We start from the raw sequence: 71,786 nt of genomic DNA on the forward strand, positions 1-71,786 counted from the left end.
CCCCAAACCATTCTCCCGTGGCGACACCGAAAAATGTCATTTTTGGTGTCTAATTTTTTCAGAACTAGATCATGTTCGAAGGCAATCTCAAGAAAGAGGTAGAGGGAGCAAACCGAGCTTTGAAGGGAAGAGGAAGGGAGGGAGTCGTTTTCCAAATCGCAGCAATCGTGTGGTTATCACAACGTCATCTCTCTCTCCTCCCCCCCCCCCCCCTCCCCTCCTCTCTTGAACTATAGCACTGAGATAGCATGCCTTCCAACCGTAGCAGCGCTGATGAGGGTGCGGGGATTTGTAGGGTGGCTTTGAAGCCCACGGTTGCGGAAGTGATAACGACGCAGTGAACTTCGTTATGGACGCGTCCGTGGCGAAGCCCAATCACACTCCGAGGTCTCTGGGATGCCAGTTCTGCCACCAAGTACGCGGGTCCGGTCCCGGTAGCGGGAGCCGTTTTTCTGGCGAAGGCGAAAACGAAAACGCCCGTGTGTGGAAATTTTTGCGCGCTTTAGCTAGGTGGTCAAAATGATTCCGGAACCCTTAACTACGGTGCAGCTTGCGGCAAAGGTGTAACTTCGGCGGTGCGCAATTTTAAGTTGACTGAGGGGTGCCATGAAGGCAGAATAGAAGTTTTGTTCACTAAAAATATTGCTTTGTCCCGATAACGACGATAGCAATGTTAGTGCAAAGTTCGAATAAATTTTGCCGATATTAAGCGAGCCATATGAACCAGTGGCGACTCCCAAGTCACTTTCCGACGATTTCTTATGACGTCACAGAATATTGATTGTGCGATTGGCGGCCCCCGACTTGAGCCTCCACAGAGAAACATGAGCGATTGTAGTGGGTGCCTCTAGGTCTGTTTGTTCATATCTCTTGAATGAAAACGTGCAGTTTACACACTGATAATTGTGTTTTTATTGTTTGCCACTATTACGCCACTCCGGCCCATATTGCGTCGCTGTAGCGCGAAATTTAAAACTTTGTAAGTATTTCTCATGTCCCTTCCCCCCAGTTTAAAAAAAAAAACGCATTTCGTGGCTGTAGTGGAGCTGAGTGAGTTACCAGGGGCTAGCTGTTTCAAATTGAACAAAGTTGTGCTTTGTCGGCGGCGCCCCTTTTGCTGTTTTAACGCTTCTTGCCTCTCATACGTTATTTCTTTTTTCGTTTTTGCACGTATTGTTCAAGTGGTTTACTTGTTCCTCACAAGTGTTGTTTGTCTTTCTTGCGCGCGTAAACCAATCCCCCCTCCCCCTATTTAATACCCCCGAGCCCTTAAGGTATGTAGATTTAAATAAATAAATAAATAAATAAATAAATAAATAAATAAATAAATAAATAAATATGTAAATAAACACCGTGCATCGAGTGGAATCCCCTTCCCGCATCAAAAGCAGCCATCCGGGACCATGAATTGTTTAAAAACTGTATTAGCTAAGACTGCATGAGCAGGAGCCGCGTCACTAATAACTGCATAGCAACTGCTACACTCGTCTATCTTGTACAAGTATAGCCATTCCCCCTGCACCTGCAATACCTCCCGGTCGTAAGCGTAACGAAAATTTAATGAAATGAACACTATGGCCATGAAATATTCGTCAGGGACCTAAATAGGTTTAAAGACCGGGGCCTGCCGTTGCGACACGACGTCCGATATACGTCTCCCCTGTCCGCAGCTACTTCAACTGCAGCCAGCACAACCCGAGCCACGAGCGCTGCGGGGTCCCGCACTCGTGCTGCCGGGCCAACGGGACCGGGGGGCACGAGTCGCTGGGCCTGTTCTGCGGCCAAGGGGTGCTGAACATGTCCGACCACGAGGCCTGGTATCGCGTCTACATGGAGAGCTGCCCCGACGCGGCCACCCGCCACATCAAAGAGAACACCACCATCGTGGGCGGCAGCTGCCTTGTCGCGGCCATGCTGCTCCTCTTCATCGACATGGTCACCGGTCTTGTGATCGCCCAGATCGACACCATCCGCAACATTTACGGACGCGTGCGGAGGGCTTCCGACATGTACGACGCCTAGGAATTGATTTTTGAAAGGTTGTGGCACGTAGGCGAAACGTATGTCTTTCTTATATCTTGTTTGTATTTTATGGCTCATTTTTTTTTTATTTTCCCATTAACGCACTGAACTATGTCAGGTTCTTACTTCGAGATATTTCTAATGTCATTTCTATTACATGCACAATACCTGTCCTGTTTCACCTGTTTTATTCAGAAGCGAATACTCGCGTTTTTGTCTAGCTTGAAATGTGATGGGGTCTGTGGCTGTTGGCTCCGATGACTTAACTGCGCATGCCGTCTTGATTCTAGGAGAACTTTGTGGGAATGTAGGCTCACAATTTTAGTTGACAAAGCTCGTTCTCACTATTTACGATGGTCATCAGCACATAATAAAGTTGTTGTTCTCTCTCGCGCGCGCGCTCTGCGTTGCGCGGGAATATGGTTTTAGTAGTCCTAGAAGCAGCGTTTCAACAACCATTATGGCGGCTCCTACTTGTCTGACTTCTAGATTACGTAGGGGATATCCGAATCGCCTGAATCTCTGCTGGGAATACCAAAGCGACACACTGTTTCACTGTTTTATGCTAGACTGATGAGTGGGTTCTGACAATAGAATTTTGGTCAACAGAGAAATAAATGCGTGTTTTTCTTAAATCGAACAGACTGATAACACCTGTGGACTCGACTTTAATGCAGCTGCCTTTGCAAACGAAGCTGTTCAGTGTCTTCACTTTGAAGCTGCGAGACAACAGGGACATATGTTATTGCTCTGTGGAGTGCTGCAGCATGTTTACGCAGCGTGCGGGCCACTCGGCACTCCACGGAGAGATTTAGATGCGTCTCTGACTCCCTCTTTTCTCTTTCTCACGCCGGCCCCCCGACACCCGATGCCAGGCCGGCGGCCGATCATGATGCTCGCCCCACGCGTACTCTTTGGAACCGGGAATGGACAGTTCTCTGTATAAGCGCTGAGTGGTGTCTGCGGCCCCGGCCGATCTCCTTCCCCCAACAGCTACTCAGCGTCGCCACATGGTTTGAATCACATGAGTGGAATGTCTTCCGAACACTCCTACGCCATGAAGTGACGAGCATTGCTCTCACGTATATAAGTCGCCGAGTTCATGACATCTCAGCTAACGTCGCTGTTGGGAATGCTCGCACAACCAAGCCTGAAAATATTAGGCCGCTGAACGGTCACGGTTGATCGTCCCTCTTGCGAAATTTTCTAGCAAGAGCCCCAGGATTGTGCTAATTCTAAGTCATATTATGCTGGATTCTGCGTGTAAGTGCTCTTCTGCCGGTCTCAACGATTATTTCGACATGGTAAAAAGCGCACTAGACGCGGACAGAATAAAAGACAGTGACTGGACGAGCGCTTATGTCACTGTCTTTTCTTCTGTCCCCGCCTAGTGCGCTTTTTATCATGTCGAAGTCGTATCACCAACTAGCCCAAATTTCTGCGTTAAATCAACGATTACGGTGGTATTGTCGCGAAGCCCCCGTGCAGTTTGCTTTTTCTATTCTGTAGCATCATTCTGCGGTCGCCAAGCCGTGTTTTTTATAAGAAAGGCATGCGGCATGCGCGCTGACCGACCGGAAGACGCGGCTGTTGAGGGTTTCGGCGCGGCCGCGGCGTTCCATACCCCCGTGGCGTGTGCGCTGGTCGCTTTCGGGCTCCAGGCCCTCGGTGTAGTTCAGACGACCTTTCTGTCTTTTACACTGTTTACTTTAGTGTTTTGTCTGAAGTACCTTCTCCACGTCAGTAATTCTCCAAGCGCGCGTTTTAGTGCTCAAACCTTGTGTCTGTGTGTGAATGGTCCTTTTCACTTTGGCGGGAACATGGTTGATTGGTGTTTACAGGCGTCTCCCCGATCGGCTGCAGAAAGTGGGGCCAGAATGCGCTTTTTTCCCATGAGTCCGCATGAAGCGAATATAAGCCCTCTCTGCCGGGTTCACGGCGGAGAGCGGAGGGCAGCGGGCGGCCTGCACCGGGACTCACTTCAGAAACTCTGCCGCCCGTCGTCGTGCCCTTTCGCCGGAAGACCGCGAACCAGTCAGCCATGTCCCGTTAAGTACTCCTGTTCTCTTGAATGTTTTTCTCGTTTGATGTAATAAGTGTTCTCCCTCAAATTTGTAAGTGTTAAAGATCAGCAAATGCCATCAGTAAAGCAAACAAGTAAGCCTTAAACCTTTCTTTGACGTCTCGACTTCTTCACTGCGATCATCATGCTACCGTAGCGGCAGTTATATTTAAGCAAATTTCGTCGTTGCAGTATTAAAAACCCTATCGGCTGGGATGTCAAGAAATCCACCCACACGTCTCAACCCATTGGCCGCGAACGCGGGAATTCACCTGCATGACGTCCCCGCTGGGTATGCGACGATCCGGCGTTTTAATGTTACCCTTTGAAGTCGAATGTCGTCGACCGGTACTTCGAGCTTGATGTAGAACTTCACATTTCGTTAGGCGCTACTTTAGAGCTATCACCCGTAGAGGCGTAACTTAGGCCCAACAAGCCAACCTCAGGCGGATTGGCTAAGGACGGTGACAGCTGGCGTCAGAAGTTCACGGCGGATAACCAATTCCCGTTTGCTGCACTCGCTCAAGAGGGATTGACCAATGAGATTGAGAGCTGCCGTCAGTATCTCACGGCCGGTTGGCGTATTTCCAAACACTTCGCTGCGCACAGAACCCACGTGACATGTCTGTTCGCGTGATAGTGAACAGTAGATTAACGTGGCCATTGGCTGCGCATTAACCATACCAAATCGCCATGATTAAGAAAAACAACGCATATATGTTAATTCATAAAAAACTTAAATTTAGAGAAAAAATCAAGCAATGTAAAAACAACTCAGAAGCAGACCTGCTGGGGCTTGAACCCAAGCCGTCAGCGCCAGCACTCAGTACTCTACATCGAAGCCACAGAGCCCGAACGGTGGGCTTGTGTTAGCATGCGCTCAAAAGGATAGCGCACGGAGGGATATCACGCATGTCACGTGGGTGCTCTGTGCAGCGAAGCGTTTGGAAACACACGGCCGGTTCTCCAATTCCCGTTGGCTGCTGCGTCAACACACCCACCTCCACTTCTCGCATACCTACAGATAGGCATTGGCCAGTCAACAGCTGCTGTCACAAGCGCATGGCCGAGTCATACGGACGGACGCATAGTGCAGATTAAACGTAATATGCTGTCGCCTATACCATACCTAAGGAGACTTGGGCATCGCTCTGAATTTCTCCAATTTTCTTTTGCAATGCACAAATGCGCCGTTATCAAGAATTGCGTGTGTATTGTGGACCAGAAAAAATGTAATTGGACCATCCAGCTGGCCGGAACGCTGCTAAAGCCCAAAAGCTCTAGGCCGACGCGGAGGATCAGCAGCTTCTCCCTCTCTGTATCAATGAAAGAAAACTTTCAGTTCCTGTCACAGCTGGGCAGGAACGACAGGGGTTTTGCCCCAACTCTCACTGCGCGAACGCGCACGCAGGAGATAAGCCACACGGGGTGCCGCCGTCATCGACTCACACCTCGGCGAAGGTCGCTGCAATGCAGTGTTTTAGCATGGCGGGTAGAGTACGCTACTCTAGCCAACGTTTTTAGAACAGAATTGTTCTAAAAACGTTGACTCTAGCGGCGGCGGGTGCCGGCACTCGACTGCGTATGCGCGCACGGGCACAACGCGGCGGCCCGCCCGCATCCGCAACAAACGCGCGTAAGCGTAGTCGGGTCCTGGCACCCACCGCCACTAGAGTAGCGTACTCTACCCGCCATGCTAAAGCATAGCGCTGTCCTCACCTCATCCTGCTAAGCTGGAGGCCACTGTGGCGTTAGCGTCACCACTCCCGGTGACACCACGTCAGCAGTTATCACACCTCCTTCCAGCTTGCGTTGTCCGCATAAAATTTCCATCGCCAACCATCATATTCTACATTCAACGCAGAAAACTAGGAAATGAGAAAAATGTGTTAAACTATCATAATTATGAGCCCTCGTGATAGATTATCTTGGTGTTGGTGCGGCATAACATGTTCCAGAATGACGGCCGGCGCGGTTGATATGTGTTGTGTCCCCTCGCTTCACAACTACGCGACATGGACGGGAAGTTGATATAGATGACCGAATGATGTGGCTTACTGAATTATGTTGATGTCGATGACCAGAAATCCATCTCGCTTTATGATCGAAGCCCGGATGGCTGTCTTATAGAACCCGGAAGATTCTGGCTGCCTACATCGTGCCACGCATAAGAACCGAGAATCTGGACTTAGGGACTTGGCCACGTACCGACCATTCTGTTTCATAATCATCGTCATCATCAACAACAAACTTCTTAGGTCCACTGAAGGACGATGGCATCTCCCATCGACCTGCAACCGCTCCTGCCTACGCTGCTCGGGTACATTCTTTGCCCCGAATTCATTATCACGTCCCTCCATCGAGTTCTTGGCCTTCTCATTCTTCTATATCAGTGTCTGGGTGTCCACTCTGTTACCCTAATTGTACACTGGTTGTCGGTTCATCTCACTACACGGCCAGCTCAAGTCCATTTCTTTATCTTTATTTGAACTATAATATTATCTACTCAAGTTTTGTTTATTGATACAGGAAGCTTGTTTCCGGTCCCTAATTGTTACTCGTATCATTATTTCTTCCATGGCCCGTCGAGCCGACCTAAGTTTGCTTTCCAGTTGTTTGAGTAAGGCGACACGTTTCCGTTTCATAGTCATCACCGGCAAGATGCATAGTTGTGTATACTTCTTTTTAGTGATAATAATAGTTTGCTTTTCATTATTCGGGAGTTGCTTGCCGAGTGCAATCAAATAACTAGCTTAACGGTCATTCTGTTTCAATAAACTTTTACACATTTTTATTTCTCAACGCGAGGGTCAGCCCCAACATAACACTTCTATGACAGTAGGGCACACGAAAACAAACTGACAGTAAGTGCGTCTATCTGAGTGTGGGATACATATCCTCGATCATCCACGTCTAACGTCGCCAGCCTGGCCAACAGAAGTTCTGATATGAGTAGGATGATCATGCTTCCTTCTAAAGCTGAGTTAAGAAATGTCCTCTGCCAGGAACTGTTTCAGCTACCGCTGGGAAGGACTACAGCGCGTACATTAATGCAGATGCGTTGAAATTCATGCCTCCTTGCGCAACCCCGACGGGCAGGCAAGTAGGTTAACCTCCTCGGGGGCAGGCGGCACGAGCGCAGACTGCCGACCATGCGGAGCACAGAGGTCAGGGAACGTTGTATCAAAGCTACACAAATGGCCCCGATTCGGCGGGACCCTCCGCGGTGGCTCAGTGGCTAAGCCGTTGCGCTGCTGAACACGGGGACGCGGGTTCGATTCCCGGCCGTGGCGGCCGCTTTTCTGATGGGAGCGAAAAGCGAAAACGCCCGTGCGTACGAGATTTCGGCGCACGTTAGAGATCCCAAGGTGGTCAAAATTAATCCGTAGCCCTCCACTATGGCGCGCTTAATCGCCTGCGTGCGCTACTAAAAGAATTTTTTCAAATCGGATACGTAAAAGCAGGCGAAAGAAAGCCAAAACACCGCACGAACAACAAATAAACTACGTAGCTGTGTCCACCTAGAAGCTATGCCCCGACAAGTGGAGCAACAGTTGCGGGGCTCCTTTTGGGCCGTCACCCGCCACTGCGCCAAACAACATGATGCATGAAGCAAGAGCGACAGCGAGAGTGCGCAATCCTTCGATAGCAACTTATCGCCCACCTTAGCCCTTAGTCAGGAGCAAGCGTCCCGATAAGCTGCATCCCGCCGTCGGCAGTTTAAGGTCTTTTTTAGGAACGATAGTCTCTCTTGAGCTATTAAACTGCGTAAATTTTGGTCTGTACATCTGCCCGTATATCTGTCTGTTCCTCGATTCAGCCTTGCCCCAAAAAGTTGAAGCGATTTGCTAAAATGGTATACATAGGCAAAACCGTTCCAAAATAATGAAACTGCTGGCGCAAGTCATACACGTCCCCATTAATTAGCGCAAAGGAAACCCTAGACACATTTGAGGCAAACTGTAGGTACATAACGAGGCGTACTTGGGTTTTTATTGAAGAATACGTGCTTGGGTTGGTTTTTATGTTAGCGTGTGAAAAAAACAACGCGTAATAAATGGCGCAGAAAGGCTCAATCTATCTCGAGCAAGCTTAGAAAGGACACACAGAACTTCCTCTTGTGCTGTTCCAGGCAGAACATGACACCGAACATAAAGAAAAAGACGCATGCTGTCCCAACAGATGGCACGCGAACAGTGCGAATGAAGGAAAATTGAATTGAATTCAACAAACATTCATTCAATTCATCAAGAGAGGAGCAAGAGGGGAGGTGAAGAACGTGATGGGTGGGAGCGGAGGGCGGAGGAGTTACAAGGCAAGGCGGTAGACAACTAGCGTCTTTCGATGACATTTGCAGTGAAGCAAGGAGATACACGGCCATCTTTATTTATCTTCCCCGGTCTAGTGACATCTTGCGCTATCAAACAAGGTGACAAGCTGCGCTGTGCCTTTTTTAAAAATCCTACGGCGATGCCACCCCTCTCTTCTCCAAAAAAGGAAGGAACTCCTCCGCGCTTCTTCTGTCGATTGGCACAGGCGTTTCGATGCCAAGGCTGGCTGAGGCCAACGTGAAAAGGGCAGATTTATAGCCCCCTAACTGCCAGTCTTGGCTAACGCTGATAATGTGGAGGCGATATAGTAATCATGCCAACCGAAAAGCTCTCTAATCTAAAATACTAGATATGTGAGAAAAAGTCTAGCCGCTAGAAATAACTGGCTAGAAAAAATATTAAGAAAAAAACTGGATTTTAAGGCGACTCTATTCTTACGCCGAAGTGCGTTTACTTGTCAAAATTAGTTCACCGTGGAGGTGTAAACAATTCCGACTTCCCGTCTGCTGCCAATACATATGTTTCTACAGGAGAGATATGCTTACAAAAAACGGCTGCAACTAGTATTTTGTAAAAAATATCCCGAAAAAATTAAATGGCATGACTTTCGGGGCGCCTACATAACCATGGAAAGCTTGATCGCAATAAGTATCATCTATATCTGCTGATATCAGTTACAGTTGAATCATCCATCCCTAATCCATACGAGCAGCACCACAAAGCCGCCGTGAGACGGACAGCCCATTTTTGCCTGCTACGATTTCAAGTATCCTTATAAGCTAATAAATTTAGAAGATTACGCTAAACCGCAAATCACGAACTACCCTGTTTTGTTTCTTGCACTCGTTTGGGCTGCGTCCTGGCCACGGAGTAAAGACAAGACAGTAGGGGAACGAGGCTACCAGGCGCGGCCAGATAATGTCACAAGAGCTCTGCATAGGTTAAGCTAGCGGCATCTGTCGCGGGAGGAAGAAACTGCGCGGCCGCCGCGATCGGCATTTCACTATCATTTCATCCATCAGATGCCGCTACCATCTACTTCGCCGTCGCAGATGCGATACTTTTCAGTCTGCCTTAGAGCTGTGCACGGGCCGAAATTTGGGCCCGAGCCCAGCCCGGGCCCGGTGCTTATCGCAGTAGGCCTGGCCCGACCCGACGAAGAAGGCCGACGGGCCGGCCCGGCCCGGCCCAGCCCAGCCCGGCTGCGTGTTTCCAACCCAAATACCGTAGGGGCTCACGCCTGATTGGGGAACGTTTGGAAGCGAAAACTACCTCAAGGCGCTAAAATGCATCGTAAGGGAAATGAAAGCAGGCAAAACCAACATTAAACGGGCAAAATAACCCCATTTAAACATAACAAATCCAGACCCGTGCTTTTACCGCTGCAGCAACATGTTTTAAGTGCGAATGCACTTTATAAGCGACCCCAAACCATCCACCGCCGGCAGCGTTGGCGTCCGCAGTGCTCCTCTATATTTGAAAAAGAAACAGCATCCGGCGCCAGGTTTCGATCCGAGGACTTAGCGGCCGCAGCGCGACGCGCTACCGACCAAGCCACGGACGCGACGGTGATATCAGTGTTAGACGCGCCTTATATCTTTAACGCATTCAAACTACGTCGTCAGCGGCGTGCGTTGGCGACTCAGCGGCGTTATAGCGGCTTGATAACTGCGTGGTGTTCACGTGATACTACAAACCCGATGGAAGAGATGGAAGAGAAGGCGGTGAGGCGGTGGGCTGCGGGGGCCGAGCGCAAGCGCCGCAAGCGGGCCGACAACCGTGCATTCGCACTTTCACATTCTCCCCCTCGGGGAAATGCGGGGGAATTTTTTTTTCGGTGATATCATAGAAAACCTTAGTATTGTTTCACTGTGCCGGGCCAGCCCGGGCCGTCAGGACGGCCCGGCCCGTGCGAAGAATTTACATTTAGGCCCAAGTCCGGCCCGGGCCGGGGTGAAAAGTAAGTCGGGTGGCCCGAACCAGGCCCGCGGGCCGGGCCGGGGTTCTTTAGTCTGCCTTGGTTTTCATTGTGAGATTATGTAGTCGCCATCCCCCCCCTTCTCCCCCCCCCCCCCCTGCCTTAATGAACTGCTTGCCCTCCCTTATACATAACTGTCTTACTCCGTGGTCCCGGCCAATCATGTTTTGTGTCTTGCCCTCACTTGCTTGGCTTCGGCTGTCCAACCCCGTTAACAGCATGAACTGCGGCCAGTTCTCTTTAAAATTCCGTACTATTTTCATTTACGACTAATACTTTGCGGAAGTTTGTACGATCGTAACCCTGCCTGGAATCGGGTAGTAGGACTGCGGACAATAGAATGGGGTTAAGTGGTTCTTTGACGCTCAGTTTGGGGCACTTTTCCTTAGTGAATTAGTCCCGTAAACAGCTCGAAGTCCCACTGCGCTGTTGGTAAGCGGGTTGAAGTTACCTACTGTTGGCACTGCTCAAGGCCACCCAAGTGCGCGAAACATCCTGTACCTAACCCCAGCTGGGCTGCAGCATTTGAATTCGCATTGACGCGTTCTCTGTTGTTAATAAAACGTACGAAACTACAGCTGGCATGAGTGACTCACGGTGCAATGAAATCTGCTCGTTGGGGCAGAAAACGACGTTAACGTCAAGTCCCAGCCGCGACTGTAGGGTGAAGTTCTATAATGGCCACTGTTGCAGTTACTCCCTCTTTACGGGTCACTCGAGAGGATGAAACGAGACCGAATGGAATAAAGCAGCGATAACTTTTCGCGGGAGGACGGCTCAGTCGCGCACTTGCGGACAATACATTACAAATACCGCAAACCCACGCTACAAAAAACTCGTTTTATTCAGAGTGTTTTGCAGTCCCCACTCCAGCGCATAAAGAAAACATAATCCCGCTTTCAGCGAAGTATCGCTCATAACAAAGCCAGTTTGCTGGGCAGATCATAGCGAAAGTTTTTATAGCTCACAGGGGTTTCTCGCGTCAGTGCTAAATCTCGACTGTAAAGCGTGCCGCGGCGTGAACGGCTAGCAGATAACTTAGAGCAGTTGCAGGTTGCTTCATACCTGCGCTAATAGCTCTTACATCAAGTTAGTTGCTTTTCGCCTATTTCACCTCAAAGCCACCGCGTTCTGTAACCGAACTTGCGGGCTCGCTGTATGAATCAGAACGGCCTAGACGCGGAGCCATCGTTGAGAGTACAATTCTTTACACGATAATTTATGAGCGTTATATATGTACAGCCATAACGATAGGTGACTGGCGTATCTGCCTCGCAGCAAGCCGCCGAACCCGTAATTGCTTCCGCGTCGACTTGTAGTGAATTCTTTGTGCCTTCAAATCGGATGCGCATACGTAACGATCGCCTGGAAGAAATTCTCACCTCCTCATCACCAATGTACAAATTGCTTCAAAACGCACCTTTGAAGCCTTTAAAGTGTCGCGTTACTTTCAATTGGAAGGATGTTTACCTTGGGGCGGCTGTTGTCACTCGGTTGTCTTGACGGGTCTTTTTCTAAACGTTCAGACTTTCTTGACCTCAGCTGAAGACAACTTCCGCAGCTATATCTTGGCGCACATTCACCATTAAAAGCGCGGTGGTTCTTTTACAACGGCTGGCACAAGAAGGTCCTCCAATTAAATTTAAAAACAAGGTGCATTTAATTAGGGAAAATGAAGCCTCAAAGCAAGAACACTTCGCGGTAGAGTAGAGGCATTTCCGGACTTATCCTCTAGCCCCCCAATAACCCGCGCGCTGATTTCAGTGACGTCGCGTGCCCAAAGCCTCACTTATCTCCGAAGCTGCGATGGCGGCGGCGGCGGCCGTCTTGTATCAGGTCCGTGAGAATCGCCGCCTTGCAGCGCGATGACTGTGTCGACTTCGCTCCAAGGTTTGTTATCACAGCTCGTCAATGCGTTGTAGCATGTATAGCCGACACCGTGTATCCGGTGCCGTTTGAAGTTCACCACGTACGACTGTTTGTGCGTGAGTCGGCTTTTTTTGTTTTTTTTCTTTCGTTCGTTCCTCGGCGCCGTCGCCGACATGAGGGGCCGCCTGCGCCGCGCATGTTTGACGCCACCATAGCTGGCGCTCCGGTCTCGACTAAAAGTGCGCGTCTCTTCTTTGCTGCCAGTGCGCTGGCTCCGTGAAAAGCGTCGCCCTGGGGCATGTTCTGCAACGGAAAGATGACACGTGAGTAGCCGACCTTACGATCATCTGTAAATGTCTTTGTACCGGAAACAGCTTTCTTTTCAACTTTGTCGAGATTCCAATAGTTAACACGGATCTCCCCATTCCTATGCGACACAGTTTGATGTCAAATATACGCGCTGGCTGTTTCGTGGTAGCTGTCAAGCCGAATAGCAATTTCGAACATATAACAAACAGAAAAAAAAAACACAAAAAAAACGTTAATTACTACACCATACTGGACTTTTGTTATCGTGCAACTGTAACGTTTTTATTTCTTCCTCATTATTGTAAGCACTAAAGTTGGATATTAATTCTGGACGCGTGGTTATGAAAAAAAAACACGTATTGGGTGAGAAGGACATCAGCCGTGATGCACTCACGAGCAAATACAGCGGGGGCGACAGATATCGACAGGCACCGTCCGGCTGTTTCACATTCGTGCGAACCGTACAAAGGGAAGGCAAATACAGCAAAAAATTATGTTGTGATCGGGGCCCGACGATCAACGATTAAGTCTTAAAAAAATACCGCGCGCCTTAAATCAGCCGCCTGCTAATCATCACGTTCTCAGCGGGTACTCAATTCCACCTCTGGCTGTTTTGGGATTCGGTATCCTCGCTCTAACACAAGATTTGTTTTGTGAAGGGGGCTAATCATTATAGCCCATAACCTTTCTGAAAAAGGCCAAAACAAATAAAATCTGCAGAAAACCATAGAATTGTCTGCTAGTGCGTAGTATTCTCATGCTACTTGTTTAGAATGTGAGTTCTTCCTAGCCAGATTTGGTATGAGTAGCCAAAGACTTTGGGTTATGTTATTGCTTTTACGTTTCTTTTGTTTATTTTCGCCAGCCAATGCTGTAAATTTACTCCACTATAGCGATAAAGTGCCTTTACTTCGCAATTTATGCATTTCTTCCGCCGGTACAAGTTGTAGTGGAGGGTTTTTCCGTTTTCGGTATTTTTATTCCTATTTGGAACGATTCTATGCGGGCTTTTTTCATTTAGTCTTTGTTTTTTTAGAGGAGATGTAGAAGATACATATTTTTGATTTCGCCAGATCACTTTTGTGAAAATGTTTATTTTTTATTTTTCTCAGTTTCTTTGTTTTTCGAAATTAAGTTCGACCAAGTATCTCCATTTTCTCTATTGTAACGATTACATGTTTAGCTTCTTTTGGTTATGTGTTTTTGTGGAAATGCAAGGTATTTCAAGGTTTGCTCATTTTAGGTGTTTTTTTATTCCCAATTCAAACGTTTTTTCGCGTTTTTTCCTTGAGTCTTCATTTTTTGGGCAGATGGATCAGATGCGCATGTTTTATTTTATCAGATAATTTTAGTGAAAATATTTTTCTATTTTTCTTAATTTTTGATTTTTCGAAATTGTGTTGGACCACTTGTCTCCATTTACGCTATCATAAGAATGAAATGTGTAACTTCCGCCAGCTACGCTTTTTTTGTGTTTAAATGGAAGCGTTAAGCGGTTTGTTTATTGTGGATATTTCTTTATTCGTATTTCGAACGTTCTTTTGTGGGCATTTCTTGTTTGGCCTTCATTTTTTGAAGGAGATGCATATTCCCGATTTCGCCAGATCTTTTTAAAAAAATCTTATTTTTTATATTTTTTTATTTCTTGTTTTTTTTTTATTCTGTTCGACCAATTATTTCCGATTACACGATTATAACGATTAAATGTGTTACTTCAGCGAATTCCGCATTTTTGTGCGAACGCAAGGCGTTACACGGTCCTGGATGTGTGGGTCTCCGGCAAAGAATGCTACCCATTAAAATAATAGCTCCAGCTGCATCAAAAGTGGTGATATGACGATGAAAGAGATATCCAGCTCTGCCGGCAGAGTCCCAGAGGGGTGGAAGAACTAGCGAAATGTTTACCACTGCACTTCACAAAGCGCCGACAAAATCCTAATTTAGGCGGACCGATGCCCGACCGGGCTACAAAAATCCAGTCGGTAAAATCTCCAAGCGCGCGTTTTAGTGCTCAAACCTTGTGTCTGTGTGTGAATGGTCCTTTTCACTTTGGCGGGAACATGGTTGATTGGTGTTTACAGGCGTCTCCCCGATCGGCTGCAGAAAGTGGGGCCAGAATGCGCTTTTTTCCCATGAGTCCGCATGAAGCGAATATAAGCCCTCTCTGCCGGGTTCACGGCGGAGAGCGGAGGGCAGCGGGCGGCCTGCACCGGGACTCACTTCAGAAACTCTGCCGCCCGTCGTCGTGCCCTTTCGCCGGAAGACCGCGAACCAGTCAGCCATGTCCCGTTAAGTACTCCTGTTCTCTTGAATGTTTTTCTCGTTTGATGTAATAAGTGTTCTCCCTCAAATTTGTAAGTGTTAAAGATCAGCAAATGCCATCAGTAAAGCAAACAAGTAAGCCTTAAACCTTTCTTTGACGTCTCGACTTCTTCACTGCGATCATCATGCTACCGTAGCGGCAGTTATATTTAAGCAAATTTCGTCGTTGCAGTATTAAAAACCCTATCGGCTGGGATGTCAAGAAATCCACCCACACGTCTCAACCCATTGGCCGCGAACGCGGGAATTCACCTGCATGACGTCCCCGCTGGGTATGCGACGATCCGGCGTTTTAATGTTACCCTTTGAAGTCGAATGTCGTCGACCGGTACTTCGAGCTTGATGTAGAACTTCACATTTCGTTAGGCGCTACTTTAGAGCTATCACCCGTAGAGGCGTAACTTAGGCCCAACAAGCCAACCTCAGGCGGATTGGCTAAGGACGGTGACAGCTGGCGTCAGAAGTTCACGGCGGATAACCAATTCCCGTTTGCTGCACTCGCTCAAGAGGGATTGACCAATGAGATTGAGAGCTGCCGTCAGTATCTCACGGCCGGTTGGCGTATTTCCAAACACTTCGCTGCGCACAGAACCCACGTGACATGTCTGTTCGCGTGATAGTGAACAGTAGATTAACGTGGCCATTGGCTGCGCATTAACCATACCAAATCGCCATGATTAAGAAAAACAACGCATATATGTTAATTCATAAAAAACTTAAATTTAGAGAAAAAATCAAGCAATGTAAAAACAACTCAGAAGCAGACCTGCTGGGGCTTGAACCCAAGCCGTCAGCGCCAGCACTCAGTACTCTACATCGAAGCCACAGAGCCCGAACGGTGGGCTTGTGTTAGCATGCGCTCAAAAGGATAGCGCACGGAGGGATATCACGCATGTCACGTGGGTGCTCTGTGCAGCGAAGCGTTTGGAAACACACGGCCGGTTCTCCAATTCCCGTTGGCTGCTGCGTCAACACACCCACCTCCACTTCTCGCATACCTACAGATAGGCATTGGCCAGTCAACAGCTGCTGTCACAAGCGCATGGCCGAGTCATACGGACGGACGCATAGTGCAGATTAAACGTAATATGCTGTCGCCTATACCATACCTAAGGAGACTTGGGCATCGCTCTGAATTTCTCCAATTTTCTTTTGCAATGCACAAATGCGCCGTTATCAAGAATTGCGTGTGTATTGTGGACCAGAAAAAATGTAATTGGACCATCCAGCTGGCCGGAACGCTGCTAAAGCCCAAAAGCTCTAGGCCGACGCGGAGGATCAGCAGCTTCTCCCTCTCTGTATCAATGAAAGAAAACTTTCAGTTCCTGTCACAGCTGGGCAGGAACGACAGGGGTTTTGCCCCAACTCTCACTGCGCGAACGCGCACGCAGGAGATAAGCCACACGGGGTGCCGCCGTCATCGACTCACACCTCGGCGAAGGTCGCTGCAATGCAGTGTTTTAGCATGGCGGGTAGAGTACGCTACTCTAGCCAACGTTTTTAGAACAGAATTGTTCTAAAAACGTTGACTCTAGCGGCGGCGGGTGCCGGCACTCGACTGCGTATGCGCGCACGGGCACAACGCGGCGGCCCGCCCGCATCCGCAACAAACGCGCGTAAGCGTAGTCGGGTCCTGGCACCCACCGCCACTAGAGTAGCGTACTCTACCCGCCATGCTAAAGCATAGCGCTGTCCTCACCTCATCCTGCTAAGCTGGAGGCCACTGTGGCGTTAGCGTCACCACTCCCGGTGACACCACGTCAGCAGTTATCACACCTCCTTCCAGCTTGCGTTGTCCGCATAAAATTTCCATCGCCAACCATCATATTCTACATTCAACGCAGAAAACTAGGAAATGAGAAAAATGTGTTAAACTATCATAATTATGAGCCCTCGTGATAGATTATCTTGGTGTTGGTGCGGCATAACATGTTCCAGAATGACGGCCGGCGCGGTTGATATGTGTTGTGTCCCCTCGCTTCACAACTACGCGACATGGACGGGAAGTTGATATAGATGACCGAATGATGTGGCTTACTGAATTATGTTGATGTCGATGACCAGAAATCCATCTCGCTTTATGATCGAAGCCCGGATGGCTGTCTTATAGAACCCGGAAGATTCTGGCTGCCTACATCGTGCCACGCATAAGAACCGAGAATCTGGACTTAGGGACTTGGCCACGTACCGACCATTCTGTTTCATAATCATCGTCATCATCAACAACAAACTTCTTAGGTCCACTGAAGGACGATGGCATCTCCCATCGACCTGCAACCGCTCCTGCCTACGCTGCTCGGGTACATTCTTTGCCCCGAATTCATTATCACGTCCCTCCATCGAGTTCTTGGCCTTCTCATTCTTCTATATCAGTGTCTGGGTGTCCACTCTGTTACCCTAATTGTACACTGGTTGTCGGTTCATCTCACTACACGGCCAGCTCAAGTCCATTTCTTTATCTTTATTTGAACTATAATATTATCTACTCAAGTTTTGTTTATTGATACAGGAAGCTTGTTTCCGGTCCCTAATTGTTACTCGTATCATTATTTCTTCCATGGCCCGTCGAGCCGACCTAAGTTTGCTTTCCAGTTGTTTGAGTAAGGCGACACGTTTCCGTTTCATAGTCATCACCGGCAAGATGCATAGTTGTGTATACTTCTTTTTAGTGATAATAATAGTTTGCTTTTCATTATTCGGGAGTTGCTTGCCGAGTGCAATCAAATAACTAGCTTAACGGTCATTCTGTTTCAATAAACTTTTACACATTTTTATTTCTCAACGCGAGGGTCAGCCCCAACATAACACTTCTATGACAGTAGGGCACACGAAAACAAACTGACAGTAAGTGCGTCTATCTGAGTGTGGGATACATATCCTCGATCATCCACGTCTAACGTCGCCAGCCTGGCCAACAGAAGTTCTGATATGAGTAGGATGATCATGCTTCCTTCTAAAGCTGAGTTAAGAAATGTCCTCTGCCAGGAACTGTTTCAGCTACCGCTGGGAAGGACTACAGCGCGTACATTAATGCAGATGCGTTGAAATTCATGCCTCCTTGCGCAACCCCGACGGGCAGGCAAGTAGGTTAACCTCCTCGGGGGCAGGCGGCACGAGCGCAGACTGCCGACCATGCGGAGCACAGAGGTCAGGGAACGTTGTATCAAAGCTACACAAATGGCCCCGATTCGGCGGGACCCTCCGCGGTGGCTCAGTGGCTAAGCCGTTGCGCTGCTGAACACGGGGACGCGGGTTCGATTCCCGGCCGTGGCGGCCGCTTTTCTGATGGGAGCGAAAAGCGAAAACGCCCGTGCGTACGAGATTTCGGCGCACGTTAGAGATCCCAAGGTGGTCAAAATTAATCCGTAGCCCTCCACTATGGCGCGCTTAATCGCCTGCGTGCGCTACTAAAAGAATTTTTTCAAATCGGATACGTAAAAGCAGGCGAAAGAAAGCCAAAACACCGCACGAACAACAAATAAACTACGTAGCTGTGTCCACCTAGAAGCTATGCCCCGACAAGTGGAGCAACAGTTGCGGGGCTCCTTTTGGGCCGTCACCCGCCACTGCGCCAAACAACATGATGCATGAAGCAAGAGCGACAGCGAGAGTGCGCAATCCTTCGATAGCAACTTATCGCCCACCTTAGCCCTTAGTCAGGAGCAAGCGTCCCGATAAGCTGCATCCCGCCGTCGGCAGTTTAAGGTCTTTTTTAGGAACGATAGTCTCTCTTGAGCTATTAAACTGCGTAAATTTTGGTCTGTACATCTGCCCGTATATCTGTCTGTTCCTCGATTCAGCCTTGCCCCAAAAAGTTGAAGCGATTTGCTAAAATGGTATACATAGGCAAAACCGTTCCAAAATAATGAAACTGCTGGCGCAAGTCATACACGTCCCCATTAATTAGCGCAAAGGAAACCCTAGACACATTTGAGGCAAACTGTAGGTACATAACGAGGCGTACTTGGGTTTTTATTGAAGAATACGTGCTTGGGTTGGTTTTTATGTTAGCGTGTGAAAAAAACAACGCGTAATAAATGGCGCAGAAAGGCTCAATCTATCTCGAGCAAGCTTAGAAAGGACACACAGAACTTCCTCTTGTGCTGTTCCAGGCAGAACATGACACCGAACATAAAGAAAAAGACGCATGCTGTCCCAACAGATGGCACGCGAACAGTGCGAATGAAGGAAAATTGAATTGAATTCAACAAACATTCATTCAATTCATCAAGAGAGGAGCAAGAGGGGAGGTGAAGAACGTGATGGGTGGGAGCGGAGGGCGGAGGAGTTACAAGGCAAGGCGGTAGACAACTAGCGTCTTTCGATGACATTTGCAGTGAAGCAAGGAGATACACGGCCATCTTTATTTATCTTCCCCGGTCTAGTGACATCTTGCGCTATCAAACAAGGTGACAAGCTGCGCTGTGCCTTTTTTAAAAATCCTACGGCGATGCCACCCCTCTCTTCTCCAAAAAAGGAAGGAACTCCTCCGCGCTTCTTCTGTCGATTGGCACAGGCGTTTCGATGCCAAGGCTGGCTGAGGCCAACGTGAAAAGGGCAGATTTATAGCCCCCTAACTGCCAGTCTTGGCTAACGCTGATAATGTGGAGGCGATATAGTAATCATGCCAACCGAAAAGCTCTCTAATCTAAAATACTAGATATGTGAGAAAAAGTCTAGCCGCTAGAAATAACTGGCTAGAAAAAATATTAAGAAAAAAACTGGATTTTAAGGCGACTCTATTCTTACGCCGAAGTGCGTTTACTTGTCAAAATTAGTTCACCGTGGAGGTGTAAACAATTCCGACTTCCCGTCTGCTGCCAATACATATGTTTCTACAGGAGAGATATGCTTACAAAAAACGGCTGCAACTAGTATTTTGTAAAAAATATCCCGAAAAAATTAAATGGCATGACTTTCGGGGCGCCTACATAACCATGGAAAGCTTGATCGCAATAAGTATCATCTATATCTGCTGATATCAGTTACAGTTGAATCATCCATCCCTAATCCATACGAGCAGCACCACAAAGCCGCCGTGAGACGGACAGCCCATTTTTGCCTGCTACGATTTCAAGTATCCTTATAAGCTAATAAATTTAGAAGATTACGCTAAACCGCAAATCACGAACTACCCTGTTTTGTTTCTTGCACTCGTTTGGGCTGCGTCCTGGCCACGGAGTAAAGACAAGACAGTAGGGGAACGAGGCTACCAGGCGCGGCCAGATAATGTCACAAGAGCTCTGCATAGGTTAAGCTAGCGGCATCTGTCGCGGGAGGAAGAAACTGCGCGGCCGCCGCGATCGGCATTTCACTATCATTTCATCCATCAGATGCCGCTACCATCTACTTCGCCGTCGCAGATGCGATACTTTTCAGTCTGCCTTAGAGCTGTGCACGGGCCGAAATTTGGGCCCGAGCCCAGCCCGGGCCCGGTGCTTATCGCAGTAGGCCTGGCCCGACCCGACGAAGAAGGCCGACGGGCCGGCCCGGCCCGGCCCAGCCCAGCCCGGCTGCGTGTTTCCAACCCAAATACCGTAGGGGCTCACGCCTGATTGGGGAACGTTTGGAAGCGAAAACTACCTCAAGGCGCTAAAATGCATCGTAAGGGAAATGAAAGCAGGCAAAACCAACATTAAACGGGCAAAATAACCCCATTTAAACATAACAAATCCAGACCCGTGCTTTTACCGCTGCAGCAACATGTTTTAAGTGCGAATGCACTTTATAAGCGACCCCAAACCATCCACCGCCGGCAGCGTTGGCGTCCGCAGTGCTCCTCTATATTTGAAAAAGAAACAGCATCCGGCGCCAGGTTTCGATCCGAGGACTTAGCGGCCGCAGCGCGACGCGCTACCGACCAAGCCACGGACGCGACGGTGATATCAGTGTTAGACGCGCCTTATATCTTTAACGCATTCAAACTACGTCGTCAGCGGCGTGCGTTGGCGACTCAGCGGCGTTATAGCGGCTTGATAACTGCGTGGTGTTCACGTGATACTACAAACCCGATGGAAGAGATGGAAGAGAAGGCGGTGAGGCGGTGGGCTGCGGGGGCCGAGCGCAAGCGCCGCAAGCGGGCCGACAACCGTGCATTCGCACTTTCACATTCTCCCCCTCGGGGAAATGCGGGGGAATTTTTTTTTCGGTGATATCATAGAAAACCTTAGTATTGTTTCACTGTGCCGGGCCAGCCCGGGCCGTCAGGACGGCCCGGCCCGTGCGAAGAATTTACATTTAGGCCCAAGTCCGGCCCGGGCCGGGGTGAAAAGTAAGTCGGGTGGCCCGAACCAGGCCCGCGGGCCGGGCCGGGGTTCTTTAGTCTGCCTTGGTTTTCATTGTGAGATTATGTAGTCGCCATCCCCCCCCTTCTCCCCCCCCCCCTGCCTTAATGAACTGCTTGCCCTCCCTTATACATAACTGTCTTACTCCGTGGTCCCGGCCAATCATGTTTTGTGTCTTGCCCTCACTTGCTTGGCTTCGGCTGTCCAACCCCGTTAACAGCATGAACTGCGGCCAGTTCTCTTTAAAATTCCGTACTATTTTCATTTACGACTAATACTTTGCGGAAGTTTGTACGATCGTAACCCTGCCTGGAATCGGGTAGTAGGACTGCGGACAATAGAATGGGGTTAAGTGGTTCTTTGACGCTCAGTTTGGGGCACTTTTCCTTAGTGAATTAGTCCCGTAAACAGCTCGAAGTCCCACTGCGCTGTTGGTAAGCGGGTTGAAGTTACCTACTGTTGGCACTGCTCAAGGCCACCCAAGTGCGCGAAACATCCTGTACCTAACCCCAGCTGGGCTGCAGCATTTGAATTCGCATTGACGCGTTCTCTGTTGTTAATAAAACGTACGAAACTACAGCTGGCATGAGTGACTCACGGTGCAATGAAATCTGCTCGTTGGGGCAGAAAACGACGTTAACGTCAAGTCCCAGCCGCGACTGTAGGGTGAAGTTCTATAATGGCCACTGTTGCAGTTACTCCCTCTTTACGGGTCACTCGAGAGGATGAAACGAGACCGAATGGAATAAAGCAGCGATAACTTTTCGCGGGAGGACGGCTCAGTCGCGCACTTGCGGACAATACATTACAAATACCGCAAACCCACGCTACAAAAAACTCGTTTTATTCAGAGTGTTTTGCAGTCCCCACTCCAGCGCATAAAGAAAACATAATCCCGCTTTCAGCGAAGTATCGCTCATAACAAAGCCAGTTTGCTGGGCAGATCATAGCGAAAGTTTTTATAGCTCACAGGGGTTTCTCGCGTCAGTGCTAAATCTCGACTGTAAAGCGTGCCGCGGCGTGAACGGCTAGCAGATAACTTAGAGCAGTTGCAGGTTGCTTCATACCTGCGCTAATAGCTCTTACATCAAGTTAGTTGCTTTTCGCCTATTTCACCTCAAAGCCACCGCGTTCTGTAACCGAACTTGCGGGCTCGCTGTATGAATCAGAACGGCCTAGACGCGGAGCCATCGTTGAGAGTACAATTCTTTACACGATAATTTATGAGCGTTATATATGTACAGCCATAACGATAGGTGACTGGCGTATCTGCCTCGCAGCAAGCCGCCGAACCCGTAATTGCTTCCGCGTCGACTTGTAGTGAATTCTTTGTGCCTTCAAATCGGATGCGCATACGTAACGATCGCCTGGAAGAAATTCTCACCTCCTCATCACCAATGTACAAATTGCTTCAAAACGCACCTTTGAAGCCTTTAAAGTGTCGCGTTACTTTCAATTGGAAGGATGTTTACCTTGGGGCGGCTGTTGTCACTCGGTTGTCTTGACGGGTCTTTTTCTAAACGTTCAGACTTTCTTGACCTCAGCTGAAGACAACTTCCGCAGCTATATCTTGGCGCACATTCACCATTAAAAGCGCGGTGGTTCTTTTACAACGGCTGGCACAAGAAGGTCCTCCAATTAAATTTAAAAACAAGGTGCATTTAATTAGGGAAAATGAAGCCTCAAAGCAAGAACACTTCGCGGTAGAGTAGAGGCATTTCCGGACTTATCCTCTAGCCCCCCAATAACCCGCGCGCTGATTTCAGTGACGTCGCGTGCCCAAAGCCTCACTTATCTCCGAAGCTGCGATGGCGGCGGCGGCGGCCGTCTTGTATCAGGTCCGTGAGAATCGCCGCCTTGCAGCGCGATGACTGTGTCGACTTCGCTCCAAGGTTTGTTATCACAGCTCGTCAATGCGTTGTAGCATGTATAGCCGACACCGTGTATCCGGTGCCGTTTGAAGTTCACCACGTACGACTGTTTGTGCGTGAGTCGGCTTTTTTTGTTTTTTTTCTTTCGTTCGTTCCTCGGCGCCGTCGCCGACATGAGGGGCCGCCTGCGCCGCGCATGTTTGACGCCACCATAGCTGGCGCTCCGGTCTCGACTAAAAGTGCGCGTCTCTTCTTTGCTGCCAGTGCGCTGGCTCCGTGAAAAGCGTCGCCCTGGGGCATGTTCTGCAACGGAAAGATGACACGTGAGTAGCCGACCTTACGATCATCTGTAAATGTCTTTGTACCGGAAACAGCTTTCTTTTCAACTTTGTCGAGATTCCAATAGTTAACACGGATCTCCCCATTCCTATGCGACACAGTTTGATGTCAAATATACGCGCTGGCTGTTTCGTGGTAGCTGTCAAGCCGAATAGCAATTTCGAACATATAACAAACAGAAAAAAAAAACACAAAAAAAACGTTAATTACTACACCATACTGGACTTTTGTTATCGTGCAACTGTAACGTTTTTATTTCTTCCTCATTATTGTAAGCACTAAAGTTGGATATTAATTCTGGACGCGTGGTTATGAAAAAAAAACACGTATTGGGTGAGAAGGACATCAGCCGTGATGCACTCACGAGCAAATACAGCGGGGGCGACAGATATCGACAGGCACCGTCCGGCTGTTTCACATTCGTGCGAACCGTACAAAGGGAAGGCAAATACAGCAAAAAATTATGTTGTGATCGGGGCCCGACGATCAACGATTAAGTCTTAAAAAAATACCGCGCGCCTTAAATCAGCCGCCTGCTAATCATCACGTTCTCAGCGGGTACTCAATTCCACCACTGGCTGTTTTGGGATTCGGTATCCTCGCTCTAACACAAGATTTGTTTTGTGAAGGGGGCTAATCATTATAGCCCATAACCTTTCTGAAAAAGGCCAAAACAAATAAAATCTGCAGAAAACCATAGAATTGTCTGCTAGTGCGTAGTATTCTCATGCTACTTGTTTAGAATGTGAGTTCTTCCTAGCCAGATTTGGTATGAGTAGCCAAAGACTTTGGGTTATGTTATTGCTTTTACGTTTCTTTTGTTTATTTTCGCCAGCCAATGCTGTAAATTTACTCCACTATAGCGATAAAGTGCCTTTACTTCGCAATTTATGCATTTCTTCCGCCGGTACAAGTTGTAGTGGAGGGTTTTTCCGTTTTCGGTATTTTTATTCCTATTTGGAACGATTCTATGCGGGCTTTTTTCATTTAGTCTTTGTTTTTTTAGAGGAGATGTAGAAGATACATATTTTTGATTTCGCCAGATCACTTTTGTGAAAATGTTTATTTTTTATTTTTCTCAGTTTCTTTGTTTTTCGAAATTAAGTTCGACCAAGTATCTCCATTTTCTCTATTGTAACGATTACATGTTTAGCTTCTTTTGGTTATGTGTTTTTGTGGAAATGCAAGGTATTTCAAGGTTTGCTCATTTTAGGTGTTTTTTTATTCCCAATTCAAACGTTTTTTCGCGTTTTTTCCTTGAGTCTTCATTTTTTGGGCAGATGGATCAGATGCGCATGTTTTATTTTATCAGATAATTTTAGTGAAAATATTTTTCTATTTTTCTTAATTTTTGATTTTTCGAAATTGTGTTGGACCACTTGTCTCCATTTACGCTATCATAAGAATGAAATGTGTAACTTCCGCCAGCTACGCTTTTTTTGTGTTTAAATGGAAGCGTTAAGCGGTTTGTTTATTGTGGATATTTCTTTATTCGTATTTCGAACGTTCTTTTGTGGGCATTTCTTGTTTGGCCTTCATTTTTTGAAGGAGATGCATATTCCCGATTTCGCCAGATCTTTTTAAAAAAATCTTATTTTTTATATTTTTTTATTTCTTGTTTTTTTTTATTCTGTTCGACCAATTATTTCCGATTACACGATTATAACGATTAAATGTGTTACTTCAGCGAATTCCGCATTTTTGTGCGAACGCAAGGCGTTACACGGTCCTGGATGTGTGGGTCTCCGGCAAAGAATGCTACCCATTAAAATAATAGCTCCAGCTGCATCAAAAGTGGTGATATGACGATGAAAGAGATATCCAGCTCTGCCGGCAGAGTCCCAGAGGGGTGGAAGAACTAGCGAAATGTTTACCACTGCACTTCACAAAGCGCCGACAAAATCCTAATTTAGGCGGACCGATGCCCGACCGGGCTACAAAAATCCAGTCGGTAAAATCTTGGGAGTCCAACCACAATTGCAAGCAAGTGGACGAGAAAGCGTGCCGCACCCTCCTTTCGGACTGAGGTAACTTATGTAACGCCATTCGGGACATCGCATGACATTCGCGACTAATCGCTGCAGGTTTTGAGTGTTTTGATGAGCGTTTTTTGGGCAGTTGGCATAGAAGTAAAACCTTGTTTTGAAATCAATATCGCGCTCAAAGCAGGTTCCAAGGATCAGAATCACGCGTAACTCAACACTTGGCCGAGGGCACTAAAGTGTCCTAAGTAATACCAGAGGCCTTCAGTAAAGCATTGAAGGACTCTGGTAATACGAAGTTTTCTGGCTTAGTGTTCGACCCAAATCCTTGAATCCCCTGCGAGGAGCAGCCAACATACGAAAATGCTGAGTCTGCGGCACAAATATGAGTTATTCGAATGCGTGAAACCAATGCACAAACTTACTTCTATTCTAGCTTTGAATGCGGAATGAATAGTGTTGTTCCAGCTTATTTATCCGCTTAGAAAAGTCTTCAAGGACGCTTATCGTATTCCTGCAGATATTTTCAATCAAAGACTTTTCAGAAAAAGAAAGAGTGCTGCGTAGAACTTTTTGTTTCATATTCTACGAACGAACCTTAACTTCAACGAAGACGCCAGCCCACATAGACGAACGGAAACGACGACGCAGCAACCAGCAATCTCGGCGTTAATTGCATGCAAACCCACCTTTTTCCTGCCTTGAGCTTTTTATTGGCATGATCGACTACAGGCCGGGCGCCCGCTTTATGACCGTAGCGATAAGTGGAGATAGCGTCAGTTGTATAGGGAGATAGCGTTAGTTGTATAGAAGATAGGAAGATACTCCGAGTGCTCAAATTAGCGAAAGCCGCAAACGTGACGTAGACTTTCCCCCGAAGTTCATGCGAGCTCGAGGCGGTAGATTGGCTGTTGGCGGATATGATTTCTCAATCTGAAGGGCGCCTACCCAAGGGACTGCCACGTATATTATCTTAAAATTTGATAAAGCGTCTGTGAACGCGAGTATCAGAAGTAAATGGATCGTTTCATCCGGAAGAAAATTGGGGTTTATTTCTCATGTCGTGTTATAAGGAGCAATGTAGCTTTTATTTTCAAATTAAATTTCTACAACTGTCTTATCGGTTAGCATTAAATTGTTATAACACCGCATTTGTACTCTTTGTAACAAGTTTTATCAGTTTCTTTGGTATGGTTTGTATGCCCGCCTGTTTTTTTATTAACATCCTTCCCCACTGCACGCAGAGCATTTGTCTCTGACGGCATCGTAAATGTATAAATCAAAACGTCATTCCGTTCACATCGAAAACCGCGAAGCTATAATCGCAGCAAGTTTCGCCTAAGATGTCATCATTCCATTGGCGGGTTCTATGGAGGGGGCATTTCTGAGGAGTCTGGACTGGACTGGACTGGAAAGGACTTTATTCACATCGATCCTGAAGTCGACGGGTGTTTGTTAGGACAATCGTCCCGACGCGGCCCGTCGTCTCATCATCTTCGCTACCCTACTAGGCGCAGGCCCCTTTACATAGTCCGTGCTTTCCGAGTGCAGTGAAGACCTGCTGGATGGCCCCGAACGTGAAAAGGGTGCGGGTTGGAGGTCAACCTAACACTTTGATGTTTTTTTACGAAACTTGAAGTGGCGCTGATAGGGACGCTGTTCAATTAAACAGTTCTTTAAAGGAGTCGCTTATTTCCAGCAGTTGAATATTATCGCCAGCAAAGCCGTCATCAGATGCCTTTAGGTTGGTAATAAATGACATTGTTTTAGAGTGCAAACGGGACTTGACGCAGGTGTTTCCTTTTGCTACCTTCCAGATGAGGATGACGAGCGGACAGCCCTTGTGCATTCGCATGCAGACGTAGGGCAACATGACTACGGTGCGAGAGACCCTTGCGAGCCCAATGACAGCAGCGGCGATGGCGATGTTGAATTTGCGGTTGAAAGGCACCAGAGGAACTACCTGCTGAGTTGTGTTTTTGCCGCTGTTGACTGCATCAAAAAGGAATTATGGGCTGCGCCGTATTTTATCGGCATGTTCTGTTTCTCCGCCCTGTTCGCCGTTCCGTTCACGTTCTTCCCTGCAGTGGTAAGTGCTTCGCCCTGTACATACTTGGTTTCGGACAAAAAAGCAGTTGGGTGTATTCAAATAAGGAAAACCAAACTGGTGCCATGCCCATTTTCGTTTGAGTTGAAACTTTAATGTTGTGTAGAACACTGTATCCTCACCATGGTATTGGCATTTTTTTTTGTGAGAAGCACCATTGTGGGGTTATAAAAAATATCTGGAACGCGATCTGGCAGGGCTACTTTCCCCACCGCTTGGTGTGGCAACTTTGGGGACCTGCAAAACGAAGCGAAAAATTTTCCCGATATTGCTAATTTTTAGCTAAATATTTGCAAACTTCTTTGTTGGATTCGAAAAATTTGAAATTGCCATACCTATATTTTTTAAGAAAATATTTCTGAAACTTAGTAGGGATAGCAATGTCGTTCAAAAGCGGCACTTCTTCTGAAAAAAAAAAATTACACATCGGGCTAAAGGTTAAACTGTCTAGTTTTTTAGACTTGTTTACCAGGAGCTGCTGAACACTTCATACCCTGCGCATTGCTCTAGAAAGAAAAATTTTCAAAATCTGGTTCCTAAAGTTCGACAAAAAATGATGATTTGGAAAAAGAGCCGCCTTCCGACGTGACTTGAAGAATCTTTTTACATTTTCGCGATATTTACACAAAGTGGCTCTCAATAACTGAGTATTCTAGAGATGCAAAAACTGTATTCATCATTTTTGTTGCAACTTGGAAAAATGAGGCCACGATTCAACACATTTTTTAACGTATGAACAAGAGCTCGTAGTTCGCAGTGAAACAGGACAAATAATTATGGCAGATTTAACAAATTTTAGAAAAGCCAAGCGGCTGATAAAAGAAAACTGACCATTGGCTGACCATAGAGACTAGTCATATTTACCCATTGTTCAACTTGCTAGTTGCGGAAGGCATTAAAATAATTGTGCGGTTTTTCAACTTGTGTCTTCTACCAGAGCAAGGTTGCCGTTTTAACAATATTTTGTTATTGCCTTGCCTTAGCTGTGTCAGATGCCATATTTTTTGGTTATGACACTGCATAATCACACATTATTGGTAATTTACCCAATGTACAAGCAAGTAACCACGCTGCTGGTACTGAGAATGTTTGACATGTGATCGTCGTGGTCAAGGGTGTATTGCCGTTTTACCTGGTACATGCCAAGTTCTAACTGCAAGAAAACTTCGTATTTCTAGATGTCCGCTATTGATGCTCCCGGGGATGCTAAATAGATTTGCTTTTTGAAAAAAAAAAATCTATTTATATTTTAGAAAGAGTGAGTGAGTGAAACACTTTATTAAAGACGAGAGGCCATAAGGCCCTGCGGGGAAGTGAGGATGGGAAGGGGGAGGATAACTTTGATCCCACTATTAAATCGGTCTACCTGTAATTTATCGAGAATAAACTTTATTACGAGCATCATTATGTGGTGTGGGGCCCTGAGTCCGGGACTCCATTGGAGACCCCCCTTGCCGCCACGGCCCTTTCCACTAGCCTGAGCTGGGAATTGAGACCGGAGCTGGACAGCTCCTTCTCCCACGGCTCATGGGAAGGGTGCGGGATTCTTTGAATCTTAGGGTTTGCCGAGCACTCCCATACCATGTGGTACAAGTTGCCCGGGGCAGCGAAACATTTGCACAGCGGGAAGTAGTGCGTTGGATGAAGCAAGTGGAGTTTGGTCGGATGAGGAAAGGTATTTGTTTGGAGGAGCCGGAGCCAATGCTGCTGCCCCTTGGTTAGAGATTCGTGGGCGGAAGGATAGATCATTCTTTGGTACTTATAGTACTCCGGTATCTTGTGACTCGTGGCCAAAGGATGCGCAGTCTCTAAACAAGAACCTCGTGTCACCTGGCGGGATAGATCTCGGGCGTGATGTCGTGCGCGGTCGTGTTGCCCTGGAGGGTTGAGTGGGCTGGTGTCCAGACAATTTTCATTTTTCTTCCGGGTGGCTTTTGCAGCAGGATGTCCAGAGCCGTTTTTGGAAATTCTATCACAAAGGCAGGTTAGGCAAGCCTGTTGCGAGTCCGTAACAACGGTATCCGCATTTGTCTGCGAGATGGCCAGAGCAAAGGCCGCTTCCTCGGCCTGTGTAGTGGTTGTGAAGGGTAAAGTGACGCTGGTAATGTGTTTCACGGTTGAAGTAACCCCGGCGGTCTTGGCTCCTCTTCTGGAATAGTCGGCGGCGTCGGTGTAAACCGTGTGGTCTTGCTCCCTGTGTAGTTTGTCGAGAGTGCGCTCTCTTGATTCTCTTCTCCCTTGCGTGGTGAGTAGGGTCCATCTTACGAGGTGTAGGGGCAACCTCAGTGTCTTTTCTTATTTTTTGAGGTACGTCGCGTATTTGCTGGATTCTTTCTCCGGCGAATTCAATTCCCAGTATGGTGAGGTCCTTTCGCAGGGTGTCGTGCTTAGTCGCAGACGCTGGCTGGCGAGGTGGGCCTCGACTTGCTTAGCGGCCGTGTTATGTAGGCCCAATTTTAGAAGCCTGTCGGTCTAAATACTAATAGGTAGCTTTAGAGCATGCTTATAGGTTTTTCGGATGACGGTGTCAATCCTGACTAAGTCGCCCTAGGGAATGGCGTAGGTAAGGCGTGAGCAAACGCCTTTACAAAACGAAGGGTGTCGGCTTCCTTCATTCCCCGTGCTTTGGTGTTATTCTTCGGAGCATGTGGGTAATTTTGCGCGGGAGAAACCTTGTGATACAGCCAACTATCTCAAAAGACGCAGCACGTGCATAGTGCGAGGGCGGGGTAATCATGTTGTTTCTTTGTGTTTTTGATTTCGTATACCGTGTGTTTGGCACAGTTGCTATCGTTTACTTTTCGGGCTGACTGTTTTAATCGTAAATGGGTGTATGTGAATTTATAATATGTCCTGTTTCTCTATTAAAAGTTCAGTTGCAAGTCAGCGCTCGTCCTGTGTGCCTCAGCTTAAGTCCTTGTATCTGTTGCGCTGTATTGTTAAGATCTTTAACATGAATTGTGTGTCACCCCTGTGTCGTATGATAAAAAGCTTCGCTGAACATCCAACTTCACAGAGGGGAATGACTTATGATTTTTTGCATCGTTTTGTTGCAACAACTGTGCGGCCGGATATTCTGCTTCCCTTGAATACTTTCGCATTGAAAATAACGTGTGACCTCATCCCCTCGATAAAAATACAAATCCAAGATATGGAGGCTCTAGGGCCTTTATTTCTTGGAGTTAGTTGCTCATATTTCCCCTGAATAGGATGTCTTTGTAGCGATTCATTTCTGTGTAGCCGGTTCCGTCTTGTAGAAGTAAAACGTGTTCTTTGCAATACGTATGTGTGTAAGCTGAAGCCAACTTAAAAGAGACTCGGTGCAACGCATTTTGTATGAAAACATGATAGCTTATGGAGGTGAAAGGTCTTTCCAACAATGCATTCTGGGTATTTGTGAAGCCGGCCGTAAAATGGCTCAGTGCAGAGCACATTTGTGGAAGTAGTTAACAGAAGGCCCTAGGACGTTGATACTTCGATATACAACTGCTGATATTGACTTTGAAAAAATGTTTTTCTGCAATGCGTGTAGGTAGGGTTTTGGGGCCGACTTTAAAGGGGCCCGGTGTATACACTTTTGAAGACAACTCCCGGAATCTATGTGGCAGTTTTTTATAGAGAATGGTCCTGAAAGTAATATGGTTGTTCTTTAATATCCTATTTTTATCATCATGCGTTAACCGGAAACAGTATTTTATTGTCCATGTTCAGTGACGCCAAAAAAAAAACAACACTGGTTTTATTTGGTTGACTGAAAGAATTCGCTTTTGTCAGGTTTAAATCTGTTCTTAGTTTTTTTTGAAACCTCGTCCTTTGAATATTACTTCAGAAGACTAAGATCTGAGAAATCCACTTTACAGGGTTGAATTTGTTGCTTTATTTCCCCATAAGGCGAGCCGTAAAAACATTGGGCTGCAAATTGATGGCTGCCTAAATGTAGCTTCATAAGCGGTCCAGCAGGAGCTACACCACCGTAACGACTGTTAACTTCAAGCCGTTAACAGTAAAAAAAAAAGCCGCCCGCATCTTCCCACGGGGGGAACTCGAGTAAATGCGTCGCATCTACTCGAGTCAAGCAAAGCGTCACGTCAAGCGTAAGCCATGCAAAGACGCCCTTGACTGAATTCCGAACGCGCGCTCCGCCGCTTATATACGTTGAGGGGACTGCGTAAGCCGGTCCCAGTCGACGACGTTGGCGTACTTGTAAAGCGGCGTGGACTCTAGGTGTTTGAGCCAACCGCGGATGTTGCTTGGCCGGAGAACGGCACACCGGTTATATGCGCAGCGCGCCCGAAGGAGAGGAAACCGCGGAAGAGAGAGTACTGCTCATGCGCCGGCCCAAGCGCGTCTGCCGCGGCTATGACGCAACACAATCCAACACAATCCACTTTAATCCAATCCAATCCAAATCCAATCCAAGCCAAGCCAATCCAATCCAATCCAATCCAAGCCAATCCAATCGAATCCAATCCAATGCCCCTCGCGAGAGAGTGTTCGAATCCAATCCAATTCCCCTCGCGAGAGATGTGTTCGCTTTCGCCTCGACTCGACGCGCATGCGCAGTGAGCGTGCGGACTACGGACGCCAACGCGGGTGACATCGTGAGTTACTGAAATGCTCTGCATTTAAAAAAAACGTGTGCATAGGCTGAAAACGACACTTAAGTCTTGTACGCGTAATCTCCAGGGTCGGCGTTCCGCAACGCAGGTGACAGACACGCATATGATGTGGCAGTGGGTACTAAGGATTTGTTGTAGGGTTTGACGCGCCGACGCAACGCAGGTGATGAGGCGCGCCGTAGTGGAGGGTTACGGATTAATTTTGACCTCCTGGAGATCTTTCACGTGCGCCGAAATCAGTGGGCACTAAGGAATGAGTACCTACGTCTCAGTGAGTTAGAGCCGGACACAGTCAGACCGATTTGAAGAGTCGCAGCGATTTGAAGAGCTGCGACTACTTAAAGTGCCACCTAAGCTGTTACTGAGATACCAGATGCTCTTGTTTGGGCACCTGCTTTGCGTAATTTCCATAACTGCACGATTTCATTCATAATTTTATAATTTCGCTCCATTTTTTATACCTAAATTTATGATCGCATAATTCTATACCAGAATCAAGGGTGTGCCAAGTTTCCGTCCGTAAAGTAACAAGCGGCTTCTCGCTAACTCTGCGAGTACTAGCTCGATGAAGAGAGTACAAGGCAGTGGCCACTATTAGGCAATAAAGCACAATACTGGGCGAAGAAAAAACTAACGAGGCGCATCTGTTCCCTGGATTGTAACGGCGAAGACGCCACATCAAACTTTAAACACGTAATATTGGAATTCGCTGCACTCAGTACGAACAGTTTTAAGCTACGCACGTAAGACTAAGTATTCCTACAAACACGCACCAAGCAGAACAAACAGTAGTTAGACTTTTCAGACCAGCATAATCTACTGTTTCTGAAGAGCAGAGCCTAGAGAAGACCAAAGTTTGAGGCCACCTCTTTTCACCGCTTTCAGTGAATCCTGGGAGCCACTCTCCCACAAACAAATGTTTTTTCACTGCTGTCATGATTTTGCATAATTGCATACCGGAATTTTAACCATGTACACAAAATTTTGTAAAAACTCGGTACCTTCAAACTGCGAGAAGAAAAGAAAACATTGCGGTTTTCTATTCGTTGGCTTTAAAACTTCACTTGTTCGGGCTCGTTATCGATGTGGGCCTTTGAGCTAATTTCTGAAGTAAATAACCAGTAGCTACGCTCCTCATGTAGGAAAAGTTTAATTAAAATTCTAATTCGGCTGAAGATTAAGACCCGTTCAGGAGCTTTGCGCATCATCAAGAATCCTGCAAATTGTAGCCTTGATATTTCACACGCTTATGTTTGTCTCCTCCTTTTCGTTAAAAGTGGCTGATGACACTCCACGCTTGCAGGCATCTTCGAAAGGGCTTCAAGCATGGGAATTCGGCATCGCCTATTCAACGCGAAAAGCGGCAGGCATGCTGGCGCCGTTCACATCACAGATTTTGGTACGTGTCAGCGACCAAGGCAATCAATCAATCAATCAATCAATCAATCAATCAATCAATCAATCAATCAATCAATCAATCAATCAATCAATCAATCAATCAATCAATCAATCAATCAATAAAATATATGAATATTTTTATTCTTATTTCTTTAGAAATGCAGAAATAAAACATGCAAGTAATTTAGTCATTCACCTGACTTGGTTCCTTGACCAGTTTAAATGTATGCAATGTTTTCGTGATATGCAGGTGGCATACTCATCTCCAAAATGGGGCGTCGTTGTAAGCCAAGCAGCCTTTGGAGTTCAAGGAGTTGTGTTCGGGTAAGTCTTCTTAGACAAATGTTACGGCGAGAACTTTTTGTAGCTGAACGTTTATGTTCACTGCTATTTTGGGTGATCAGTAAATAAAAGTGGGTACGGCTAAACACCTCTTTTATGTGTGTCTATCCCTGCAGAGCGTCATGTTTGCTGCAAAGCAAAGACATCTTTCTTGGGGTCTCCATTCTTGGATTTATCATCTTAGAGATATCACTGGGCATCATAAACATCTGCACCGAAACGATCCTGGCTTCTACTCTCAAGGAGAGGGGAAATCTGCTTCTCGTGAGTTTTCTTTCTTTCTAATGCAAGCCAATTACTACAGCCTACTTCAGCCGATTTTGCGAATCTAGAAAATCATTCACTAGGTGAAGCCGTCGCTTGTGCAAAAGTTGATGGATAGCAGTCGAAGGGGGCTATACGGGTGTATAATGGCCAGATGTTAGGCCTAGCACCACGCTTTGATGTCTAACACCATCTTGGTACTTCGTAACTCTGAATTTGAAGATTGCCTAACGTTAAGCCTGTACATTTTGGACACTAAACCTAACATTATACTCGAAGGTCTAACATTATCAACCATTGCCTGTTACGCAGAAGCGCCTGAAAATGCCCGTGTGTTGAGGTGTCGGCGCAAGTTAAGATCCGCAGGTGGTCAAAATGAATCCGGAGCCCGCCACTCCACATAGCCCATGTGTAGCCTCGGTGAGCTAAACCCCCAAAATGAGTAATTAGCAGCCCTTGTCCGTCGCAAAAGATGCTCATTGTATGCCAAGCAATAGGTTTCGGTTGATGTAAGCCTCGAAGGAAAACATAAGGCCTAAATTGTACAGCATACCCGAAAGTTGCTGGTGTTATGCACTCACAGAGCACCCTTGTCCAGTACATCCCAGCAGTGGTGTTTTTAACAACGCTTTATAAGCATAAATATACGCCGCTGAATGAAGAAAATGTTGCCACAGATGCTGCCACCCGTGGTGCATGCTGGGGTATGCACGAAAGAATGAATGAATGAATCAACCAATTATTTTGAGCGCGGGTGTTAGGAGGGTCGACCTTAAGAAATGTGTTCCCGTAGTCTGAATCTCGCGTGTGTACTATGAAGCGTACCAGTGTTGCATACCCTTAAGGTAGCAAGCATATACATACCTAGAGTGCGGTATTGAACAGCTCTTTGTAAGCAGAGCGAATGAGGGAACGAAAAAGTTTTATTGCTATCCCTGAAATGTGTGCTGTTTTTGCATGATAATCGATGGCTGGCACAGCCAAGCCGCCCTTCAATGAAAAAAAAAATCATAAACAATTTGCCTAATTTACCATTGCGGGAACAGCGTTAAACCTGAGCTTAGCAACATGGGTCCCTTAAGTCAAAACGGGAAGGATATACACTGCCTGCATTCACAGCAAGCGACGAAAAGGTCGTCAACAAACAAGAAGCTAGGTCTTGATTCCATGAATACACAAATACTTACTAGAAAATCCAGTCTAATATGTAGGAGATCAAAAGTACGAGAGTTGGTTTGTAAAGGCTGATAACCCTTTTTTAAATCTTATCGGCCACCACCACCGCCATCATCATAACCATCATCATAATCATCATCATCATCATCATAATCATCATCATAATCATCATCATCACCACACCATCATCATCATCATCAGGTCGGCTGCAGGACGAAGGCCTCTCCAAGTGACCTCCAACCGCTCCGGTTCTGCGCTGGTCGAGCCCACAGTTTACCCCCGAATTTATTTATTTCATCCCTCCATCGGGTTAATGGCCTTCCCCTTCTTGTAGACCCAACTCGGTATCCACTCTGTTACCCACTTCCCCGGACTTACCAGTATTGAAAACAAATTCTCGTCACACACATAAGATTTGAAGAAAAAAACACTAAAATAAACATGGACTTAATATCTTACCAATACTGCCGGTACACTGGCACTGGCTAGGAAATATTTCCGTATGAGAACCAGTTCTCATTTTCATGTTCCTCCTCATCATCGAACATAGTCGAATACCGGGTCGTTATGATGTACCATGACACTTTCCGTGTTCCTGACAAACATGAAGATAATAATGTGTATGTGATCCTCATGAAGGAAAATGACCTTCGATCCCTATTCTGGCAAACCTGAGCAAAAAACTGCGGTGGTTGTGCTCCCCACGGAAAACAATAGCCTCCTCTTCTGAATAGAATGAGGGCTGGTATAGGGATCCTTAAGAAGTCCCTACTAAGGACAGGCATGGGATCCCTTACATATAATACGGAGTACTTTGGTGCAAGACTTTACGCAACTTTCTGAAAACTGTTTCATCATGGAAATTAAAGGAAGAGCACAAATTCATATTAGCCTCATAATTGGCTCAGCTGAGAATGTGCTAGCGAATGTGAAAATGCGTGAAGTGCAGCCAAAACACTAAAAAGTATTTGTTTTCATAATAAAGTTAGGCGAACTGTTTCCTTTTCGATTTTGTATTAGTCTGATGAAGGAGCAAATGTCTTTAATGTGCAATTATGTTGGTCGTTACTAAGAGCTTTAACTTTAGCAAAGCTGCACAAAGCCTGTGTTTATTAATTGCTTTGTTGCTATTACAACAGAATAAACATAATGTTAGCCTGTAAATGATGTACACTTGCCAGACATTGGCATCAAAAAGTATGTAACTTATTATTTTAACAGTTCCAAGCATGTCGGTCGGTTATGTGTTTATTATAGCTGGTTAGTAGAACTTCCTTTTGCCAGATGTCCTAGAACTTCCGTGTCACTGAACCAGGAAGGAAAATCAAACGGCAAATAGGTCTGCAGATTTTTTTACTGAGTATGCAGGAAAGGGCAGCAGAAAGAGGGAAACAAAACACAGCAGTTCCTGCCTGTGTGCTCGTAGTTTACGTTAAATTGTGTTTCATTTGAAACGAACCAACTTGCTAAGAACACTTGTCTAAATATCTTAACAAATATTATATCCAGAAAGTGAAGTGTTTTTTGGAAAAGAAAGTTTATTACATAAAAAATACGTACAAACATTTTAGTATACAGACGAGGGTCCCAAAGTCAATCGACTGTAAGGGGACCCTTGTTTTGTTTCTCTTGTGAAATTACTCTTTTAACTGCAGAGGGCAATGAAACTAAATAAAAACGAACAAGCATGATCAAGGGTGTTTCTCGCATTTTCAGGGTTCAGCACGAAGCTTTTCCGAAATTGGAATGATTTTTGGCGCGTTTGCAGGAGGTGCCCTTGTTGATGTGAGTATGCATGTCACTAAGAATGAACTTTTCTTCCCCTCAATCCTTCAAACATAATAGCTTTCTGCAATTATTATTTCACCAAGCCCACGTGGCTGGGAATTCTCTGATCACTGCTTCCCAAAAAACTGTAATTTAATTTGAAAGTGAAGCATTGGATTAGATAAGTCTGCAGTGACATGATATTTTATAAGGGAAGCAAGGTATTCAACCTTGGCAATATTTATCATGTATCTTATGTTGTTATACGAGTATTTAAGCAAGTAACCATTGTAGCTGCCATGAAAATTGCCATTTCTGCAATTCTTTGAAACGCGTAGCCAGATACCAGCGTATAAAATCTTCACTGCGTGATCTAACTTCTAAGGTGTGCTTGAAATATCTTAGGGCTGTAAAGAACCTCTTGTTCAGTGTAGAGAGGGACAGAATTGTCAACGAACACATATAAATCGATTTTGTGAAACACTGAACACATAGCCCGCCCTTATTTCGTGCAATCCTGGATGCTTGTTGATTTAAGTGCGTTACCTTACGAACAGTACCTCTCCTGGTACGAGAAACCTCTGCACTGAAGACGAACCTGATTCTTTAAGGGAAGAAAAAACTTGAGGAGACCTTTGCATACAACGATGTGCCCTTCGAGTTCACAACTCCCCCAAGATTCTCGTGCAGTCTCCTTATCAAAGGAACAAGACGCACATATGCTTTGTTGTAGTCGGGTAGGAAAAACGAGTCTCTATTCGTGACACAAGTATTATGCGGCTTCCCACGATCTCTAAATGCAACGAAGAGTTGCACCCTCGGTGCTGCAAACCGGGCAAATGTCAAGACGCAGCATATGATTTCCCTCAAAAATAGGATTTGCACAAGAACACAATGCAGCGCAAAACAGGTGTAGCTATGACTGGATAATGCTCAAGGTGTGCATCATTATTTGCACAGCGCTGTCTACCTGTACAGATACAATTTTAGATGCGACGCATCCCTTTAACTCCGCATCCCTCCCCCATTCTCCTCGCCGCGCCAGCTGCGCTCTAACGCCGCTCTCACCGCAGCGCCATCCGTGTGTTAGCGCTCGCTCCCGTCGCCGTGCCAACTGTGCGTCAGCGCGCGTTAGCGCTCGGTTAAACATCGAACACATGCGCATGCGCTGCTCTCTCTCATTCCCCTCACCGTTAACGCGCGGTACATATAAATGCGGTAACTGCGCCGCTCCGCTCAGTCGTTCCGCCGCTCCGATGACATCCGATAACGACCGATGATTTGAATGGAGACTAACAGGCCTGCTATCGCGATGGTCGGCGCAACCGTACGTAATATAATGGAAACAACAACAAATTGACAGGCTAAATGGAATCAACATATCGGAAACGCAACGGAAACCCCACGATGTGTCGCATCTACCCATGGTTCCCCTCGCGGGAAGATGGTGTAAATTTTTAACTGAAATCGTGCACTGGGCCTCGTACTTTGCCGAATTAGCACACTTGGTGGGATTGATGAGTCACTCTAGAACATTTTTTCGGGGTCAATTTACGTGGGTCTCTACAGTTTACGTTTTGTATTTCGGGATTCGCAGCTGAGGATCTCCACTTCACACTGGGTACACCTGAAGCGGGTGTTGTTCCACTGAAAAAACAATTTTGTTAGGTTACTTTTTCGGCACCTGCGTCCGTATCGAGCAGTACTCATTCTGTAGCAATCTTAAAAACAAGCGCTATGTTGCTTTCGGGAACACTTCAGGCAAGCCGTGCATATAAAGCTGGATGTTATTGAAGCGCATGCTTCCCATACCGGATTGCCATGGAGGCCAACATGGGCACTGGCTTTGCTGGTGTCTGCCGGCTGTTAAAGGCCCATCGGGTGTGGCACATGCATTGCGTGAGCCTATGCCCCAGACAGAAACACAAATGGACGCCTTCGTTGCTTAGGCAATGCCTGAAAATGCGCACAGAGAATGCGGCGGCTGCGGTAACGGCCATTCAGTGTTTGGTGGTAACTGCACAGCCATTTAACGCTGCATTTGAACGGGGCATAATAATGCAGCCAAACGAATGAAGAGCGGAAATTATTTGCACTGCAAAACTTGAAAGGTGCCCCGAGTGGCGCCCAGTTGAACATTACTGCTTTAACTTTCGCAACTCATATAAAGTGCTCAAGTGTCCTGGGATATTTAGACTGAAGGCTCTATTACTCCAGCTACAAACCCTGAAAACGCCTCGTAGCGTCATTCTGACTTTCAAGCTCAGCCAAGATTATGTCAGCGCCTTGTGCGGCTGCGGAGGGAAGTGTATAATTGCTCGTTCCATCCAAGGGGAGCGGGAACAAAGGAGTTAGCGCACGTGCCACTAGAAAATGATGCAAGCAGGTGCTGGCTGTATCCAAGTTCACAGTGTATTCCTGCCTACAGCACTGACTGCGCTGGGCAGCGTCTGTTTTGTCCTGCAGTGCAGTTGTGTGCGCGTTCTCTGCGAACTGTCGGCATGAAGATCGTGGTATCGCTCAACAAACTTGGTTTAACCATATTTAACCACAACGGAGTCTCCTTCTCCAGGTTTCAGACTACTCCACGCCATTCTACGTCTTCGCGGGTGCACTCCTGGCGGTCACACCTCTAGTCATTGTAAGCCGGCACGAAACAACAGGTGAGCAAGGTTTTAGCTAGTACACCTGTGTAGTGGGCTCTTAATGTGGGGAACAACCAGGGTTTGAAAATTCGTTTATGAATGTACAAGCGTACGGACAATTGCTTTTTCTGGCACCATGAGTACAACATACGCCAAGAGAGAGAGAGAGAGAGAGAGAGAGAGAGAGAGAGAGAGAGAGAGAGAGAGAGAGAGAGAGAGAGAGAGAGAGAGAGAAAAATGATGAAATGTACTTAACAAACTTGGCACAGTTTTAGCTATGCCGTGGTAGAAACCAATTTATATGGCTGTGAACTAGAGTTCAGGGCCCTATTTAAGTAGAACCTTTAAGTTTTAAGATCATTATACCAGTTTTGTATTCATTTGCAGAGGTCCTTTTTTTTTATGTAGAGTGCAATATTTTTGGTGTCTCATAATTTATCTGAAATGGCCATTTAGTTCTTTCCCTGTCTCTATTTAGGGGACAGTATAACAGTAGTGCGCGCATAGTAGCCGGAGCGAAGCCGCTTGTGAGACAAGGCGTTGCAGTGATGAAACAGCACACCTGCAAAGTGTGGAATTGATTGATTGTAGGGTTTAACGCGTCGACGCAACGCAGACGATGAGGCGCACCATAATGAGGGCTCCGGATTAATTTTGACCACCTGGGGCCCTATTCTCGACTGCACAAATTGCCGGCAATTCTGGCAATTTGCCGGAAGTCTTTTCTGATTGGCTTTCAGTTATGGTCACGTGCTTCCGGTTGACAAAGCGGTTGTGCGTGCTGTCGTCATTTTGACGTTTCATGTCGTTTACGGACACCAGTTCTAAAGTTTGCCTTATTTCTCGTTACTAAAGGCGCATAATTCTTGGCCGGCAATGAAAAAACTAGACTAAATGCAGCGGACATGACAACGTAAGCCTGTTTTTGCTATTCAACAACAATACTGCTTGTAATACACACCCCCTCTGTGATTGGCTGAGAAGGCGTGACGTAGTTTAAACAGTTGGCGGGAACGATTACGTCATGCATTGGCAACTTCAGCCTGCGTAAAAGTGACGTAATGCTACGTAACAGCTTAAAAATGGCGGCTGTTTTTGTCGCAAAATACAAGCAAAATAGGGCAAAAAATTGCCCCGGCTTACGGCGCCGCGAAATGTGCGGCAATTTGCAGCAGGCGCAGTTTCGCATGCGCGCTGTTTAAAGCATGTTTCCTACCCAAACAAATTATAGTTTCAACTGCTTCCAAGTCAGCGATCATGGAGCATACAAATAACGTTGCAGTAGTTTGCTTTTATGTTTGGCAATAAAATAAGCATTGAGGGCAGTACAAGCCTCTCCATGACAAAGAGAACCCAATGCATGGCATTTGTCCATACTCGTCCTAGTAAGCTGTTGGGTCACATGATCGAATTCAAGTGAAAAATAACAAAGAAAAGTGACTATTTGGTTCATTACAGCGCTGATTGAAGTCGAGCTTGACGAATGAGTGAATCGGCGACATCGGTGCGTTCCGCAATTATCAGGCGTAGCGCTTCGCTGCTCTTATGTGTCATAGAAGCTATGGTCACGGCCGTCTTTTTCTGTGATCACGCCATAAACTGCAGCAGACGATGGCGTGGCGGCGGTGGCGGCAGGGAAGGGGATAACGTAACAAAGCTTGCATTGAAGCAGACAGCCCAGCTATGTTACTAAAAGCGATTCAAAGAAATAAATAGATACGGTAAAAAAATTGTGTGATGTTCTTTAGCTCGACATCCGCCTTTCGCTCGCTTTTGGATCAACGTTACTCGATTGCCTTGTGGTGTTGACGCCAAATTTGACCTCCAGAAATGTGTTTTTCTTGTCAGCCTCAGCTACCGTCTCAATTTTTATAGTACATGCCAAGTGTTTTTATATCTTTCTTGCACAATATTTGATACCTTGGTAGCGATCTTTATGAGTGACTCGTCAAATTACACTGCATGTCATCATAGCTATAGGTGCAGCACGTCACTGATTGCTTACGTCGTGTTTACGCAAAAAAACATGGGCGAATTGCCGGCAATTTGTGCAGTCGAGAATAGGGCCCCTGGGAATCTTTAACGTGCGCCGAAATCTCGTACATAAGGGCGTTTTTGCTTTTCGCCTCCACCAGAAAGGGGGCCGCCACAGCCGGGTATCGAACCCGCATCCTCGTGCTCAGCAGCACAACGCCTTAGCCCCTAAGCCGGCGCGGCGGGTAAAATGTGGAATTACAACTTGCCCTTCAATTCATGGGTGTACTCCTATGTCGCCTCCGTAGCCAGCTGTGGGAACGTATCCCTGTGGTAGAGCCGGCTGTGTACCAACACACTTCAATAACCAGGCTGGCGCACCATTGCGTTTGTGCGGTGAGGCTCAACGGAACGGAACGATGAATCAGAGACCGAATTTGCAATGAAGAAATGCGTAGCCAGCATGATACGGGGGAGTTTTCCAAGCCAAGTGCCACAGGAAGGGCAGAAACGAAAGGAGGGAAGGTAATTAGATGAGTGAAATACGAATGAATTATTCAAGGTGAGAGTAAATGTAACTAAGCAACAAAGTAAGCATGAAAGAAGGGAAGTCATTCAGTCTGAATAAGCGACTTGGAAAGAAACTAAGCCGAAAAGTGCGAAGAAAGACAAGGAATGAATGAACGATTATTTTCAGTATCTCTCCCTGTGTCTTGCATGGAATGGCGTTGCCTGTGTAACATAGACGGCATAAAACAAAGGAACGCATTATCGAAATTTCGGTGATTGCATTCATCTGGCGTAGCAAGCCAGGCAGCTTAGCTCAGCTGACATCGCCAGGTGCATTAAAGATCTCTCCCCCCCCCCCTCTTTCTCTCACTCTCAAGTTTGCCTTCAGGAAGGAGCAGCTGCATTTCATAGAGTATGGCTGAAGTACAGAAAACAGAAAGCGAGTTCCAAAACCTTGGTCATTTCGGTGGTTGGTTAATGAATTACAATGTTTTGAATGAGCCGATGCGCATCACTTGGGCACGCATCACAGGCCGCGTGCATTTTGCATGCTTAACCCCCCTCCTCTCCTTCTCCCTGATACAAGAAGTTGGGAATGTTGAATGGGGCATGTCATTAAAGGGATCGTGAAATTGCTCGAAAAATATTAAGAAAAGCTTTTCACAGGTCTGTCAAATTTGTACGTACATACCTTCTGTTTCAGTTATTCAACCTTACAAACATGCTTTTTTAATTCAGGAAACTACGATCAAGATGCACCAAACGATGGTGACCGCAGCCCCGGTATAAATGAACGAGCTCCAGTACGGAGGAGTCTCTGGCCACTACTCCTGAATCCTTTCTTCGCCGCCGACCTCTTCGCCCGGGCATTGTGCTGGGCGGTCGGTTTGTTCAACTCTTCGACTCTGGAGCCCTACATAGCGCAGGTATAGGACTACTATAGAACTAGAGGCCCATACAAAATTAAGTTCCTTAGTGGAAAAAAAAAAAAAACGAATGGATGAACCGAAAGAGCGACTTGGGAAGAAAAGGCTTGGGACATGGGAATAAGTTGTTATCCAGGTGGGATTTGATTAAACAAGAGTTAAACGCAATAAAGTTTTAACTATGAAGTACGCCATAAGGGTACATATTTATTTAGACTAAGAGTAGAGTTCTGAGAAAGACAGCAACCTAAAGTTGAATTTTGACATGTTCAACTAGGATATTTTGAATCATTGGTCATATCGAATAGCCTCAACGTACCGTTGTAAACTTTTTTAGAGTGCATGTTGATTTCATTTATCAAATAATCAATCATACCTATCGATTTTCCAATCCAATTTACCATCCAGGTTTCACTGTATCCCAATCTGCCATTAAATAAATCATGCGCGATAGCTTGCCATGGAATCGCGTGCTATCCTGCAAGCAGGTACGCAATGCGACACGCTCCTGCTCACCCTGAAAGACATGTGTCCCGGCTAAGCAGACACTTAGCTTTCAAGGATTCGCAGTATTCCGTTCATGGGTGTCACACGAGTAAAACAGCGTGTCCAATTCTGTTCCATTTAGATGCACGAGTCTAGCGCTTGTATCGGCGCTGCGTTTTCTGTGAACTTTTTTGCTTCAACGGTGGGATACGCCGTCACGTGCTCATCATATTCCCGAAAGGTGAGTTTCTTGGTCCCATTCATGCATTGTACTGCATTCGTAAAAAAACAATTGAACGTTGATTCCTCCTTGGGCGGAATCAGTCAGAACATGAAAGGTGATGACTACCGTGAAATCAGCCTGTGCAAGGAGGGCAACTCTAGCCACATAGGCGGGATTCATGAACTACTTGTGAGGTGGCCTATCTCAACGAACATTTCGTTCGGTTTTGACTCTAACTAGCAGGTTATGCTTCCAAGGATGGAGAGTATATTAACGGAATACAGTTCAGCTGAGGAGATTTAATGATCCATGCATAGAATTTTTTTACTAGAGCCAGGCATATACCGTCGACTCGAAAATTAGAAGTCGCTTAACTGGAATTTTCGGTTTGTTATAAATTATTTCCTCGTCCCGGAAATTTTACGTGCAATTAAAAAAAACTAAATAATTTGAAGCTTAAACGCATTATATCGGTTATTTAGAAGTTATTTCGAAAAAAAAAAGCACTGAGGTGACCGTCATTTTTCGATAAAATTCAAAATTTTCAAGGGTAAAAACAGCACCTTGTTCTGTACTGATGTCAGCGTCATCGAAATTAAAGGAAGCGTGCAGTTCATAATGCGGAAGGCCAGTTGAAACTCGCGCCAGCGTATGTCGCTCCCTCTTCTGCGGTCCTTAACCTTTTTTGTTGCGCACAGTGCAGCGTAAGCAGTTTGTGTGGTGGAGGCTTTGGACTTCGATTTTAGTAACAAGTTTCAACTATCATGGCAACTCGTGTTCCATTCTCGACTTGCCGACTAAGGTAGGGATTATGAGCTAAATCAATACGGGAGACGTGTTGCGGACTCACAACAATGCTGTTCTTTTGCAACTGGAATTTCGGTTAACTGAAAGTGTTTGCGGCCCCAGCGAACTTCGTATTAACGGTAGTTGACTGTACATTTCATTACATGATGAAAAGAGTGACTGGAAGAGGCAACGAAAGCAAGTAAGAAAGAAATACAGTTAGTAAGAAACAGGGAACACAGCTAATAAAGCAGCTATCACTAAAGGAGCCGCACGGTATTCAGCTTCGCATTTGGTGCTCTTTAAAATTTCTCAATGAAGGTGCCGAGCAACAAGCGCAGGCCGAATTTACTATCTTTCTCTGGAAAGTTCCGCACATCTTAGTTCAAGCATTTAAAGGCCGGAATATAACTGCATATTCTTTTTGGTTGTCGCGGTTAGTTATAGTTGCACCAGAGCCAGTGCTAGTTGTGCAGGCAGAATTCCAATGCAGAGCATTTGAACAACACTGTAAAAAAAGTGCGCATTTGGCCTTCCATATAATTAGCTGATGCTTTTGTGTAAGAACTTGGGGGTTTCTTGAAATAGTTTCTTTGGTGTTCTTAACGCTCCTTTAAGTTTTTGGGGTTTGGGGACATGGCATGGGCAGTAAATGTAGTAATTAGGCCAGCAAATCAACCGTACCATCATCAAGATTTGGCATTTCAACCATTTGTCTACGGCTTAGAAGAATCGATGTTAATTTTTTCGCGCAAGAAACTTATACATTACTTTTACTTGTCAAGCTTTCGCACGATGCACAAGCTCTGAAGCACCGAGGAAAGATTTCATTTCTTTGAAATTCTCCGTTGTGTGTCGGTTCGAAAATTCGTGGGACGCAGTGCTGTTAAAATAACTATGATTGCGACCAATATCTAGTGTAATGGTCAATAGTATAACAATGGGGCTGGTTGATTATTAGTCCCGGAATAATCACGTGCTCTCTGAGTAGCAATCCGGCATTTGTGTTTTAGACGTATTTCTCTGCCATGGAGAATTCTCAGACTACCTGTGGACTAGCCGAAGCACGTCCCTTACTGTAAACCGAGAAGCCTGAGTAGATCCACGGGATACCACTCAGGAAGCAATGGCATCTTTGGAGCAAGCTAGATGAGCAAAGGCTCCATGGTGAATTAGTGACAGGACAGCTGCTTTAGCCTCTCACGAAGCGTCCACACGCATCACGAAGTGGTGCAGATGCGGAAGAGGGTGATGAGGGGGAGAGATGATGTTGGCCACCTATTATGCCATCCTCCCTTCTCCTTATCCGCACCCTAGCGATGTCACTATTGAAGGCTCGGACCATAATAAAATTAAGCGGAAAGACTGCGAACATCACAAAACTCCTCTTTAACAAATCGTTTTTAAAGCGAACGCTTTGTTAGTGAGACCGATAGTGTTCTGTCAAAAAACTAATGCATTTCCCCGTAGACCGGTCGGTCGACCGGAAAGCTCTGATAAGATCTCTGGGCACACTGCGCCTGCGTTAAAGCGGGCTTAAATTGTGTCAAGACGGTTACTTGAAAATCGCGAAAAAGGAACGGTTGCAGATGAGACAATACACGCATCGATCATAAACACGGAGTATAATAGTATACCTTTATCTCATAAACCATGTATCAGTATACATTTAGATGGTTCGTAGATGCGCTTACGTTGCGCAAAAATCGTCGCGTAGGTTCGCTGATTTGCGTTTTGAGTCTTTGAAGGTTTGAAGATCGATCGGACGCACTTTCAGCGGAGATTGGACGCACTTTTATCTGCCGCGCTCCTGTCAGCATTCTTTAGGAAGGAATGGTAATTTTTTTTGCTACCCTGTTTTTCTTTCAGTATGAAAACCTCTGGATTTTTACGGGACTGACCACCATGGCACTGGCATATTTGATCATCGGACCGGCGCCGTTCATACCTATAGAACCGTGAGGGGCCACTGCTGACTCATTTCGTCTGTTCATTTGGAACTGACCACTGTGGTTTCTCCTGGCTGCAATGCATACAATATATATGTGGTTTACGCCCTCACCACCGCGGTTATTTTTCTAATGGAGGCACAATGGTAAATCTCCCTCGTATTGGAGATTTCTGTGCACGTGCAAGGTTCCCGGTGGTCTAAATTAATACTCAGTTGTCCACTACGCCCGCTACATAACCCACGTATTGCTTGAACACATGAAACCTGTTTATACTTAAGCACAAGGGCTATAAGTTAACTCCATTAGCTATGGTAAGCCTCCAGTCTAACTTACGCGCTTAACTTCTGCGCTTAAAGTTACAAAATTGTATTTGAAGTGGGTTAGCTACATGTCGAACATGCAAGAGATTGGTGGAAGGTAGGGCTAAGTGTCTTGCAGGCATTCATTATGTCCTGCTTACAGATCCTTTGCTCTAATCTGCACGGCTCAAGCAATGAGGGGATTTGGTGCTGGGATAGTCGTCGTCTGCAGCTACAGCCACGCCATGCGGATTGCTGTGTAAGTATCTAGCCGTGCCTTCTGTTGATCCTTTTTTAGCAATGTCAGCCGGAGCTTCGCAAGACGTTTAATGTTGAGAAAAATGGCAAAAGACCCACTTTTTGTTGCCACCAACCATTGGTGGAAAACTATGCGCCATTTTACTATTCGTCCGTTAGCGAATTTAGTATGTGCCTAATTTTGAAAGATAAAAATCTGAAGATTACCACTGATATGCACCACAAATCTGCCACGCAAACTTGTATGCTCATTTATGCGGGACCTCATAAACGGTTCAATACTCTCTCTAATGCATAGATGTACTACTTCAAATGGTGTTCTTATTGAGGTTTGAGGAACTTAATAGCACCGCAATCCTGATTTTACTTATTGTCTGTCTGATAGATGGTCCGACTAAGTAACTTCTAGAGACTTTGTTATGTTGCTTTTATGAACACTCTGCTCGTTTCGTTCTCTATTATGCTGCAGATCTATAGTTTTTCTGGGTAAATTATAGTGTGCACCTCCTTTTGAGAGAAAAAAAGAAGAGAAAAATCAGATTATTTAAGCAGACAAGGCAGCATTACTTCGTTAACCGCATGCTTGAATATTTATACAGTAAAATATCGTAAATTTGAAGCACAAGGGGGCGCCATCTCAGTTCGAATTAATACAAGTTCGAACTAATGAAAGTGAACAATAACGGCACACTGCAATTTGGATACCGCAGGGTAGAGGTCGGCAACCTGCGGCCCGAGGGCCGCACGCGACCCACAGGGAAGTATTATGCGGCCCCAAGCGCGTCGTCAGAACCCTCACTCTTCCCCTTGTCACTTACCATCTGAAGGCCGACACGCCAGTTTTGAACTGCCAATGGGCATACTATCGTAATAAAAATAACTCAGATGAGGTTAGACGGGAGATAAGAGCAGAGGATTGATCGCTTCCAGTTGGCATTGTCCCCCATCTTCACACTTAGCCAGATTATTGTCAATTGCATTGTAGACTATTTATAAAGTATCCGCTTATAGTGTGGGACCGGATATAACGCGGCTTTTCGAGGCCAGCGCTTAGCCTCCCAAAACTCAATGAATAAGTATACCGCTTATAATGTGGTTGCCCGAAGCACAATACCGTTTATAGTGGGGTTTCGTGGCGGGTCCGTAAACCGACCGGTGCAACTTGAGCATCGTTTTAGGGTTGATATCAACCTCTTACAAGCCAGGTATTTCTCACGGCCTTTATGGTCCTCCCATAGGTAGGACATCGCATAAAACTGTGCTTTCATACAGTCGAGGAATCTGAACCATAGCGCCATTATTGAAGCTTAGCGCATTAATTAACCAACCTATACTACTCTTTTCAAGCCTTAACCTTCTTTTGAGCTGCAGGGAGGCAGTGGTTTTTTAACGCTATTGCTGTATTTCAGAGACGACAACCACTACCCAGACAACGAGAGAACAAGGGGATTTGTTAGTGCTGCATTCTCATTTGTTTCGAGCTCATTGTGAGTACCAAACACATTCATGTTTTTTGCAGTTTGAAATCTAGTCGGTGTATCTCATTACACGATCACAATGTATTCATATTTTAAAATTGTTCACATCATGCCTACTTCCAAAGTTTTTAGCAGTCCATTTAAAAGCACCATGCAGTCAGCACTCTTGGCTCTAGTTGCGCTGCCTGATAGCTCATTATAATATGACCCTAACCGAGCTCTTTTTAGCAGCACAGAGCAACACGTATATAAGATATGCTAACAACAATGTTATTTTAACTGTTCCCATAACTGAACTGTAGCATATTTTTATCGCTCGTCTACTTTCTCACTGCCAATAATTTCCAGGTATGACCCTAGTGTTGAGTTATCGACAAACCAGTCCCGTTGTTTCATCACCTTCTTCATGCTTATTTGCAGAACCATTCCACTCTCTCCTCTGGCCGGGCTACTTGTGTCCAAATACGGCTACCGACACGCCTCTATGCTGATGTTTGGCCTCCTTGGCTTTTCGGTAAGCCATTGAAATAAGGCCGGCTCCGAATAGAATGTATTTTTCTCCGTTTTCCAATGAAGCTGTTTACGTCCCTCTCACCGGGACCTCTTGTGACCGCCACCATCATCAACAACAACAAAAAAACACATCCCCCTCAATCCACCCCTCTTCGTCGCTTTATTGACGAGTGGTGACGCAGCATTGTGCGTCCTCAGCTATGGGGGTTCCGGCTTTCCTTCTCGAGTAGCTGGGAGGAATGAAGTTGGGAGTAATGAGGTCTGGAAGAAAGAGAAATAGCTTTGTTCCGATTCCACAACCCGGTCCAGGTCGCCACCTAGCGTTCTTTGTCTCCTGCCAAATTGCAAAGCCACCTTAATTAACCCAGCCCGGCTGGCTATATCGTCTGAAAAAGACGTTAAAGGGGCCAGGAAAACAAACTACAAGGTTAGTTCATTAAAAAGAGGGTTTCGCCGCGATAAAAATTATCCCAGTTTTATCCCAAATTTCAAACAAGTAAATTATTAAAGAAAGCAGACAAAGCAGTAGCCACCTCCAAGCAACATTCCGGCGATTTCTCTATGACATCGCATAATCTTGTTAGTGCGATCGGTGGCCATCTACCTAAGTCATCGCCTAGAAACATTACTGGGCCATTGTAGTTGGGCCTCTAGTTCTGTTTTGTCGTTTCTCTTGAATGGTAAAGGGCAGTTAACACTCTAATAAGTTAGTTTCTAGTCCTGACTTCCATTACGTCCCTACTGCGCACAACATGACACTGTAGCGGGAAATCTGAAAGTTTTTCAGTAATACTTGGATCTTCTGTGGTTAAAAAATGTCTTTTGTGGTTTTAAGGGAGCTAAGTAAATTACTAAAGGGTAGTTTTTTTATTGAAAAAAGTCGTATTTTGTCTTTATGCCTCTTTAAAGAGCCACTGGCCTTTTGTTCTTTGAAGTGCCTGCCTCTGCAATACCCACTTTTTCCCTCATGAGTGAGGAGCAAGTGACGCGGAATTAGTCCTACCAGAGTCGTCCTACAGGGAAAGGTTGTGGTTTCACATTTCATTCCATTTATTTGTTATGAAGAAAGGATGATTGACCTTAGTGAGCAGCGGGATGACAATAACCATGGTTTGTAGACGGAACTGTGGTGATTCTGCAGTCAAATGAAGGTCAACTTCGCTGAACAATCACTTGATCAGAGATAGATTCATGTGGACTATTCTCTTTGCTTAATTGGCGGCGTCTTCTAAAAAAGAAAACTATCACTATACCAAGAAAAAGTACACGAAGATAGGATACAGGCGGTGTCTTCTGAAAAAGAAAACTATCACTATACCAAGAAAAAGTACACGAAGATAGGATACAATGTGTTCACACTGTTAAATTAGCAACTTCATTGGAAACAGGTTTTGCTGCTGTCGCCAGTTTGTAGCCACCACAACGGGGTTACCGTATTTACCCAATTCCAACGCGCACCCTTTTTAGGGAAAAATAGGACTTAAAATCTCATGCGCGTTGAATTCTGGTACAGACCGCAAGTCGTTTTTTTTTTCGGTCACGTAAATCGGGTGCGCGTTGTAATCAAGCGCGTGTTGGAATTGGGCAAATACGGTGATCGCGTACCCTAACACCTTTGTCGACGCATTACCGTTCGTGCTATTCTGTAATATTGTAACACTTCCTCTTAAGGAGGATGCGAGCCTTTTTTCCGGCCATGCTAGTACTACCGGCCATGCTAGTATTACCGCGTCCTGAGAAGATTTCTCATCAGCATTGACCCGATAGGAATGAAAAAAAGGGGGGGTGGGGGCATTTGAAGGCTTATGGTACACTTAACAGTCTTCATTAACTAATTGGCTGTTTGCACAAGGCAGGAACCTTAAAAGTACCTCCGGGCACTTACGTCTGCTTACGCGCTTCTTTAGAGTCACATTGTGTTTGCGTCTCTTTCTTCGCTATCGTTTTTTTTTTTTGTCTCGTGTTGCGCATTAGGCTGGAGTGCAGCGTGCCGGTACCTTGAGCACATTGTGGAAGTGACAACATGCCTACACTATTTCACCAATAAAATGTCGGCCAATAGAGGGTTGAATGTTTAAAAGTTGCGTTTATTTCAGGCCCTCATAAGTGGCTGGATATGGCTCCGCTGTGAATCCTGTTGTAGGAGAAAAAGAACCGCACCCTCCCGTTGTGACGAGCTACAGGAAGACGGAACTCATGACCATTGCACGTACCCTCCTATTGAATCATCGCCGCCCGTCGCCGTTTGAAGGCGTCGAGACTTCCCACTACGGTTTTTCAAAAGCTGCGTGAGCAACATCACCAAAGAGTGCATTGCGTTTTGTTCCCAGTACTGTAGTGACCCAAATTGTGTCAAACATCGTGGCATGATTTGTATATAAGCCGACGACGATGAATGTTAAGAAAACATAAATCTGATGCAGCAATTATAAGAGATGCCGTAAGAAAATCCCTAAGTGAAGAGGTAGCAATGACATTAGGAGGATCATGTTTCTTTGTATGTTGCTTAGGTGTGAACGAGGCAAAAGCATAATGCCTTCAATTCGAGAAAGTGAGCTCGAGCACATTTCCGAGAACTGGCATGTGTGGTCACTCATTATTTATATGCTGTACATACTCATCGTTTTCGAAGTCGTAACCTAGAAAACGGCTCCACATGTTGAGCGTTTGACATTGAATAAATGAGCAGGTGGTGCACATTCGCTGTTGTATTTGGTGTATTTTCTACCAATGAAAAGAAAATTCCCCCGCATTTCCCCGAGGGGGAGAATGTGAAAGTGCGAATGCACGGTTGTCGGCCCGCTTGCGGCGCTTGCGCTCGGCCCCCGCAGCCCAACGCCTCGCCGCCTTCTCTTCCATCTCTTCCATCGGGTTTGTAGTATCACGTGTACACCACGCAGTTATCAAGCCGCTATAACGCCGCTGAGTCGCCAACGCACGCCGCTGACGACGTAGTTTGAATGCGTTAAAGATATAAGGCGCGTCACTAACGCTGATATCACGTCGCGTCCGTGGCTTGGTCGGTAGAGCGTCGCGCTGCGGCCGCAAAGTCCGCGGATCGAAACCTGGCGCCGGATGCTGTTTCTTTATAGAGGAGCACTGCGGACGCCGACGCCGCCGCCGACGCCGGCGGTGGATGGTTTGGGGTCGCTTATAAAGTGATTCGCACTTAAAAACTCGCTGCCCTTGAAGCCTTTCCAATTTGGGAAAAGGGATGACCAGCGAAGCTGGACGCAGTCCAAGGAACTTCATTAAATACAGCTGCTGGGCAAGTGGGTGCATTATGATTTAAAAGTAGAGCGCGACTTGGACAACGACACAAAGGAAGAACGACCGGACAAGCGCTTAAAGGGGTCCTGAAATGCCTTCCGCCGATGCATGGATGTACATGTAACCAAATAAAGCAATGTATTAGCAATCTCCTCCTGCAAGAATTTTGTTAAAGCGATGAGTATTAGCTGAGAAATCGTAAATCAAAAACCGCGAATTATCGTCGCGCCGTATTTCCTCCTCCTTTCAACTGTTTCTTCGCTGTTGGCCTCCCCTCCCATGATGCTCCGCTCCTCAGCGGTGACGTACTTCCGCTATTGCGCTCCCACAGACTGCCGTCTGCTACGGGCCAGCTCTTTCGGCTTTTTCATCTCTGTAGACACCATGGACACAGGCTGGAAAAGCGAACGAATGACCTGGCCGCATGTGTGCGGCCTGGCCTTGCCCTTTCGCGGTCTACGTAGCTGCAGTTGGTATCGGCGGCGAACTCGCAGCCGCGTGGGGAGAATCGTGCGCTCGTTCCCTTTGGTGCACCGCGCACTGTTTATCCAAAAAGCGCGGTCTCAGATGTGGCCCCGCTGGTGCCGGGTGTTATTTTGCGGTGGTTGTAATTCCTACTACCGGCGGCATGTGAAAAAAGACATTTTCAACCGACACAGAACCCGTGCACAAAACGCGCCGGATCGGATCGCTTTATCAGCGGCGATGAACGTGAAGGCGAAGAGCAAACCAACGCTGCACTCGATCAGCGAGAACCCGTGTTCTGACAAGCTGCACCCATGTGTTGCACTCAACACTGACGGGAAAGCGTTTGTTTGCACTTGTTTGGATAGTCGTAAAATGTCCAAACACTCCGGCACTCCGCTAGCAGATCAGCCGGCGAGACATTTCGGAAAACATTTGACAGATGGCGCCGTATGCATTAGTGTGTCGCTACGCAAAACTGATGAGACGCTCTACTAAAACTCCCATCGCGGTGTCACGTAGCGGGACGCAAAAATTTAGCGTTTAGCGTATGCAAAGGCCACAAACGCTGTACTAAAACTCTATTAGCAGCAAAATAGCGTGCGTATGTGAAACCGCTTGCGTTTACAAAGCTGCACGCCGAGCGCGTACGTTTTAAACCTAGTGACATCGTTTAAATACACTGGCAAGCACAGTGTAACGTAGTCAGATATCAACCGTATGCTCAGGCGACAAGCAAGAGCTTGTTTTATGTGGGGCGGAGATTGCGCATAAAGGCCCGTTCGCACTTGCGACGAAAGCGAGTGAGAGCGGCAGGAATTCCGTCGCTTTGTCGCGCGACGATCGTTTTTGTCGAATGGTCGGGACAAATTTTGGTTGCGCGACAGAATTCCCGTCGCTTTCGCTCGCTTTCGTCGCAAGCGGGAATGGAAAGTTCTGCCGCTGCCGTCTGCTACGCAGCTCGGAGGTAACCGCGCGATCTGCTCGGGGCGGATGAACGCGCACACTCCCGCACGGCAGCGCCCCAAGCGGCAGACGGCCGCGTACATCGCTCTTGGCGCCCGCCTGGAGCCCGCCCTCGGCACACTAGCCAGTATATTTCAGGCACTATAATGGAGGAAAGATTTTTTGCTTCCGATGAACCTAGTTCTTTGCCCCCGTGTTTTTAAATACGTGAAGTGGTTAGCACGTCGTCCTCACGCAGCTCTGTATCGTCGTAGCATCGCTGATTGTCCGAACGAAGCTTGCAGTTAAGCCAATGCAGCGACCGAAGCTGTGTGTGTTAAGGTCCCTAAAATTACTAAGGTAGCGCCATCTTTAGATCTCGCCGCCTTTCGCCCTCGCCCGCGCTCCTCTCTTACTTCGTTTTTTGCCATTTTCTTTTTCGCCGGCGAACGCCGCGCGCCATTGGCCAAGGGAAAAGTCACGTGGTTTTGTTTTTTTTGCTCCGCCGCCGGGTCGCCTCGCCGATGCCTCGCCGGCTGGGACATTGCGCAACACCGCCGCTGCGACGCCATTGCTGGCTTCCGAGCCACCGTCGCCACCGTGCTTCAGTACCGGAATTAGCTGCTCGCTTCGAAAAAATGTCGCACCGGTGTCGTTTTAGGTTGCTTCTCGGTGTCGATGTGTTGTGCCTTAGGCAGCGCGAATATCGTCAGGCAGGGCACAAGACTTCGTTATTCCGTCCGGGAAACGCGACGCAGAAAGGAGAAAAGTTTGGTTGCATAGATTTGAACGGGCATACTTCAGGCCGACGCTACCATCACTCTTTTGCGAGGTAAGTTTCTGAATGCTTGTTCTTGCTCTGTTAAATTCTGCGCGAGCTTGAGCGGTCACTTACGAAGAAATGCGTATTCCCTTCGCGACCGTCGTCCACGCTTTGTTCTGAGTAGGCATTGCGCGCAGCGCAGAGTTCGTCCCGTCGTAAGCTTTGCTTTGGATAAGAGGCCGTGTATTTGTCATGTGCGCGCTTAACTTCCAGCATCAATATCAGCGGCGTAGCATGTTCAGTCAGTTGTCGTAAGGGTTTCGTGACGCGAGAATTGTTCACCTGAATTCATGCTTGTTTTGGCCGACGGCAGCTTGCGTCTGACCATGTATCGTGTGCGTTCCGAGTGCGTGTACGCTCTTTTTGGCGTGAAGTCATGTTTTGTGTGTTAGCTACCCGGGTGGTATTATAATCCCGTTGTTATGACATCGGAGTGATTTGCTGCGTAATATGGGCTTGGTCGGTGCGGCGCAAATTGAGGCTGTTGCGAGAAAAAAAAATTGCGGCTAGGTAAAACAATTTAAGGTCAGCTAATATAGTGACCGCGCCGTTGACGTACGTTTGATGCGCAATTTCTGTTATCGCTTTATTAAATTCGCGCACGTTTGAATGAGCACTTCAAATGCATATTCGCACCGTAACGGCTGTACGCCCTTTCTTCCGTGTATGCACAGAGGAACGTTAATTACGACTTACGTTTGCATTACACGTGATGCCGTACATTTGCGGTGTGCGCGCTTACTTCATCTTAGTAGTCAATGGCGCAGCGTATCCAGTCATTGCGATTTGAACCAAAACACACTGGGCGACTATATTATTTTCAGCAGACGTATTTTTGTCCAGCAAAGCGCTTGCTAAACGGGTTAGTGTAGCGAGTTGAGCGGACGCGGCACTGAGCAGATGCGCGAACACGAATTTGACCATGCTACGGTAGAACAGTCACTAACTCCCTTCTGCAATGCATTATTGCCTATTTGCGGAGTGTTTGTGGCGCATCTCAAACTCGGTGGCGACATTTCTTTTCCCTTCTCAATAGGATTATTTCACGGATCAATTTGAGCAACGGATATTGGAGAAGCTTGGCGTTAAAAAAACTAAACCCAAATGCCACTCCCAACATTTTTTCTCACGGGAAGCCACGTCAGCAGCATAAGCCACCTGCACGACGTCATTACGGACGTTTGTTCCCATAAAATATCTATTTGCTGGCACCAATTCATTTTTGTGACTTATTGTTTTCTCTTGATAATCATCGTGACATTGGTCCTCTTTCGAATTTCTTTCGGGTGTATCCCTGTGTTAGTGCAATGTACAAATCTGCCAGAATATATCCCAGCACAAAACAATTCTGTCCAGGCGCCTCCATTAATAACGGCTGTAAACGACTGCGCCCGGTGAAAAAACGTATTGCATGATTAATTAACTGCAGTAACTAGTTACATAATTTGTACCTAGAGGGACTGTAATTTCAGTTTACCCGATCGATTGATCGCAGTCTTCTCTGGCGCGTATTCCCAGAATTACAAGCCTGCGTTTTTCACTAGGTTCGCACATGAACGTACGGCCGCGAGTGTAGTTTAGTGTATCCGGCTGCGAAGTCGGGGAAGCAGGGGCTTTTCACGTCGCTGTACGTGCACACACGCACAACAGCATGTGTATGTTTTTAGTCTACTCACAGCAGCCTATAACGACATGAAGGTGAAGGAAACATTTCTACAAAAACGGCAAAGCACTCTAAACTGCGCGTAATTAAGGTAGGCTGTAGGTCGTTAGTAAAAGCGGGCGCTGAGTGAACGCCGCTGAGGATACACAATTATCGCAAGAAAGGCGAGTGCAAGGACGCCAGCGCAGCGCTCGAACTACGGCATTTGCGAATGAAGCGCACTGTATACTGCCGCGAACCGTGCGTAAGACCTCTGTGCAGTGATTGCACGACCACAGTCACGCGAATGCAAGAACGGAACTACCGTAACAGAGCAGTTTGAAATGTCCACGCTCGATCCTTTCGCATTCACGAGCCATCCTGAGGTGTTACAGAATGCCGCACACGTAAACAAAAACCGCGCTGTGCGTATGCGCCAGCGGCATCCGACCCGCAAATATCCCCTTGTAGACAAAAATATAAAACAAAACACTATCACTCAGTGCCTGTTGGTAAAACGGGGCTCTAGAAATCCTATAAATGCTACCAAAGAGCGATTTAGGCGCGAAAACAAGAGCAAACTGCAGCGAGCGCCCTGAAGCGTAGCGAGGGCGTCTGCTCTCAAGTGGCCAACAAATATGGCGGCCCCGCCGCGGAGTTAAAGATAGTTAAAGGGATGGCGGCGCCGCGGGTGAGGGGAGAGAAAAAAGAGGAGGGCAGCGGAGAAGGAGGGAGCAGTTGGCGCTACCTTAGTTCTTTCAGGGACCTTAGTGTGTGTGTGTGTGCATCGCCTCCTGTGTGTTGTGGACGCGTTCGTTTCGCGATGAAATGCGACATTGTACTTCTGCGGGTGGATAGTGCTTCCCATGGTCTGGATTATCTTTCTCGAACGACGTACCACTCAACCTCGCATGGGGTATGTGCAGTGTGCCTGGCTAAAAGCCTTCTCGCTTGCGCGCCAGAGTTGTGACTTGCTGCTCGTCCCCGCAAACCGGGTGTGAGGTGAGTGCCGAATTTACGACGGGCAGGAGGAGGCAACTCATCGTCTGTCAATCGCGGTTCAGACTTGCAACGCATGTTGTGACCTTGCGTTCGTTCGAAACGCATCTCTGGATTGTTTTGAAGTTGAATAAAATGTACGCGTCAAACCCGGGCATTCGGCTCAGGGCGTTCTCTGCGATTGCACCAAAGAAGTGCCACGGGACTTTCTTTATGGTACGTACTCACGTAAGATAAAATCCACGTCGTGTTATGGCCGTGTTGCATTCAATACAAACGGTTAAGCGTTTGTTTACACTTGTTTCGTTTGTCGTAAAATGTCAAAGCACTCCGGCACTCTGCTGGCAGATCAGCCGGCGAGCCGACGCTGAGCAGACGACTCATCTCTTTGCCGGAAGTGCGTGAAAAAGCCGCCCAATAGCAGGATGTCTAGCTCATGACGAACATCTGGGAATCGATGATGTAGACATGTGAAGATGGCGGCGTCCAAAAACACGAAGGAAAGGGTGAGAAAAAAGCGACAAACTTTGCAACAAAAGTGTGAGCTTTCCGCTGCGCGTAAAAGAGTAATACTTGGCACAGGTGACGTTGGCGACCCAATCTAGCGATTGCGCTAGTTCATTTAGTGTGCTCAAAATGCCTTTCAGGGCCCCTTTAAGGGGTCCAAAGAGGGCACGAAACAAAACACTTTTGTTTCTACGTAATTTGCAACAGGGCATAATTCCTCATTAATTAGCCGAATGAGACTTGGAAGCACTGGAGTTTTATTCTATCGGACAAACATGAGGCGGTCTGCTTCCCTCCCGTAGATGGCCATGTATTAACAACACTTTTGTAATGTTAGAGTTGTTGTAGGGCCTATTTGTCATACAATTTGTTTCAGAATAGTCTCGATTAAAAGAAGTTATGGATGTTCCCTGTAATCATGTTCCCTCCGTAGATGGCCATTTATTGACAGGAGACGCTAATTCTGTAATGTTTACAATTCCATTGTGAACTATCTAACATGAAACTCGGCGTAATGTTCGAGTCTTCCTAGTGGCCAATTTAAGTACGGTTTTTTTCAAGATACCTAAATCAGATTGAGAGCTACGGAGAATTCACCAGCAAGTTGGCTTTGCTGCAAGATTCAAAATTTTATGTTGACGCAACTCTGCCCTCAGACGCAAAGTTTCAGAAACTACCCACAGACAGCTTTGATGTAAATAGGCAAAAAGAAGAAAACGCCGGACTGAAAGAAACCCGAGACTCCCTTTACAGCGAACCACAGAGGGGTTTATTTGCAGACAGGTAGTTATATAAGCTTTGTCATAGGCGGGAACAGCGTTGTTTCCACAAAAACAGATCGAGAGGTAGGTAACACGCCACCTGGAAAAGCTACACATAAAAAGACATTCCCCGATTCACAAAAATGAAGTGGAAAATAGAAGTCACGGAAACGTAATTAAATCAGTTGGACCCTTGTCAATCATTTCCTCGATGAAGGCTGATATTGTCCAGGTTTCAAACGAATTATCTGAATCATTATGCAGAAATGTCAAATGCACTGCTGTCGTTTGCAAAGGCGATTGGTAGTTGTCCACACCACCCAGGTCTGGGTCCTTAGTTGGCAGGACGCGCATAGAGTGCCGGTTTCTTCTGGTGCGACACCCCCTTGAAATGGGCACCAACTAGGACATGTTTCATGTGTCCGACCGCAGGCAGAGCTGGGGCCTATACCTGCTTTATGATTGTTAAGGGCTTGGTGTAAAATGCACCGCTTTTGTCGTACCCGCTGGGTTATGATTATGAACTCGCACGTCATCTCCCTTCCAGAACTTCGAAGTCTTCGCCGTTTACGATAGAAGCCTTATTGATGCCTCCTTTGCCCGTACACGAGCATGCAGCCAACGCATAGCCTAGGTGGGCCATTCGAGGAACTCCCTGTACAGAATGCCCACGAGGTTACCAGCGATGAAATGTGGAAACTCCTGCTGTAGTATTCAGGGTTGCCCAGTACACGGCCAAATATTCCACGATTTTCGATTGGCTGGACCGGCCTTCCATGGCAGAAAATTAGAGGAAGTACTTCAGGCTTCCATGAAACCTCTCCACCAGGCCACCTACTTTGGTGTAATACACCGAAGAGACAATTATTGACGACATCAGATGCCCGCCAAAACCCATACAATAACTCGAATGATAGAAATTGGGAACTTAAGTTTCGGTCGAACATTGAAGACATTGCACCCTTCGATTTCCTTCCAGGCACCAAATTCAATGCCATCTTATTTCCCGCCCGGGACCCTTTCGACATTGAATATTAGAAGCAACGGGAATCGACTCTAAAAAGAATATACATCAAAGCGACTTGTTAAAGTTGACACTCGGCCAAAAACCAAATTTTTACAGACGGCTCATATACGCTTGATCGCAGTTTCTCTAGGATCTTTATCTCGTCCACTGGACAGATGTTCTCTCATCGTCTTGAGCGGGCAACGTCATCAATGTCAGCCGAGCTTCACGCCATCAAGGAAGCCATCCGGTACATTCTCCGCCAACCGCCGGGGCAATGGACCATCTTCACAGATTCCAAGGCAGCCCACCAAAGTCTACTGCGCAACGACTGCTTCAGCATTCACGAACACGCCTCTCGTGAAATAACTTAGTTGCATCACCAAGCCAAAGACACTGGGCAGCAAGTGACATTTCAGTAGCTTCCAGGCCACTGTGATGTTTCAGTTAATGAAATGGCACATGAAGCAGCTCTCAGGGGCCTTCAAATGCATAATAAGAGGAAGGTCTTCTTCACCAAGTATGACGCCCCAGCTATGACGAAGGCACGTGTTTTAATGAAGCGGAACCGTCTCTGGTCTCTTCCAGAGCACCGTTATCCGTTCTTGCACTACATAGACCCCGAGCTTAGGATTAAGCTGCCAGAGCGACTTCCGCGCCGACTAGAAACTTTGTACCACCGATTACGCCTCAATGCAGCGCTTTCAAAAACTTACCTGTTTCGACTTGGCGCCACGTCGAATCCTTACTGTGATAACTGCGGATCGCCGGAAACCTTGGAACACGTACTGTTAGAGTGCCCCGCTTACATGCTCGCAAGGTGCCGTTTGGAGAAGAAGAGTGAACACCTACACCCAGGACCAATCAGCCTAAAAGTGCTCTTTGGCCCCTGGCACGCCCCTTCAGCACAACGCAAAGCACTAATGGCGTTGTTTGAATACCTGGACGAGATCGGCGTCACTGAACTGATTTAAACTACTGATAACATGACGTTCGTTGAACTGTTCACACAAACTCCATGATGCCTGCTTTTTTTTACTTCTCTTCTCTATTTTTTTACTTCTCTTCTCTAAAAAAAAAAAAAAAGCTCCTGCGATTTTGCAGTGCTGGGCATACGTGCCTGGTCCAACTTTTCCTCTTTTTTTTCCTCTCTCTTTTTTGCCTATTTCCCCTTTCCCACGTGCAGGATAGCAAACTAGGCTCTAGCCAGGTTAACTTTCCTGCTTTTCTTCTACATTCTTCCTTCCTTCCTTCCTTCTCTTTCTTCTGCCCTCTTATCTGTAGGGCCTTTTCTACTCTCCCCTACCCATTCCCCCACCGAGTAGCATGTCGGTGTTACGATTCCGGCAAACCTCTGGGCTGTCTTCTCTAATAAAGAACTTTCTATCTCTCTCCCTTCCTGTTATAAAGTTTTCACATTTGGAATTTATCTTAACGCCCTTTCTTCTAGACAAGTTTTTCACGGTAGCCGTCACAGCCGAGAACATCGCAAAAATCAGTTGCCCCATTAGGACGTCACTGTATTGGTGAAGAAAACTTTTGGCAACATGGAATTGTGTACGAGAGTTATGATTAGCTTCGAGCTGGCCTGCTGCAAGTTGAGGGGGCCTACATTATCAATAGCCAGCCTTTGCCAAGGCTCCTGTGGGAACACATCATGTTGCATGGGTGCATTAGCCGGTTTGCCGACTTGGCAGCTACTTGAAAACGTGACTGTGTTGTATCTCCACACACGTTCGTAGCCACTAGTATTTCTCATGAAGCTTTTGCTCCATTACTGTGACTTCCGGGTGTGCCATGCGCAAACAACACCAGCTCGGGTGTCAAGTTTCTAAGCACAACAAATCTGTTCCTTCTAAAGTAAATGTCGCTTCTCACTGACAGCTCCTTATTCACCTTCTGGTAGGGTATAAGCTACACGTTTAGGCATTTAGGCTTTGGTCATATATGCTTTTTGGCAGGCCACCACGAGTCTGTACCCCCATAAGTACTGGTTTGTAAGATTACATTACCAGTAGTAGCTCCTCGAAGCTATTAACGCAGGGCAGTACCATGGACACACACCACTTTGTCCCACTCTGGCTTCGCTACAGACGTGATTGATAGCCTAGATAAGGCTCCAACAAGAATGTTTACGCTCCCCTTTCGTACACGATGCCAAATTTTTGATACAAAAGAATGCAGACCATATTGCAATCCGTAGCAGCCTGCTATAGCTCATCTCAATGACAGCTATTTCATCAAAGCCTGATGATCAGTTTGGAGAAGAAACCATCGGACCAGGAAAAGTGCCAGTCTTCACGAGCAAAGATGTATGTGAGAGCCTTTTCCCCCCAAAGAACGCTTTTGTTCAGCAGCTGCCAGGGACCGGGGGCGAAACCATTGGCTGCTCGTTCCCTATGGCTGATGCTGTAGCACAGCTCCTAGCCCTGTGTCGAACATGTCTGTAGTCACGATCACCGGCAAGTCTGGTGAAGCATGCGGATTAGACTGCATGATGATTACGCTGCGCCAACAGCAGCAAAGCTATGCTGCATGGTTTTGTCCCAGGTGCTTGACCTTTGCGTAGTTTTCTAAGAGGGGTTTGAACGTCCGCTTAGCCGGGCATGAAACCGACATAATATCCTCGGAGCCCCCAAAACGATTGTAACTCTGGCACATTGTAACAGCTCTTGGATTTGCTATCCAAGTAACTGCTTCCGCCTTGGAGTACATAGGCACGACGCGCCCCCTACTGACCACATCCCCCCAAAAGTATATCTTCTATGTCTCGAAAACGGATATCTCCCCTGAGAGCTGGCGACGCTGTCGAAAGCGGTGTCGCTCCACCAGCTCGTTTACGCTCGTAGCCAAATGCTTGCCAAGCAGTGCCAGTGCTCCTTTGAAAACATCGGTGTATGGCTCAGTTTTGTCATACGCGTCGATGAGCTACGACGTGGTGCCCCTCCGAGTCGAGTTTATTGAGTAGGATAGTTCTCCCGAGTCGCTGCGTCATCTCCTCGTCTCCAACGGATTGTAAGCGAGTGCGCAGCTTTTTGCCGTTTCCACGGTACTTATGCAGGACCCAGAGTGGCAAGAAATGGAGGTGTTGGCGGGTTGAGTTGAATGAGGCAACTGGCTTATTAAAATAGGCTTACTGGGGTAGAAGTATGAAGTGAGGCGCAGGCATCAAAGAGAGGCAGGTGACAATAGCAGTGCCGCGATGCCTACCTTGCCCACGCAGCATCGCGAACTGCGGAGACTGAACTTGACATAGCTTTTGGGTGAGGCGTTATCCGTGAACAACTCACTGTTTTAACGTGTAGTCATAAGAGGGGGCGAGAAAAAGGCGCCGAGCGGAGATCCGCACTGGGCTCAGACGGTAAACAAAGAGAACGCGCCATTGATTACCGAAAATCACAGTAGGACGCAGCAGTTGCTGCAGTTTTCCCTAGGGCAGAGCGGCTTTCCTCCACGCTCTAGGGTATAGAACTAAGGCTAGAGTTTCTCCCCTAGAATAGAGCTCCTTTTTCTATGGAGCAGACTTAGCAGAGTTTCGCGTCCATAAGGCCATCTTTAGTTCCAAAGTCGTTCGGGAAAGCCACCCTTCACGCATGCAGAAGCCGCCGCTCAGGTTGCAGGGGCGGGGTGAAGGCAGGTGCAACGTTACGGTGGCTAGAATGGGCCTTTCTAGCCACCTTAGCAACGTTTGTATATGTTGGGTTCCGGCGTGTGCTAACACGGTTCACTTTGTGAGAGATATGAAAGGCTGCGGTCAAAATGATCCTGCCGCGCGCGCGGCCGGGCCTGGCCCTCATGGAGAACTTTCAGCGGCAAAGTCGGAAATCCTTGCGAGGTTCAACAGCCGTGTCTCCGACGAAGGCCGAGGGGCCTCCAGCTCTGTTGCTTCTCCAGTCTTGCACCACTAGTGCAAGCTGCACCATTTTAAAGCAAATATTTCTACTTCTACCAGCCAACGGTTCCTTTGTGGCGCGCGGGACAAGTAACTCCCAACGCGGCTGTGGAGTGGGGGGCGGTTCTCGCTAACGGAGCGCAGTGTAGATGGCGCGGCGAATGGCCCAGCATTCCCCTCGCGCCGACGGACGTGACGGCGGGATCCATTCCATCTGGTCTGTCGTCTGTTTTAGCGAAAGTTGTTTTGGGCCTGTTTTGGCGCAGCTTCGCGACCATTGCTCGCTTATTCCGCAGGGCTTGATTAACTTGTTCGACAGCACCTCCTGTGAAACCTGGACCCGACGGAATTGAGCGTCGTACGGCAATGAAACGTGGGAAAACAAAATGTCGAGACCACATACAGACATCTGGCCGCTAGAAAAACGCTACCTTTTGCTCACTGCTTGCCACAAATGGGGCTCCGTTTTTAAATTGGTGTCCAATGCGTCCGTGTTTTAGCAGGTATTACAAATTACGAAAGGAGCAACTGGATCTGAAAAATTGCGCCCACCTCCCCACGAGGGGAACCCTGTGTAGATGCGACGCATCGTGGGGTTCACTTGGTGTTTCCGTTGGATTGATTCTGAAATCGCGTGAAACGTGTCGGGAATGCGTATGATTATTATGTTTTATGATTATTATTATGTTTTATTGGCCAATCTTGGTCAATCTCTCTAAGTGGTATGCTTGGGGCTTCGCTGTCGCAACGACCTTTACTCCATCATTGTTGCTGTAAGTGGGAGCTTCTTTTCTTTTATTGCAAGTGTTAATCATTGCCCCATCATGCGTTGTATCAGTAGCATCTACACGTAGTTTGAATGAGTCAAAGATATAGGGCGTGTTCGTAGCATTTCATACTGTCCATGTTTTGTGGCGCAGTGGGAAGAGCACCATGTACCTCGCGTTCCGCCCACAGACTCGTGGGATCGAAACCGGGCGCCGCTAACTATTATTTTTTTTTATAGTGTAGGGGGAGGAGCGGACGACAACAACGCCGACGACGCTGCATGGACAAGGCGAGTGAATGAGATGCAGTCGCATCTAAAATCGCGATTTTAAAAGTTCACCCAGCTTTCTCGAAATTCGATAGCTTACTAAACTAACCAGTTTTAACTGGTAAAAATGGAAATCACTTAGCCCCCATGCCGAATTGTTTCGGTGTCTGCGCTTGTTTCGCGCGGTGGTGTAGCCCCGAGCTATCACATCAGGATGGCTAGGTTCAGCTCTCCCACCCTTCGAAAGACGTTTCTCTCCGTTTCCTTGCTACCGACGCACGGCCGGGCTACAGCGGCGGCGTCCGCCACTCTAGCCAGGCTGTGACCGACGATGTTGCGTTCGGCACGTCGCCCCGCGAATTGAGGTAACGGCAAGCAGAATCTGTCGTTTCACTCTTTGCAGAGCCAAGTGTGCGAATTCAAGTGACGTCGCATGAGCAATTGTTGGGGGTTTCGCTTAAACGGGTCCTGAAATACCTTCCGCTGATGCATGGATGTACATGTATCCAAATAAAGCAATTTATTAGCAATCTCCTACCGCAAGAATTTTGTTAAGGCGATGAGTATTAGCTGAGAAATCGTAAATAAAAAATCGCGCATTATCGTCGCGCCGCGTTTCCTCCTCCTTTCAACTTATTCTTCGCTATTGACGGCGCGCGAGCCTTCCCTCCCATGATGCTGCGCTCCTCAGCGGTGAAATACTTCCGCTATTGAGCTCCTGAGACTGCCATCTGCTACGGGCAAGCTTTGTTGACACCATGAATCCCGCACTCCGCTCAAGGCTGGAACAGCGAACGAAATATCTAGCCACATGTGTGCGGTGGCCTGGCCTTGCCCTTAAGCGGTGTACGTTGCTGCAGTTGCTATCGGCGGCACGTGGCTTTTTATCGGCGGTGAACTCACAGCTGCACGGGGAGGATCCTGGGCTCGTTCCCTTTCACTCACCGCGCACTGTTTATCCAAAAAGCGCCGTATCAGATGTCGCCCCGCTGGTGCCGGGTCTAATTTTGCGGCGGTGGTAATTCCTGCCGGCGGCATGGGAAAAAGACATTTTAAACCGATACAGAACCCGTGCACAGAACGCTTCAATCATGTGACCAGTTCAGCTTGGGGCGACGCGTGGTGGAGAGCGGCAACCTTGGAAAAACATGCTCGCCGCCGCTCTGAGCTTTCTAGCGCTGGATCGAGCGCCATTTCTTTGACAATCTCAAACATCGGTTGCCTTGGCAACAAGGCACAAACCGTTCCAGAAGTCAGTTATGGTTGCGGGATCCCGGTTCAGCTCGGGGCCCCACCTTGCGACATGTGGGCACTGCAGGCGTACCACTCACTCCCATTGAGAAGTGCGAGATGCGTTTGGCATTACAAGAGGCGATGGTGTGTGTGTTGTGGACGCCTTTGTTTCGCGATGAAATGCGACGTTGTGCTTCTGCGGGTGGATAGTGCTTCCCATGGTCTGGATTATCTTTTTCGAGCGACGTACGACTCAACCTCGCATGGGGTATGGGCAGTGTGCGTGGCTAAAAGCCATCCCGGCTTGTGCGCCAGAGCTAAGTGACTTGCTGTTCGTCCCCGCAAAGCGCGCTCTTGGTGAGTGCCGAATTTACGACGGGCAGGAGGAGACAACCCATCGTCTGTTAATCGCGGTTCAGACTTGAAACGCAGGTTGTGACGTTGTGTTCCTTCGAAACGCATCTATGGATTGTTTTGAAGTTGAATAAAATGTATGCGTCAAACCCGGGCATCCGGCTCAGGGCGTTCTCTGCGATTGCACGAAAGAAGTGCCACGGGGCTTCAACGCTTTCTTTATGGAACGTTCTCAGGTAACAGAATATCCATGTCGTGTTATGGCCGTGTTGCATTCAATACAAACGTTTAAGCGTTTGTTTACACTTGTTTCGTTTGTCGTAAAATGTCCAAGCACTCCGGTACTCCTCTGGCAGATCAGCCAGTGAGCCGACGCTGAGCAGAAGACTAATCTCTTTGCCGGAAGTGCGTGAAAAAGCCGCCAAATAGCAGGATGTCTAGCTCATGACGAACATCTGGGAATCAATGATGTAGACATGTGAAGATGGCGGCGTCCAAAAACACGAAGGGAAGGGTGAGAAAAAAGCGACAAACTTTGCAACAAAAGTATGAGGTTTCCGCTGCGCGTAAAAGAGTAATAATTGGCACAGATGACGTCGACGACCCAATCTAAGGGAACGAGTGCACGATCCTCCCCGTGCTGCTGCGAGTTCACCGCCGATAAAAGTCACGGGCCGCCGATAGCAACTTCAGCAACGTACACCGCGAAAGGGCAAGGCCAGGCCGCCGCACACATTCGGCCGGATTTTTCGTTCGCTTTTCGAGCCTTGAGCGGAGTGCGAGTTTCATGGTGTCAACAAAGCTTGCCAGTAGCAGACGGCAGTATGAGCAGCGCATTAGCGGAAGTACGTCCCCGCTGTGGAGCGCAGCATCATGGGAGGGAAGGCTCTAGCGCCGTCAACAGCGAAGAATAAGTTGAAAGGAGGAGGAAACACGGTGCGACGATAATGCGTGGTTTTTGATTTACGATTTCTCAGCTAATACTTATCGCTTTAACAAAATGCTTGCGGGAGGAGATTGCTAATGCATTGCTTTATTTGGTTACATGTACATCCATGCATTGGCGGAAGGTATTTTATGACCCCTTTAAAGGGTAAGACACCACCGGGCGTTCACCAAGCCGAGGATTCGCAGTGGGGGTGTGGACGGCGCAACAACGATAAGGGAGCGACATAGCCCCGTCGCATTTAATAAAATTACACCATCTTCCTGTAGGGGAACCCTGAGTAGTATGCGAAACAGCCATGGCTCAACGCAATTTCCCATTCCGTAGTTCCGGGAAGTGAAAAGTGTGGTAGTTACCATGGAAACCAAACTGTAAATATAACGGTAGCTACGTACCTCAACCTAACGGAAACGACGAACTGAAAACTAATGGGCACTTGAATCAACCACATGGCTGCTTTGCATACTACTCAGGGGTCCCCTACGGGAAGATGGTGCAATTTTTTTTCGTATTGGCAACGATGCATCATTACTAAAACGGTATTGGAAGGTATTGCAAGGAATGGCGGCATAAAACAACAAGGCCAAACAGCTCACTGTGGAACGTACGTACGACTGTGGTAGTGACTTCCCGCATCATTTCGCATGAAGAACGGTCACCCCAGCTAAACTGGACAAATAAAGTTTATGCCCTCACTAACGACATACTCAAGTCTCGAGCGGAATAGCCTCTCACGATTACTATAACCGTCGGTTAGGAAAAGAAACGTGCTCTATGTCGTCCGGGAAGCAATAAAGGGATCGCTAACATGACTCAGTCTGCGGCTTATAAGTTATCACCTAAGCTCGATGACGCGGATTCGATTTATGGACGGTGCACTTGTGTCGGGGAAGATAAAAAAAATAATGACTCATCTTCTATGGTCGGTGAGGAGAGCGCCATCATGCCGATTACAACGACGAGATGGTACCGTTACTTGTGGGTACACGCATACGGACAATCACGGTAAAAAAACCGGTGCGTTCTTGTTTAACTAAAACGCATTTTTCGGAATTAAAAAGTCACCAAGCCTGTTCCGGACAACGGGGGGTTGTTGGTAAGTCACGTTTAGTACTGGTATTGCGGAGGCAGTGTGCACTGGTGAAGCTGGACGTGACCATGAATAAGCGGTGATATGGTAATTCTGTTATACACGCACGTTTCCGGAATGTTGGCAAAATGAATTTACGTCTGTTTTCAAATTGTCATTGCTAACAACGGGCACTTCTCGCGGCAGTGGCCTTTCATCGTTGTGACTTTCACGCGATCTCTACCCACTGCGGTGACGCAGTGGCGCTGTGGCTAAGGCGTTGTGTTGCTACGCACAAGGACGCAGGTTTGATCCCGGCCGCGATGGGTGCTTTTCAGGCGGAGGCGAAAAAGAAAGCGCCCCATGTCAACATTCTGGAGCAAGGTAAAAGATCCCCTGGAAGCCAAAATTAATCCGGAGTCCTCCACTATACGACCGGCCTTATAACCAAAGTATAGATTCGGCGTGCGAAACACCCAGTTTTTTTTTTCAGATGGTCTCTGTGTCCCTTTGTCAGTAAGTGCATTTACGTGTCAGAACCACTACCACGTCATGTAACGAGCGGGCGATGCTGGCTACGCACAAGCAAGGAAGGAAGACTAGGTCACATGCATCATTTGCATCAGCAGATTTAGTTTGCCCTTGTGAGAGTTCGTTTTGTGCTCTGCTTCTTTCTACTCGCGTCAAGCGAGCGTGTTGTCTGCTGCTGTCGGCACGTCGACGTCAAAGACGCTGACGACAGATGCCTTGATGTACACTTGGCCAATTCCTTTTGTCGACGAAAGGGAGACGAGGATAGCGCTTACGTTCAGCTTCTTGGCCATTCTCTTTAGATTTAGACAGTGACTACGACAACGACAAAATATATGACCTACTAGATCGTTTTCACCTACCCAAAGGTGGCGGGGTGAAGCACACTGAGTTTAACAAAACTATTGTCCGCAGTGCTGCACGGGACGAATGGTGCAAAACTGCAGCGTTTCGCGACCCGTCCAAGCTGCGCCTTTCACTCCGCGACAGCACCGTTAGGTTCCTGTGTGTTTTCCAGGTGTAGGTGGAGTAGGGCCAACAGCTGCTGTTATTTCCGGGCAAACCTATGAACCACGCATTGCCCCGGAGTACTTGGCGTCATTCACCTATCCTTGTGCGCAGCCCCTGTACGAACTCACTTCCGTTTGCCCTTTTCATTTATTTTTTCACCGCCGATTCCACGTGTATGCGTGTCTGATGTTTTCGCAGACACTTAATACAACTTCTCGTGCACAGTTAACACGCATATTTTGCTGTATGCGAAAGGATGCCGGGTAAGTGCTGGGTATCGCAACTCTAAATTGTCTTTGAAACTTTCAAGAATATATTCTGTAAAACTTTTGCCGGGCAGAAATCCTTTCTGATTGTTTCTTTATAAACGGATCCTTGTTGTGAAGTTTTTTTACTATGTATTCGACCTTGGAATCACTTAAATTTGGCCACAAACCCCGATTGACCGCATTAATTGTTAATAAATGAACTTTGAATCGGTGAATGCAGCCGATGCTAACAGTGAGTGGGGAAGTATACATAACCTTCGTCCTGTCAAGGCACTGGCCTATTTTAGTCGTGTTGCCGGCACGCCAGAATTCACAACAAAACTTTTTGTGTTTGAAGTAGGCTTCCCAGGACCTTCAAAGAGTTAGCGCTCATATTTGGTGGCCGTTGAAGAGACACCCGACGGCATATAAGATTCCTCGTATGAACAGTACACGTCGCTTGTAACTCGTTAGTGGCATTACTTAGTGCAAGAAATTAAGTGACCCACATGACAGGTGGCGTTGGAGGTTATTGAAAATGTTCAAGTATTCATCCACTGTTGTGAAGATGGTGCGACTTATGACGTTGATGTATGACGGCTTTCTAATACCTCAGCAGAGAGCCGGGCGCTTATTTAACTATTACGATAAATACAATAAATTGCTCATAGAGTCTGAAAGCCGACATCGACGTCAGAAGCCATGAAATGGTATACTAAATCACGTTGAAGCGTTCCATAACAAGAGGTGTTCCATACCGCGAGCTTAAACTCAGCAGTAGCCACAGTTGGCCGTTCACGCCAGAACACCCAGATAAAGTAAGCGTAAAAACTCAGCAAAACGAGTGAACGGAAGAGCCTCGAAATTAACCGTCGTTGTCAACTCTCCCATTAAACGGCCGCATAAACGAGCAATGGCGGAACTCGAAGGGGACAGGTCAAAGTGAAAGCGTTAGGCTGGAAGTGAATCGTGAATCAAAGTGTGTACAGCGGCAAGAGGACGATTGCCTTCGATAACGCTGGGCGCGGGCAAAGCGTCTGGAGCATTAATTATTGCTTCGCATTCCCAATCCATAAGAAGTTCTTTAGGCACCTCAGGGATTTTTTAAAGCTTTCTACATCTACCAGCCAACGGTTCATCCGTGGCTTGCGGGACAACAAACTCGCAACGCGGCGGAGGCGGCTGCGGGGGAGGAGGGACGGAGGGTTTCACTCACGGAGCACATTGTAGATGGCGCGGCGAATTTACCCAGCGTTCCCAGCGCGGAAGTGCCTGCTCGCCAGCGGCAGCGTCGGCGGTACGGCTTTGTCATCTGCTTTAGCGACGGTTGTTTTCGGCCTGTTTTGGCGCAGCTTCGCGTTATTGCGCGCTGCCTTCACACGGCTTGATTAACTTCTTCGACAGCACCTCCAGGATAACCCGTGCCCAAAACGGGACTTGAGTGCGCCCCTTCCCACTCCTATCTCTTCCTCTTCTGCCGCCCTCTCTGTTATCCCCTGAACCCCACTCCCCCAGTGCAGGGTAGCAAACCGGGCTCCACACCTGGTTAACCTCCCGGCCTTTCCATCCTTCCTTTCTCTCTCTCGTAGACGACGGAATTAAGGGGTCGTACGGCAAAGATACGTTAAGAATTGGTTTGCAGGGCGCGAAAACAAAATGTGCGCACCACATACAGACATCGGGCCGCTAGAGAAACGCCACCTTTTGCACACTGCTTGCCACGAATGAGACTCCGTTTTCTAAATTGGCGAATGCCAATTCGGTTGGGGTTTAAGATGTATTACAAAAGGCAAAAGCATCAACTGGTTCTGATAAATAACGATTATAAAAGTTTCCTCAGCTTTCTAGCAATTCTCAAATTTGCTAAACTAACTAGTTTAAATCTGTATAAATGAGAATCACTAAGCTCCCATGCAGCATTGTCTCGGTGACTGCGTTTGTGTCGCGTGGTGGTGTAGCCCCCAGCTAGCACATCAGGATGGCTAGGTTCCGCTGCCTCACCCTTCAAAAGACGCTCCTCTCCGTTTTTTTTTTTTCTCCCAACTCACGGCCGGGCTACAGCGCCAGCGTCCGCCGCTCTAGCCCAGCCGTGGCCGACGCTGCAGCTGCGTTCGGGACGCCGCCCCCGCGAATTGCGGGTGACCGCTGGCAGAATCTCTGGTTTCTCTCTTTGTAGAACAACGTGTGAGAATTCAAGCGAAGTCGCATGGGCAATTTTTGTGGGTGTCGTTTAAAGCTTTGCTTTCTGCCCACCTTCACAGCATGGATTAGAGCCAATTTCTTGTAAGGGGGGATAGACATTTGTATCCTGTGACACAGATCCTTTTTGCTGTTCCTTTTTAAAGCGAAGCTTTATTGTTCTCAGATGGCGTCAGCAACGCGAAAGCGCCGAAGTGAAAGAAAAAACTCCTCCCATGGCCGAGAATCTAACCTGGGTCCCTCGCGCTATGAAGACGG

At 47.1% G+C, this 71,786-nt stretch overlaps 2 protein-coding genes across 3 annotated transcripts in view; both read left to right on the forward strand.

Moving 5' to 3' along the window:
- Positions 1–23,000: 23,000 nt before the first annotated feature.
- Positions 23,001–51,784, forward strand: LOC144151443 (MFS-type transporter SLC18B1-like). Of its 2 annotated transcripts, none has more exons than XM_077682492.1 (15): positions 23,001–23,069; positions 23,313–23,371; positions 27,187–27,458; positions 33,399–33,494; positions 33,744–33,817; positions 33,952–34,099; positions 36,992–37,060; positions 39,615–39,705; positions 42,910–43,097; positions 43,726–43,824; positions 46,462–46,550; positions 47,007–47,102; positions 48,511–48,588; positions 49,000–49,093; positions 51,189–51,784. In XM_077682492.1, the coding sequence occupies exons 2-15, from the start codon at positions 23,347–23,349 to the stop codon at positions 51,339–51,341; spliced, it is 1,572 nt and encodes a 523-aa protein (XP_077538618.1). In that variant the 5' UTR covers positions 23,001–23,069; positions 23,313–23,346; the 3' UTR covers positions 51,342–51,784. The 2 variants fall into 2 exon arrangements, with proteins under 2 accessions (XP_077538618.1, XP_077538619.1); XM_077682493.1 differs by lacking the exon at positions 23,001–23,069 and adding an exon at positions 23,112–23,164.
- Positions 51,785–69,251: 17,467 nt separating this feature from the next.
- Positions 69,252–71,786, forward strand: part of LOC144153158 (uncharacterized) — a 12,760-nt gene continuing 10,225 nt past the window's right edge. The window contains exon 1 of the mRNA XM_077684808.1: positions 69,252–69,344. Coding sequence (XP_077540934.1) covers positions 69,338–69,344 — 7 coding nt within the window. The 5' untranslated portion in view covers positions 69,252–69,337. The remainder of the gene's footprint in view (positions 69,345–71,786) is intronic.

This window comes from Haemaphysalis longicornis, unplaced genomic scaffold (genome assembly GCF_048455015.1).
Source record: "Haemaphysalis longicornis isolate Haplotype H1 unplaced genomic scaffold, Haemaphysalis longicornis Haplotype H1 scaffold_9, whole genome shotgun sequence".
Lineage (NCBI taxonomy): Eukaryota > Metazoa > Arthropoda > Arachnida > Ixodida > Ixodidae > Haemaphysalis > Haemaphysalis longicornis.

What these genes read in the sequence shown, in the direction of transcription:
- LOC144151443 (XM_077682492.1), top strand. Translation starts at nt 23,347, where the DNA reads ATGTTCTGCAACGGAAAGATGACAC. An exon ending in GTTCAAGGAGTTGTGTTCGG is followed by an intron (nt 33,818 to 33,951) that starts GTAAGTCTTCTT and finishes CTATCCCTGCAG; the next exon opens with AGCGTCATGTTTGCTGCAAA. An exon ending in GCTCATCATATTCCCGAAAG is followed by an intron (nt 43,825 to 46,461) that starts GTGAGTTTCTTG and finishes TTTTTCTTTCAG; the next exon opens with TATGAAAACCTCTGGATTTT.